The following is a 72,089-nucleotide window of genomic DNA, read 5'->3' on the forward strand; positions in this document are numbered from 1 at the left end:
GGAATATATTGCTGTCTCAAAAGCATTATAACCCTATCAGTATGTATGTATGTATGTATGTATGTATGTATGTATGTATGTATGTATGTATGTATGTATGTATGTATGTATGTATGTATGTATGTATGTATGTATGTATGTATGTATGTATGTATGTATGTATGTATGTATGTATGTATGTATGTATGTATGTATGTATGAATGTACGTACGTACGTACGTACGTACGTACGTATGTATGTATGTATGTATGTATGTATGTATGTATGTTGTATGTTGTATGTATCATGTATGTATGTATGTATGTATGTATGTATGTATGTATGTATGTATGTATGTATGTATGTATGTATGTATGTATGTATGTATGTATGTATGTATGTATGTATGTATGTATGTATGTATGTATGTATGTATGTATGTATGTATGTACGCATGTACGCATGTACGTACGTACGTACACTGTACGTATGTATGTATGAGATTTTCCAGTCCTAACGTTCTTCTGTGTTCATATACACTATGAAGGTCATTAACAGAGAACACCAAAGCATAAGTCGAAACTTAAATTGCGTTTTCAAGAGATTATCTCTGCTTTGTTACTCTGGAAGTCGTTTATTCTACCTTTTCATGCTGTCTTCCCTTTGCGTATTTTATTCGTCATCGTCATTTCAACATACCATGAATCAAGGCTAAATTTTACAGTTTCTAGATTTATTCAATGCAAACCCGATGAAAGATGAAATACAAACAATTGCCTTGAATAAAATCAGCGTTTATCGACCGATAAAATTATTCAAAAGGGGATTTGCTTAACATTCTCAAATATTGTCAAACAATAAAACTGGTGTTATACTGATGTCACATCAGCTCGGACACGTGTGAACGTGTAAAATCTTCTGCTTTATTTTCATTATTTTGTATGACCGACGTCCAATTTTTCAGAGAAAAAAGACCACACTATTACGAATTTTAAGCATTAAACCCGTTAATTGGATCGCGGCGCTGAAGTGATCTCCTATTAAACTCAACAAGAGGTCTTTAATACACCTAAATAATGAAATGACGATAGCTTCGATCGAGGGAACAACGCCACGGGCAATTTGCGTCCCACGCGACCGAACGGTTTCAAAATGGTAACCTTGGCAACTGATTTAAATCAACAATGATGTGCACTTAGTGCAGTGAGAAAGGCCCATGCTTGCTTTTATGCAGGAGGTGTGTATATATAGGTGGAAGAGCCGAGTCGTAGATCCAAGCTGAAGTTGAGAATTGAAATAAGGAAATCGCATTATCCAGCACTTTTATACTCCATTAGTACCTAAATGGCCGGTCATTTGTGTCGATTGTTTCGGTAACGTTGTTTTCTTTAACCTTCCAAGATGGCCTTCTTTCTAGCCAAGGCCACGAGATGAAAATGACAATAAACGTAACCCATCCTTTTCATGTTAGAAGAGCAAAGCAATAATGAACAATACTTGGGTCCTCGTTGCAATTCAACTCTTTCCTGAGGAGTAAGTGGGTGAACCTCTATAAATTTGTCTGTAAATACAAATTGTGAACGTCTGCTTGCCCATATAATCCGCACCATCACAAACACCGGGACAGGAGGCCAATTATCAACATATGAACATATGTGATGTAACGTCCTGAACTCATAAGCTGTACCATTCAGAAGCAGTAACCAGTACCACTTCACGAAGTAGTCTGTGGCAAGCTACTTTCGGAGAAGCAAAAGGCTTTGATCACTGTTTCGAGAATTGTTCATCCTTCCCTGGCAACCTTGTCTGGTAGAATAAACGAGAGCCAAACATAAAATTGAAACGTAAGTCGACACAGTTTCTCATTCCTAATGAGTAAAAGCATGATCATGATGGAGTTACGTATACAGATCACCATGACGACAAACAGTCTCAGTGTGCAGATACACCTCAGTGCTCGTATACTTGATCGTTTGTTAAATATTATTTTATAATCGATTCCATATTTGCTCGGCTGGCTTGCTCTGGAACTCGGATGCGTAAAAACGGCCTTCTTCGCTCAACTCTTATACTATAGAGTAACAATCTTTGCGTGAAGTCCAACATCACGAAAGTCAAGTGTATGAATGACATCTCACAGAAAGACAGTGGATACGCCGTCGAAGGCTATCGATGTCATCCACGACCTTTCATCCATTATTGTAAGTCAAGAATGCGTTAAAAGGTTTCACAGACCTCATGCAATAAATCAAGTCTACGAAACGTTCGTGTCTTTAAGTTGTAGCTGAATTCTTTCAAGCGACCGTTCAATGCTGACGATTTCATGGGAGAAAAATATATACGCAGGGTTGCGACACCAAACGCGTGCGGGTTAAAGAGGTTTTAGTGTAACCATGGTTTTCATCACGACAAGTGATGAGGGTTTACAGGAAATGTCGACACAACGAGTTGTGCACGCGGTTTTGCACGTTCGACACCCGTTACAATATTTGGACTACAAGATAAATATTAATATAGCAAAAAAGGTGTGTACTCGAGACCAGTGACACTAACATACTTGTTTAGATTATTTCGTTCTTTCGTTATGTTACTTTGGGTTTACTTTATGGCGCTATTTAAATTTCCAATGCGTCACTTGACAGGGGTCGCGACACACTGTCATTTACCCGGAGGGCATCTGCAGCGTCAATCGGTACACAATAAAGCGATTGGAATCATTAATTATTTATATTACCTCTCGGCCATGCTGTGACGCGCTAATGTTTTCAAAATGAGGTCACCAGGGTTTAAGCGTATTATCTTAAGCTGAATTAAATTTGACGATATTTCACCTAAACGATGAAATGCATTTTGTACATTCACATGTCAAAAGTAGCTGGCCCGTCTCGCGCTCTTCAATGATTGCCTTTCTTTAATAGTGTCGTCTTCAACTGACTAATTGTCCATCACGTCGTTTCTTATCAATGTTGTCTTTCCTAAAATATTCCACTTTCTGGCGCGTTACTCTGCTCGGCGCTTTTCATGTGCGGTATGATCACTCATGTCGTTTTCGTTTTTTTCATCAGCGACATTTCTACCACTATCATCATCATCATCATCATCATCGTCGTCGTCGTCGTCGTCGTCGTCTTAATGGTCGTAATCGTAGTCTTCGCCGTTGTCACCACCACCTCCACCACCACCACCACCACCACCACCACCACCCACCACCACCACCACCACCACCTCCACCACCACCACCACCACCACCACCACCACCACCTCCACCGCCACCACCACCACCACCACCCCCATCACCACCACCACCATCATCATCATCGTCGTCGTCATCATCATCATCATCATCATCATCATCATCATCATCATCATCATCATCATCATCATCATCATCATCATCAGCTGCATTGTTTATTTACATATATATCATATATATTTACATTTATACTTGATTATTCAGAATTTCCCTAAATCCACAAAGACCCAATGTTCTACAGTTCCATGTTGCTACAATTGTTTCGCCATATCTTGTCGTTAGTTTCCAATAGTATAATCTTGATTCATGCATTTTTTTTACTGTGTCCTATCCTACAAAGATCCATCACAAAACTGCCATAGCTAGAGCAAAAATAGTCTGAAAAGCAGTATTCTAAAATCAAAGCAGATTTCAATTTACACGACAAACATTATTTGTAATAATTAAGACATATTACAACGTTCTCAACACTGTTTGGCTAAAAACCCAAAGGAAAAAAAAGCATGATGTACGTCATGTATCGCCTTGTGAAATGATCCTTCTCTAAACATTTCAAAAACCGAACAGTGGATCATTAAAACATGCTATATCGGCAACAAAAACGAAGCTATCATTTGGAAAGGGCATTCTCGGTCCTTTTTTCCAGAGGGATCGTGGAACAGAATATCTTGCCTGAAACTTTTTTCTTTATCCCTACACTAACATGTAGTGGCGCCACAGTATGTCTAATGAAATTCACAGAAAGTCTATTGCTTCGACGGTACATTATTCAATAGAAAATATTGATATGAAAACTGTGGGCTTCAGAACTACTCACGTAGAACAGCTAGTTGGCAGATAAACAAACACAAGCCATCATTTAATGATGCAATGATGGACTCGACGTTTTGACACTCGACCGATTATAACTTTGTAACTTCTAGACCAGCGCGGATGAAAACTTTCGAATACATAAAAGTCGGCTTTTTAAATAAAGCAAACTTTTATGTAGGAGGCATCGTTAGATTTTGAGAGAGAAAGTGATAACAATATGAACACGATATCATAATGCATATTTGTTCGTCTTCGCGAACGCGATATTGTCATTTTTGTCAAAGTAGCGCACCCATACTGTTGTTCCTGGATTCTACAATCTTTTCTTACTTCATATCTTTGATAGATAAAATTTAAAAACCTCAGTTATCTTTTTTGCATCCAACTTTTGATCACCCATCTAGAGATCTTTATGAAAACGCCAAGTATATAAGCCGTTATGGGATGGAATTGTTTCGTTTTGTCAAGATCATATACATAAATGAACGGGATGTCACACGATCTGTATTCATTCCATTGATAAGTTTTCAGAAAGGCAAAAGTTTACATGTGAACCCTGGCATATTTATTTTCTTATTTCGTACTGGGTCATTTTGCAATTTAGAGAAAGGCAACAAAAGCTTGTTTATGTCATGGGCTTCATATGTGACTAACTGGCTGTCATTATGAAATGGATAATTTGTGTAAGTCGGCACTTTAACTAAAAATTCGAATACATGACGATCTTGCCGTTGTCTCGCTGCATTGATATAAAGCAATGCTCGAGCTTCGTGTAGCAACGGTGTTGGTGGACATTTGTGGTTTAAAGATGGAGAACTATTGTTTTCTGAACGTAAGTCGACAGTATTCTCAGTGTTTTACGTTAAAAAGTAGGTTCACACCAAGAACTGTCGCGACATGTTAAAAGCGTAGTTACCTCTGAATTAACTGATACGTCAAATTTGATCTAATAACTCACAGCATGATATGCAGAGGATTGGAATTAATCAAAAAACGTTTCAGATCAGATCACACCGTCATGCTTTCCGCGAGAGTGTATTATGTAACGCCTGAAAGGTTTTTTTACTAGTTTTGATCAATGTAAGTTATGCCAGCGTCGACTCCATGACAACGAGCGTGTCTGGAGGTTGTGATGATTCTAGCAAGCGTGCTATTTGCCGACAGTCGAGATGCAAATGCAACACCGTCATTTTCATCTGTCATCAGAATGTCACGACTTTCTCAAACCGGCTGATCCCCCCGCCCCCACAATCTGTAAAGATTCGGGTCATTAGTCTACGGGGACACACGTACTTGGCACACGGGGATGAGACTGGTAAAATGCTGGAGGATGAACACATTGTGACCGTGTATGTTGTTTTGACCATGGGTATAAGCTTCCGACCTTCTGCGCCAACTGTTTACCGGACACACAAATATTTCATTTTCTTTAACTTTCACATTCCCTCTTACATCATTCAGATTTATTGAAAGCGTCTTGCTATCAGGGAGGCCCAGTCACATGTATTACATTCGAGCAGTGCCCGTTTACGTATTTGTTACGTAATACTCGTACTCAGCTCCTACAGAAAGTTGACGTTCGGGACGCTATCAACAACACGATTGGAACTAATTTGGGATAATTGGATTTCCATATTTTTTAAATTTCTCAAAAGTGTTAGGTGCCGTATAGCTGAATGTTCCATTATCACAAATTACTCATAAAACCAAGTGTGTAATGTAAAAAGAAAAGCAGATGAGATTACATTTGTAGATTAAATCGGCATTATTTCACCATCCAATTATCCCAAATTAGTCTAACCGTGTTCAACGCTTATTCGTATGATCGGTGCAGTATATTTTTGCGGGTTCTCCGGACGCTTTCTTTAATTAAGGCGAAAAAAGCTCCTAAGTTTCGCAGTATGGCATGCAGCATGCAGTTTGCTCCTTGGAGGGGTACTCCAATAGAAAGGTGTACGTTTTTACACAGGTGCGTGGAGTTGCCGTGTGGTATACATAGAAAGAATGTATACTACACAACTCCACGCACCTGTGGTCGGGTATGTGCCGCCCGAATAGATCAATTTTATCATCATAATAGTTCCTAAACATGGGTCACTTAATCCAAAAACTCTCAGTAACAAAGGAAATATCCGGGTCCATACTTCAGGAAAACCTTCACATGCAGTGTATAGAGTAACGGTCAAAATTCTCTAAATCCCTAACAAAGAGTCCCCCCGACCCCGATAGGTTAACGTTGCTCCAGCAGTACTTGCCAGCTCAGGACCCTTTCATGAACACAGTACTGAGGTCTCACTCTAGTTTAAGCAGACGCTTCGACAAGGATTTATAATTTAATCTAAGGACCATACCCGAAGAACATCAACCAATACGAAGCAAGAGCATGAAGAGTGATGTAACTTTGGACAGCAGTCGTTACGTAATGAACTTAATTTACGGGGAAAACATTTTTTACGCAAAATCGTCTGAAATGCGTAACTCAACTGCAAAGGACATACCTCATAGTAAGGGTGACAATCGTAAGCCACTGAGTCGCCTTCAAAGACGTGCACGCTTACGTTTGACTGAACCATATACTTCATCTCTATTGACAATAACTATGCTTCTGTAATTGAAAGGTCGCTATACGGCAGCAATTTGACAGGAATTGGAGCCTTGCTAAAATATAGGCTCTGTGACTTTTTTCCCGATTGCCACTTATGTTAAAATATATTTTTCTATTAAGAATCCTGAGTTCACATTGTGTCCGACCTCTGTTGGGTTTTGAATCGCCCTAAGTACTTCCTAAATTCTTTGGCGATGTTTGTATGGAAATTGTGATCCGGTTTTTCCTCGCTCGGAGAATATCGGCCAACGTCGTAGCTAATTGACTGCAGACCCTTCTGCACGCCCTCGCAGACGAGATTGTCCTCTTCTTGGAGACAATGGCTGTCTTTCAAGCTCTCTTCGACGTAGTTTTCAAAGGCGGTCGCATCGTACTGGAGGGAATCAACGAATTCCTGGAGAAGATAGTAATCGTAGATGATTTCACACTTGGAGTGGGATAGAGGCACGACGATATTGGTATCCATCCAGTTGCCATATCGATTGATGACCAAATTCGGGTACACGTGGGCTAGCATGACGTCACCCGAAACCCTGCCATCCTTGTTTAAAGACGCCACCGTGCAAAGAGAGGATCTGCCGAGAATTTCAGTCTTCAGCGTGGACAGATCCAAAAGTTTGCTGTATTCTGGGTGCGTGGCCGTCACGTGATAACCATTATCCAGGATGTTGTCGCAAACGACTTTCCAGTTGCAGTTCAGGGTGTACTTTGTCCTCTTGACGAATTTCCAGTCGTCAGTGAATCTGTATTCCCGCAGTCGGTCCAACAAGCTCTCCAGCTCACCATGGAAGGTGTCTTCGCTACCGGCTTCCTCAAGCTCATCGGCGATGAAGACCAGCGGACCCCACTTGGTCAAGCCAAGCGGTTTCAGGCCGAAGTCTCTCGCCGAGAAGCCCTGTATCCCTCGCAGTTGTCGAGCTTTCGTCAATCGCCCACTGAGGTCGTAGGTCCACCCGTGGTAGGGACAACTGAACTTCGGCAAGTGGCCGTCATCTTCCCTGCACAGAAGCATTCCACGGTGGCGGCAGACGTTGTGGAACGCACTCAACCTGCCATTGTTGTCATGGAGAACTACGTAGTGAAGGCAACCGATTGAACCTGTCGTTTGTGAAAAAGTGAGGAAATAAACTAATTTGTTATTGGAATGTACATTCAGAACAATAAAGTAAGAATCTCCTTCGTTATGTATCTCTAAAAATAAAACGACTCCTCTTTCAGTCATTTGTATTTCACTCCATCGTGACAAGTTTCCTTTATCATGTCATTGGAGTCTCTATCTTTCCTCTCCAAAATCACGTGTCGAACCATACCGCTGCTTCTTGCGTAAAATTACAGTTGTAATTGTCTTGGCCATATCAGAGAGAACATCCTCTCTCTGCGACTATTGATCGATCAACCCCCTCCCAACTAGACTGGAATAATATTATTGGTTTGCTTTCTGGTGCAAATGCAAAGAGACAAAAATAGAATTCAAATCAAGACAGGGTACGTACCAGTGAAGTATCTGCCGGGTGTTGTAACTTGGTCGACTCTGCCCACTGGAAGCCAGTTTGCTCGGAACACACTATCAAGTTCCAGGTCATGATACGCAGGGTCGGTATACCTGTTGATGAAGAGAAAATGGACACAAATAATGTACGTTATAACGAGGCCACGTAAAGTTAGTGGTTAAATCAAGGTGGTACTATGTTCATTTCCAACAGCTTTGAGTGACGTCACTTTCCAGTGGAAATGGAAAGTGACAATGATAAGTGAATTGATCACTGGCGTATGGCGTATAACCTTGTGTTAATGTTAGTATAGAGATGAACACACGGTATGGGCTAGACTTAGCTCAGGTCGGTGAATTTTCAAAAATAAAATCATTTTTAATAGTTTCTCTTATATGTCTCCTATTTCATACAAACCTGTTTGGAATTTGGCAGGCCAGGTCGGAGGTTTTCTTACCGATTAAAATGCGTTACCTTTGAGTCTGCGCAGTAGTGAGTTAGTTTCTGCCGGATTCCGGGAGAAACTCCCCTGTATAGCGTTCACCCCACTCATTGCGTTCAGCCCACTCACATGTTTCCCATGAAAATAGAAGACAAATCATCGCCTTCATCCCACTCAAACATTCACAAATCACAGACCTGAACCAAGTCTAGGTACGGGCGTCAAACAATCTTTGCCATGCCGTTCACTGCAATAGAATAATTTGGTCAATTTTGTAGTTCAAATTCTCGGACTTTTTTTTCTCGCCTATGCATGAAATTCGAATATGCTTGATAATGTTGCAATTGTTCTTTACAATTTTTTTAAACATGCATCACTAGGTCGGAATCAGCGTGGTTCCTAGAACGTTTACGTAACGGTCAGCCGGTCGATGATATACAGTTGTTAGAAATTGCTGGTACAACAGCAGTGAATGCCAAATCCTGGATTGTATGACTTAATTTGTTCTGCCCGCTGGACATGCCCTGAATACTCGCGTGCCGGATACTATTTTAGGTTGATTTTTCACATGGAAGAAAAAAAACTTGAGAACCATTTCGTGTAAACCTTGGCACACAAACACCGAAACGCACATGTCGAGATACTAATCGTAAGAACCGACCCTAGAGGGCTCTCTACTTCGGTACACACTGCGAACACGGTCCCTCCGGCCCCTCTTGTGGAGGGATCGTGCTGCGAACCACAACGAGCGTTGATAAAAAAACCTCTGTTACATTATAATGGAAGGTAAAAGGCCTGGCAATTTAAATACTGTATGGACTGTTTTCTTCGTACGATATACCATACAGAAATAGTGTGGGTTTCCAATAGGTACACACTGACACGGTAGAAGCTTTCGCAATACTGTTTAATATAGAGAAGTTCAGTACAATGTATATCGTTGTGAAAGTACGTAATAATTAAGTATTCTGGGAGTCTGGGGCCTGTTAGCCCTTCATTCAAATAAATAAATAAATAAATAAATTAAATAAATCAAATCACAACGAATCAATGTACTTCCTGCTATCATCTTTGCTATAAAGACGCGAGACTATTTATCAAAAATTACAAACAGAAATTATGGGAAGCCTTTCACTCAGTTCTTCATCCGGGATAACTTACATGTATTATGACATCATTCTTTTTAGTGTCAACATACTACTTTTGATTTTGATACCAGGAAGACGTTGAGTTTTAACGTCTTTCTGACCGCTATTTCTGTATTCGCATGACTGAATGACTGTTATGCATTCTGAATTCCGAATCGTTCCGTGTGAAAAACATCGAGCTATTTTCTTTTTTAACCGATTCAGAATCGGAACACTTGCTGCTGTTTATCATTTGTCTCGTACAAGACGTTATGATGGTGATAATGATGTTGAGGATAATAATGACGACGACGATGATGATGATGATGAATATAAATTGGTGGACGGATGGACGGATAGGTCTTAGGCCAAATAAAAAAATATGTTTCCGGTAACCCGACCTACCCTATTTCAAACCTCCTACCCTTAACCTTTCTTCTCATTTACAAAACACCATTTTGATGGGTCGCACTGAAATAAAAGTATTTAAAAAAGTTCCCGACCGACCTACCCTATTGTTACCAGACTTGTTACAGGAAACACGCATTTTTTTATTCTTAAACCAGTCCGGGCAGTCGCGCTGAAAGTGAGACTGCGGAAACTGTATACATAAGTTACCGCCGAGGGCGTTGTAGTGGCCAACAACGGTCGGTCGGCTCCTATGCTATCACCTGCCTCAGCACATTCCATCGTTATTTATGATAATGTGTACTATTATACACCATAAAACATTTATGTAACAAGAGTGGATGCTTCCAAATAATGGCGATATATGGAAATGTTACCAGTCGTTGCTTTCGGGTTGTTTGACTAGTACACTGATTACCAAGAGGCCCACGTATAGGAGTCGAGCAGCTGCTCTCTCTATCAAAAGTGGGCCGTACTCCGTGAAAATCCAGCACCGTATATGTGAATGAGTCCCCCCCCCCCCTGCTAAGGTTCAATGATAGCCGTTGCAGTGCAAAAGACGAGAACATCACGGAAAGCCATATAATATTTGACATTTTTCTCGAGAAAATTAATAGTCAGTAACTAGGACATACATTACCATCCATCGACATTAATCGTCTGTGAGCACATTCATGGAATTCCGTTAATATTAGGATAACGGGCACCTCGAAACAAGAAAGTGTTGTTAAAAAACTAATCTGAGGAAACTTTAAATACATCCTTTCATAATCAAGAATAAACAGCAGCATAGTCACCGTGCATGAAAGTTCAAGATTAGAGCAACAAAACTTTACAAATATCTGAACTTCAAAATGGCTGCTAAAGCCTTGGTTAACTCGATGGGAAGAATAAAATTATCGATTTTCGCAAATATATACATATATATATATATATATATATATATATATATATATATATATATATATATATATATATATATGTATATATGTGTGTGTGTGTGTATATATATATGTATGTATATAGATAGATAGATAGATAGATAGATAGATAGATAGATAGATAGATAGATAGATAGATAGATAGATAGATAGATGGAGAGATAGATAGATAGATAGATAGATAGATAGATAGATAGATAGATAGATAGATAGATAGATAGATAGATAGATAGATAGATAGATAGATAGATAGATGAAGTGCTTTGCCGTCTCGTTTTTGCGAAAGTCGACAATTTTATTTAAATTTATATATTTATATTTTTTATAAAAGGTGCAAGATATATATAAAATATATTTATAAAATTCCGGTTGCAAAAACAGGACGAAGAGAACACACAAGGTGGCAGAAATAAAGAATAAATTTTGATTGTGAATGGAAATGCAAGTTGTAGATTGTTCGTTGACAAAGCGGATGAACCAACAATTATATGCGTCACTATACACATTGAAGCGTGCGTTTGTTGAGCCGCGATTTTACCACGGTATTAATAGCCGACAACAGATTCACTGGTCGTAGCAGTTCAGGAATTTTTGGAGACGGTTTATTTCTGTAAGTTCATGCTACCTTTGTTGAAGCTCATGAAATTTTATTGCAGGATGTACATGTAAGTGGCCGTCAGATGAGTCTTTGTTATTTAAAGAAGGTGAATTGTAAACTTTCAGACTACACTTAAAGAGTGTCGATTGAAAGTGAAGGGGCACATGTACAAACCTGGTACAATATGCCAATACGGACTGGATTCATTGGAACATTGCTGTACAATATATATAATAATATAGGGGATTATAGGGCCTATACAGGAATTGCAGGGGTAGCCGGTGTTTTGGGATGGGTACCCATTTTTCACACTAGTGTTTCTTAAGTGCCATAAGATTTTACTCACGGATTTGGGAGAGGGTCACCATTTTCGATGCATGAAAAGCCGAACACACGGATGCACATAGCATTCAGGCAGAACAACAAATGTGAGAGAGTCACTTCTCCAACAAAGACTAAGGTCAAATGTAATGCCTTTATAAAGCACAGTGCCTTTGCCATGCCGCCGTTGTCTATTTTCATTTTCCTGAACAACAAAAACACCCGTCGTTCAAACGCATCTTCACTCAATAACGGTGTGTTTCACATGGTGTCCCTTAATGACTCCAGCATAGCAACACAAACATATACCAGCTGCACTCGTCAAAGGCCGGTAAAGGGCGTAAATGCGCCCAGTTGTGATTATTCAATTGTCAACTGCTCAAGTATTTTCCCCAACAATATTGCTCACCCATATCCATGACAAACGTTGTGTTTAATTAGTTACTGCATTAATATGTTTGTGGTTGAGAATTTAACACGGTGGAATACCTTAAGTAGAACGTTCGGTGTGCCTTGAATTGACTTGAAAAGATGCATTTTAATGTACAATATAGACAATGAATGGACTTTTTCATGTAGAAGCCTAATTCATACAGTGTTTTAGCTTGGCCAAAAGTCACATTTGAAGTGATGATAACATCGACATCAAAGCTGGTTTGTGTGGGAGTCGTTGTTGTTACACCGGTACTGGCATCTTTGCAACATAATGAGATGGGTTACAAGATATATTATATGTTTGCTCCTTGCACATCTATAACAGAGCCGATACTGCCGATAGCAGACGTCGATTTCGCGTCCTGACGGTTGGGTTTAGGTGTTAAATAAAATCCAGGGCAGGGCATTCCCATCGGATCCACACACTATATATCACAGTTTTGAATCCTCCTTGTCGCTTCGTCAGACTCTTGACAGCGGAACTTTTAATTGAATGTAGATATTTCACCCATTGGACTCTAGTAAGACTTCTGACCCTACATATATGATTGTGACACAGCACTTTGTAGACAGTATAGAAAGCCTGCATGGGTACAGTGTGACCCCAATTTCTGACTCTACGACCCATTCCAGTAAGTCTCGCTGTAGCTGTAGGGTCATCAACGGGGGATTCGTGCACCCGAGGGCAGGTGACCGTATGCCTATAAGGGGAGCAGAGTCTCCTCCCTCGAGTCGAGGGTAAGCCAGTGGCAATATTCAACCATAACGTGTATGTTGGTAACGGTTCAATGTCGATCATTCTTGAAGAAAATTTGAGACAAATAGCTGTACTGTGTTTCAGTAATGGCTTCAAACATGATGAAAATCGCAAATGGTCATCTTGCAGCTATTTTCGATCATATTGCAAAAACAATACTGCGCACGCCCATTGATATCACTATTTAAGCTTATTACACGCTGTATATCATCCTCGCGTTGCCAAACCATCTTACACTTTATTAGTATTACTCCCGGTTCGGCTTCCCATATTTAGGTCAATGTGTTCATTTCTTGATCTTTATTTTTGTGTCTTTACAAACAATACGCGCGTAATTCGGAAATGTCGTCTGCGAGCTTTCTACAATGGCCGGCGATATAATGGAGCGGGTGGCAGCTATTCTAAAAAAGGAGGTGGGTTTTTAACTCTACGGCCGAAATGCAGATTTTATGTGTGTGACTGACTTCATAAAATCGCACGGGAAAACCAAGCACAATGCACGTCATCCACAGCTGCAGCATTTCCACTGGACGACAATCTCGCTCATAAACGACATATTAGTTCGCATAAGTAAAGAAGCTTCAAAACGAGAAATATTTTTTTCGTTACAATACTTATTCTGTAAAATTTCCCATTTCAAGACAATTAAAGTAAATTTTAGGGTAACAGAATGATCTTTTTAAACGTGATGAGGAATATTATAAAACTTCTATGGACTGGGGACAACTTTTTTCTATCAAAGTTAGCACAGTGGAAGCGCCCTCACATACTCCGGTGCTCCCATGTTACTAAATTCGGATATTAAAGAAGTTTCATATTGTCAATAAAGATTGATATTGCTGCTGTGATCGCTCGTAGAATGCATGAATGCACTTCAAGAAATTCTGTACATCAATATCTTTCTTTGTGCAATTTGCTACTGCAATCTGATGGGCTTTCATTTATGATAACGTTCATTTTCAATAATTTCATTATTATGTAAGCCGCTGACACCAAAATCTAGCTCTTGTATAGCCATTGTCAACAACACATCGACACGCTAGATTTAATTAATACTATTTTTACATCACAGAGTTTAGATCACCCCTAGTCTGAGCCGAGTCGGTCTTCAAAACAAACAAAACAAAAAACAAAAATGAACAGGCTATCTCGACCCTGGCTGGGTCAGTCCCAGGCCGGCTTAATTTATATTGGGTCTGAGGGCTTCGTTTAATGTCGACACAAATTTGCGTCCTGGCCCGATTGTGTGTGTGAATGATTTAGGTCGGCACTGAGCTAGTTGACGCCCATAAACAGTTTTCCTGGGTCGATTCAAAATTAATCTTATCTTATGATAACGTTGTACCAGGCGCAGAGGCAGTCCTGAACCCGAATGTGACCTACAGTAATTACTTATTGATTCAGTCAAACGACTGCATCAAAATGAAATCTAGCGCGTATTTCACAGAATACAACAGACATGCGCACATAGAAATGGGTGAAGGATAAATGGAACACCATGCTCCTACAGCAGTAAAATGACTGTGATGAGCATCATAAACACGAACGGTACAATTTAATGGCGGACAAACTTTGGTCAGTAAGGAACAGACCTACATTCATAAAGAATGGCATTGCGCCCTCGTTTGAATGGTCCTGTGACAAGAATGAGCTGTGTGAAGAAAACTCTATCCTTCAGGGTTCAAGTGCAGGGATACTTTTCATCATTTTTTTTTTTCAATTCAAAGGAATCGACGAAAAAAAAATCCAGCATTTTGTTAATCGGGCACTAATTCAGAAGGTACATTGGACCGTGAGTGGACCTATGTGTAAAATATTAAGTTGAGTTTTCAGGTACTTATTGCAGAACTTGCTGATGTGCAGTGTCCTATTTTTCTCAGTATGCACATTGCCATTAATGAAGAACTCGTTAAAAGAACATTAACCTTTTTCATATTATTCAAAAGCAATATTGCGCCGGCATGCACTCAAGTGATTGGCATTCTTTGGTCTGCGCGTAGGTAGTACAGAAATGGTTGGTAAAATAGGGACTCATTGTGCCACATGCTCCTATAATCAGTCAACTCCCATTGAGCAAATCTCAATAGTTATATGGGATCGAATTGCTATGTTTACTAGCCCCCCTGCTATTTCTGTCATCGTCGTAAAATCGTAAAGCGATTTTTTCACGGAAAAAGTGGCTTTGTCATGGGTGCAGCCAGCCGAGGGTATGAGCATAGTTCTGCAGTGTACGATTGACGTTGGTATACCCTCTCAGATTAAGATTGCGAATAGTTGTCCCATTATACATTGTCACACTCTGTAGATTGCTTCCGAGATGGGAACATAGTGAAACATTAGTTTTATTTACCAAATGCCTCAGAAAAATAACCCTCGACGGAACCAAATTTTGTGTAGAACCAAAGGTCAAGCCATCGGTTGTTCCAGATTTTGCATTTATAAGCATATGTATTGCCTATTCTGAATTTTCGACCATTCAAATCGTTGGCTACGACCGTTCGTAATTTTATTGAAGAATTTTAAGAGCATGTGGCTTACCTATGCGCTTGCGTTTAAAAGTATAAGTTACTGAAAAAAACCCAAAGTTCTTTACATTCGGAAAAACTCTAAATGGAAGCTAGGTCATGTCACGGGTCAGATGCACCAGTAATCAAACCAAACGTAAACACTTAGAGTTTGAAAGATGTTCGTACAGTCATATTTTGAGTTTTAGGATGACAAAAAAACAACTGGAGAAGAAGAAACTTTTCAAAAATTTGAGCGATATGAACAGGGAGCAAAATCCCTGAGCTAGTACCTGTTACACAGATTCACTTTCGCAACGAGAGGGGGTTAAGACATTGGAAAGGTGCAAGTGCACCACACCTTATGCCTGTCATGCAATGGCCTGTACTCCTCTGTAGCCATCTGACTATACTTTTCTGCATTCCAGACAAAATCAAAGAATAAAAGTTATAGTTACGTGAACGGAATATCTTCAAAGATTCGTCGATGATAATCTGACAGTGTTATGATAGATTCTAACTAAATCAATTAAGTGCTTTATCAACGACAAACAGTGTATATTTGCTCAGTAGGAAACCCTTCAATAGTAGCGATATAGCAGGCTGGTAAATAGCTGCCAAGGCCTCTTACGTAACGTTCGGCTTCTTTATTGAAAAGAAAAATAAATCCCGTTCTTCAAGTATAATTATTTCCATTTCAGTTGTAAAACATTCGGCCGACTTTGCTGTTGCGTTGCTTATTCATTTCTTCCTACATTAGCAACAATCTCTCCGACCGAAACCCTAGCTTTGCCATCGATTCCGAGAGCTGTTATGAAACTCGGTTTGGACGTACGTGTCTCTGCGTTGCTGGCGGGGACTTCCAGTCAGTTGAATGTATCAAAAACTTACTAGGAATGTGACAAAGCCAGGAAGCGTTTTTTCCGCAAGTATTATTATTTCTGCCATGAAGGATAACTGCAATTATTATACTGCACACTGACCAAATGCAGTCGATAAATTGCGTACGCTCTGAAATATGAAGTTAAATTGGATTTTCTTATATATAACCACATTTTGCGGGAACTGAAGTACAAACTTTTTTTTCCGTCGGTTAAAGCCAAAGGGTTTGTTGTTTCTTCAACTAGTGATGTCATTGTTACAGAGCTATCAGAGAGACTGTCCTTCAGTTTTCAATCAATGGACAATGAGGTAACATAACATGTCGAAATACTTGTTTAGAAGTTTGACGCAATATGCATTCTCGTTAAACATGCGCCGTTAGCCCGATGCTCAAAGCAAATGGACTTAATCGTTTCCTTCCTCCAGGGAAGCGTTTCAGACGGTCGAAATGTAGAATTAATAGTTTTAAGTTTTTGCCCAAGAAAATTGCATAACTGGGTCATACGATGCCACGAGCCTGTGTCTGTAATATTGTAAATTGTTTCAAATTTTCGATTATAGTTGCGATTTATTTTTGTTTTCATTCTCCCAACACATATGCATTTTCCAATCGATGCTGACGATTTCACTGATAAACTTTGAAGATGGCGATGATTTTCATCATTACCATCACAACCACCACCACCACCACCAACAACAACAACAACAACACAACAACAAAAAATCATCATCATCCTCATCATCATCATCATCATCATCATCATCATCATCGTCATCATCGTCATCATCATCATCATCATCATCATCATCATCATCGTGCAGATGTGCAGTAAAATAAATAAAAAAACAAACGGAAATCCAAACAAAAAGGAAATCTTTACCAGGTTGCTGGTGGAGTTGAGGCTCTTTCTACAGGTAGATCGATTTGAAATCGGTTAACGTCTTGAAGCAGCCACTCCAACTTGGACAAAGACGCCTTGCTGCTAAGCCAGCGACTCGAAACCTTTGAAAGCACCGTTGCCGTCACTGTAATCTTTATACCTCTGAGAGCAGCCATCGCAGCCGACATGGTTTGGTTACGCTCACACACGAAGTTCTTAGCTTATGCACTTTTTTCTTCCAGCGCGAACACAATAGTAGCATGAAGACTTGAGGTCACCTGTGAAACTTCACGGCGAGTTTACTGACGCACTGTCATTTCTTTCACAGTACGCTGGAAGACGAAGGAGACTTCATACGTGATTGTCAATCGATCACAACATCGGACCTGGCAACAAACGGGTTTCAGAAAACCTGTACTCAAACACAGTCTAGAGGGACTGTGGATAGAGGGACTGTACTCAAAATACGACCACACCACAGATGATGACGTGCTTTATATTGAGCTCCCACGTGACGTGCCGTGACGTGACGTTTACAAAGCCCCCTATGCAAGCGTATCCACAGGTTCACAGCATTCACGATGTTTACTATCATTTCTGCTGTGGGTCGGGCTCGATTGCACCTATTGAATGAAAACAAGGCATCGCCACTGTACGTTTACTGGTGTAAAAAGGGAATATAAAAACTTGAATGGCCTAGTTTGCAGATTTTACGAATCCGCATCTTACCCGGGGAGCTCGCATCCTTCGGTTGTCAAGTTACAGCTATAGCCACGGTACAGGCTGACGCATTAAGATGCCGATATAGATTTCGAAAGAATGTTATTTCCCTTCGTACGTGTGTTCGGCACTCTCGTTTTTAGTGAAAGTTTTAACTGGAATTCAAGTTGACGGCCACGCAACAGTTTATTGTGTCAATCGTAACGCCTCGCTTGTAAACTTTTATATAGAAGCGAGAATCACGTGGCCAAGGCGTGTTTGTTAAAGATCGTACGAGAAGGACACAGCGTCATCCGTGTGATGACCATTGTATAATGATCAGGGTTCTCAAAAATTTTTGAAGTAGGCGGAAAATTCAGAAAGTAGGCGGTTAGCTTCTGTGTGCAACCAGGTTCCCTGGGCGGGCGGGGGGGGGGGGAGACAGTTCTGAGCAATTTCATGCATTCTTATACAGTGTATAAAAGGCTATTCCAACACACACAGGGGGGAGGTGTAAGGGAGGGGTCCCCTCCCTGTGTGCAAGAAATTTTTAAAATTTGAAGACATTTTGGTGTAATTTCATGCATTATTGTACTGTATGAAAGACCATTTCAGCATGAGAGTGTTAAGGATTATTTTTAAATTTGAAGACATTTCTGAGCAATTTCATGCATACTTATACAGTGTATAAAAGGCTATTTCAACATACACAAAGGGGGAGGGTTTCAGGGACGGGGTCCCCCGTCCCTGTGGGCAAGAAATTTTTAAATTTTGAAGACATTTTGGAGTAATTTTATGCATTCTTGTACAGTATTAAAGACCATTTCAGAAAACAGAATAATCATTATCATTGCCAATTACAACATGTTTTCAAGGGATAAAGTTTTAAAAAGTCAGAAAAATTAATTTGATATCACTCGGGCCTGTCAACTGCATTCAGTTAACAAGGATAATAGCAAAATTTCACCAGACTGTTGTGTAGAATTTTGTTTAGCTCATGACTTGAACAAACATTTTGAAATACATCATAGAATGGGGCCTAGGGTTTTCACAACCCAGATAACGATCCGCTAGAATCCTGACCAGTCTGGCTTTACAAAGTGTTTTACTGATTTAAGTAAACTTGATTGAAGATACAGTAAAATCAAAGAGTTTATTCAATTCAATGAATTATAGGAACACAATTTTCAGTGATTTTAATTCACTGTACTAATTTCACAATAAAACGAATCCGCGAGCTGATTATTGATTTTTTTGCTGATGTTGAATATAATTGAAAAAGAGAGCTAAATTTCAGTGTTCATGTTTGATAAAACCTCAAACTAACGACACTGAACGCCAGCCTGTACTACACCGTGTGTGTACAAAGCACCGGTAGTCAATTGTAACACAGTACACACAACGCGATATCGGTCGACCTGAAATTTGACACTGTGATCGACGTAGCGTTTCAAAAGTACGAAAAGTGAGACCAAGTAATATTTTGTTTATTAAGATTTGATCTAAACCTCCCAAAACCAACAGACAAAGTCAGAAAATCAAAGTTTTCAAGCGTCGACTTTCTCTTCCGCGATGCACACAACCACGGCCCCTCCACAAAACGCGATGTCGATCGACTTGAGTTGACATCGTGATCGACCATGGATAGATTGACGTGGCGTTTCGAAAGTATGAAAAATGAGACTCAGTACTTGTGGTCGCTTTAGATTTGATCAAAAACCTACCAAACCCATCAGGCTAGGCCCTACTCTTACGCAGAAAACCAAAGCTCTCAAGCGTCGACTTTCTCTTCCGCGTTTGAGCGAAACAAAAGTCGGCTTCATTCGGAAATGGTCGGCTATTCGCGGGCATAATGTAATGTATGTTAGTCCAATTTTCGGCTATACCCGATGTGAACGTCGGAATAATTCGGGCTGTGATCGGGCGAGCGAGGTTCACCTCGAGAGCGATTCCCAGTCACGGTGTACAGTACAACACGTTCGCTGATGGCGGTACCACAGTGATAGCAACAAGTTCACCGCGTAAATTGCTAGACTACATATAGCCACATCGGCACTTCTGAAATATTATCTGCGGCTTGCAAGACTACCAAAAAAATCTAATTATTGTTATCAAAACCAGAATTTCCGGGCCAGAGAGCGAAACAGTGCTGAAAAGTAGGCACACAGTCCATGTAGCCGACAATGAGATGCAAAATGATATGCGGTCAAGGTCTCCTCAACTAACTTTCAGCTGGTTCTTCACTTTCTACTATTTTTATAGTATTTTTTACAAAGGCACAGACTTATTCTACCTGCAACTTAAAACTGATAGTGATTTTGTAGCTCATTCTTTACTATTTTTCATAGTTTTTGGTAGCCGGTAACAGACACTTCGTGTTCGTGTCGGCTACATGGACGATCTGCCGAAAAGTAGCCGGCCAAAATACGAAAGTAGCCGGTCAATTTGGCCGGCATCCGGCTAAAAATGAACACGCTGATAATGATGATAATTTTGCAATTATGTAAGTTCAGAAAAGTATATGAATTGGTTGAGAATGCACAATAGTGTGAATTCGAAGTTTGCCATCTTTTAATAAAGATCTTATGTGGTGCTTGCAAACAATGTTTGGGTATGTCAGTTACTGACAGCATTACAATCTGGTACCTCAACGCGTTACCCCACTACGAGCTCAACAGTATCACGGAGTACAAGCTTAAAAGTATAATACAAAAAGGCGAACACCTCTGAAGCGTTCTTAGGCTAGAATAATTCCTCGTGCATTGTCTTCCAACACGATTCAACTTGTAATGTTCCGTATGGGGTGTCAGTAAACTAGTGCACTACAGGATCAGTTTAGGTTTTTGCGTCGCTTCAGCCACAGCGCAGGACTCTCTTAATTTCCCTGTCCGTCGAACTTAGACAACTTTTAGAACGGTCGATCGACGAGCACTTTCTGAACTGAATATTTAAATTGGTGTTTGCCCTTTTTTTAAATGCTGAATATTGATCTCCGTACGCGTTGGCCTGAAGTTAGGACCGATAAACTGTCGACTTCGTTTTTTTTTTCAGTGTAAACTTGCCAGTGGAATAGCCTCTCCTTCTGGAGGGTATTTTAAGGTTGTATTTCAAAACCATATCAGAGTCGTTAGGTCAGCGATCTTGCGGGGGAAACTAGAGCATTTGAACATATCTGCTGCACGCTATATTTCACCACTATCGCTTTTGTTTATGTCTCGTAGATATGTTTTTCAGGTTTTTCAGGTTCTTGGGAATTTGTCCCCTCTATTCTGTGTTCATTGTTTGAGCAGACGATGAAGAAATCGTTAGCGTCATTTTGAGAGAATCCGGACTGCCGCTTGACACTTCCACGTACCCAATATACTGACCTTGATATAACAGTGGATGCTTTCACAATGGTACAGCCAAATAATTTGTCAGTGGTATATAATAGTAGCAAGTTGTCCCTCAACAAAACGAATGGCCAATCCAAGGGGACAATACTGAAGAGCCGCTCTTAGGGTTTGTTTTTCAGCAATTTGGTCTAAAATGAGATATATATAAATTCTCCCTGTTCATGGTCTGAAATGACGATGCCGTTTTGCAACTTTCATTATTCACATTGTGTTTTTACAAAAATTAAGATGATTTTTATAGTGCCTCCATGATAAGTTGAAAGCTCTGTACGGCTGTAAATACTGAAATGTGAGCTTGTAGATGGTGTACGCATGAAACTGCCATTTGTCTATATTTTTTCCATTTAAAAATCCAACTGTAACAGATGATATACCTGTCGTTTGGATTTTTTATTTCGCTTACGTAAAACATATGATAATAATTCGCGCAAGCGGAAAATTAATAATATACACTTCTAATCTGTCTCGTCCATATTTTTGTTTTTTCGCCGATAAAAGTGGTTTTATGTGACGTCGTACATTTCAAATATACATAAATACATGCTTTAACGATTGAATGAGCGTCGTTTAAATTAAGACAAACATTATGATAGAATCTATACACATATTCGATAAGTCGATAACTTTATCCAATTCCGCAAAAGTTCATGTGGACTCCGGTCAACAAACTTGTATGGAGAGCCGCTAAAAGCAGCTTGATCGTTTATCGCATTGTGTTCGAGTCTGATTTTATTGGGAATAGTCGTAGCTGCCGCAAGGACATTCTGAATTCGTACCAGGCCATACTCTATATGACTGATGACAACCTGATTAAATATTGAAACCACGGTCATCTTGGCGATTGATCACCCTACTTTTAAAATGCATGCATCGTTACTTCCAAATGTAACAGGTTTTCTTTGGACCAAGGATTACAGTTGAACGACTACCGTCAACTTGATCATGTGACTACATCCATTCGGAATTCTCATCGGACATTTCTGTACCATTTTTTCTTTTGCTTTATATGTTTTTTTTTTCTTTTATCATATTGCTTCAACAGACCCGATAGGCATACACCTACACGTATTAGTCGGTTGATGTCTGAAGGTTATACTAGCCAGACCATACCGTGAAACCATATACTAATAAGTAACGCTTGTAAACGCGATAAGTTTCAAGCTGTACATGAATTGCTTCGGAACGCAGTGTGTCAGTAGTGAATTATGATAATGAAATGCGAAGTTCGCTTTTCTGTGACGACAACGACAGGTAGAAAGATCCTCAATCATGTGTGTTACTATGGATTTAAGTGGAACGCAAATATCAATTGCGGATATGGAAATGCGTTGGACGCGTATACTTCAAAGAATCAATTGTACATTAAACACAATTACACCACAATGGAGGCCCAGTAGTCGGTCTGTTGTTTGTCTGCGGTTGCAAAAATTGTATGTTCAGACACGTCGATGAGAAAGCGCCAGATATAAAGCAGAAAATTGCAGGCTTTTGCATGTGGACAATTTGACCGATGAAATGCTTATTTACAGGATAATTGATATGATTACGCACGCAGCACGCCTCTAACAATTATCTCTTCTCCTTCATGCCTTGATGTATCCGTGATTAACTCTCTAAGTTCGGAGAATGGTTGAAAGCGACGTGTAATCCTTACACTGCGGCGATCATGTGGTCTGAACACTGACGCGGCTTGTACACTGTCTATGCTCTCGCGAAACAAAATTCTTGTCATTGCTTATCGGTGGCGTCATTTCCTGCGTTTTGTCATAGCGGTCATATAACACCGCAGGTACTATCATTAAGAGTAGACATCTCTTTTTAAAAAAAAAACCGGAATGTATCACGTGAACATACACCTTACGAGGGACGGAAAATTTGCGGAAGGGATAATTGTCTGATCAGATCAATCAAAATCAATTCAAAAATCGGTTAAAAGCGCTTATTAAATCGCTAATTGCACAGCCACACACAAACAAACATTCAGAAGTAAGCAGCAAGTGAATCGATCATATGTATAGGCATTGTTCCGATTGCTTGTACCCCAGCTGACGTATTGTTAAATATAATACTGGTATTAGAGTTGTCATTGTGAAGTTTGAATACCGTACTATGAATAAAAATAATTCTTCAAAGCTTATTGAAATGTACCACGGATTAACGTAGGCTTCTGTGGATTGTACACTCCTTCTGCTTGTTTCGAGGGTCCAATTAAAAATTCAATCACATGATAGGCTCTGTGATTTCTTCGCGGACACGTAGATTACACCTAACGCATGCCTGCAACAAGTTTAGTTAGAGTGGTTGTATGGGTGGGGTTTAAATTATGGTGTTTCAAATTGTCACGGTCTGCAGATCAATCAACTGCATGGCGATGGGGCCAATCGATCTCTGCATTTCATATTCGTTCCAATAAGTAAATTATTGATATTTACCCTGTTTCATGTTTAATCATGGAACGTATCCCGGCAGCAGGCCCCATGGGACAATTGAAAACGGCTTTGCTATACATATAAATATTCTTGTGGTCCAATAATAACAAAGATGCCGGATATCATATCCGCTTTACTCATCTGAGATCGGATAAATATAACTTTTCCTGTCGGGGAGAAGGGGAAATATCAACAAGAGAGAAATTCCAAGTCCCCCAATAACTACCGTACAGTAAAAATATGTTATTTACAACACCTTGGATAAGTGCTCCATGACATCTACGTGGGTTACTGCATTAGTTACTAGAGGTTTTAAAGATGCACATATACTCCATTGGAGGCATAGCTGAAAAGTGATAATTTCAAAACGGAGTAAGATTCTTTTGAAGGATAACATATCATAACTTCGGATTTGATGAAATTTTCAAGTGTTGATTTATATGATGAAATGACCGCGGTGTATACAGCCTAGGGGGCCGGTGTATAGAGAGCCCCACGTTCACATACATTATATCATTGACGTTAGCTTTTATATATTAGCCGGTACAGTACACTATAACTATAGTGTAATGTTAGACTCGGTTCAAGTCTGTGATTTTTGAATGTTTGAGTGGGGTGAACGCGATGATTTGTGTTCTGTTTTCATGTGAAACGCGTGAGTGGGGTGAACGCAATGAGTGTGGTGAACGCTATACATGGGAGTTTCTCCCGGAATCACATACTCGGTGAATCCGGCAGAAACTAACTCACTACTGCGCAGACTCAAAGGTAACGCGTTCAATAAATTGGAAAGAAAACCTGGCATATGCTTCCAAAGTCCAAACAGTTTTGTATGAAATAGGAGAGAGACAGAGAAACTATTACAAAAGATTTTTTGTAGAAATTCACCGATTTGAGCCAAGTCTAGTGTAATGTCTCTGACGAGTTTAAGTTGTTTTGGATAATAAAGAGTTGACACTATGGTGTAAACTTCGAGAGCGTGAACTAGTCACGTGAGACAAAACATTATTTTGTGCTTGGTGAGACAAAACATTATTTTGTGCTTGAAGCTCTGCGAAACGTTGACTTTATATTCGACAGTACACCAAATCATACAAAAGTCGATTTCCATGGCATGTGATGAAAAGTGCCCTCTATAGGCAGATCAGCTTGTATTTATCGAGCCTCTCACCTGCAACCGGCTCAAACCACTCTCAGTTAGGTACCGTTCAGTTTTTACGGCCGGGGGGGGGCCGGCAAAATCCAGGGGGGGGGGTCATCAAAATTTTGGAATCCGCAAAGGGGGGTCATCGCTTTTTCACTGGTAAGAAAGGGGGGGTCACCACATTTTCAAAAACATAATACCAACAATAAAGTTCACTTTATGCCATTGCCATGATCGACCCTCTTTACCGGCGGGCCGCCTTCGGCGGCCCACTACAATAAATATACATTATGTATTACCCATGACCCTCTTAACGGGCAGACGCCTTTTGCGGCCCACTCCAATTAGGTTTACTTCATGCAATGGCCATGATCGACCCTCTTTACCGGCGGGCCGCCTGCGGCGGCCCACTCCAATAAATTGACTTTATGTAATACCCCACGGCAATCTTAATGGCCGTGCGCCTTCAGCAGCCCTGTCCAGTAAAGTCTACTTTATGCAATAGCCATGATCGACCCTCTTTACCGGTGGTACCGATGGCCCACTAGAATAAAGTTGACTTTACGTAATGGCCCGTGACCCTCTTAACCGGAGGGCTGCCTTTGGCGAACCACTCCAATAAAGTTCACTTTATACAATGTCCATGGACATGAGTTGTCTATTGAAATGAAGTTAAAAATTGCCTTACAGTCGTCCTAATTAACAGACGTTTCAATGGATGTGGCTGAGAAGTTTGTGCACTGGCATCTCTGCTACACGAATAAAGTGCGCGGTGTACCGGAATTCAAATCCAAACCATGCGGGTAAATTTGACGTATGGGTTTTAGTTATTTTTAAGCGGGGGGGGGGGGGGGTCATCAATTTTTTTCGTCTGACAAAGGGGGGGGGGTCATCTTTTTTTCACGAAAATGCAGGGGGGGTCTATATTTTTTTGAACACCGGCGACAAGATTTTGCCGGCCCCCCCCCCAGCCGTAAAAACTGAACGCTCCCTTAGCCTTCTCAGCTTTACGTTTCGTCTTGCTTAGAGTCTGTCTGCTTATTCAATATCTGAACAAAGTAAATTAAAGGAAACCACATGTACACACACGATTGTCATCTAGTTGCGATGCACTTTTCAACCTATTTCTTCTCCACGGCTGTCTGTAAAAATCGAACTTCCCTCAGACTCTGACCGCTCTACCAGCCCAGCCACGGGGGCTGAGTGATTGAGCACTGCACAGGCGTTATGTTAATTTGACTGGGTAGTTTGTAAACGTGTAGTTTATGCTACGTTCCGACCGTGATGAGGCTACAGAACAGAACGTCGTTATGTAGTATAAACTACACTTTTACAAACCACCCAATCAACAATGTGCAGCGCTGACAGTGACAGTGTGACTTCCCTAGGCCCTTGTTTGCCCTGTGCGCGTGACCTGACCGATGTGACCTGTGTGTGTATGTGACCTGTGCTCCTTTGATTACAGCGCGTGCGCGTGTCGTTGGGTTCAACATGGCGGAGATCAGTCCAGCGAAGAATTTTTTAGCCGGTGGGTTTGGCGGTGTTTGCCTTGTTGTTACCGGCCACCCTCTTGATACTATCAAGGTAATGCTGAATTCACTTAATGTCAAGATATGATCAGAGAATAGACTCCAAATAACGATTGTTTGCATTCGTATACAGCATCGAACACGTATGTAGTCTATAATATAACCTGAAATTTACCATTGCCAGGACACCGGGACACCGGACAGCGTACATACATGTATATATAGACCATAGTAATTCAATGACAGCTCAACGAGCGCTACTACCTCTATGCTCCGACCTTTGTACAGTTAACGTTTAACACGTAACGATTCATTAACTTTTATGCTACTCGAAAATGGTAGATATCAAACTCGATCAGCGTGACAACTTGATTACCTGGAAAAGTCAAATCTTGATCGTGTTCATGTTCAATGCGGTCAACCATCGACCTAAAATTTGGTCAAATTCCCCACGTATAACCATAGCCAGGCAACAGGCATGTGACAAGCCTCGACTAGTTGCGGCCCACAGTCAGCTCCCCAACACAACATAACCAAGAGAACGGTAGGGCTGCAGACCGCAGCGAGATGCACACTGTACCATAGAGATACCAAACGATGGTACAAAGTTCATTTCTTTTCTTTTTTTGAAAACCCGTGACTCTGATTTGCCTATAGCTGTACTGGATAGGTAGGTGGCTTTCATGCTGCGCCCAATTCTGTTGCTTGAGATTAGAAGGTTAAAATAAAAGAAACTACCCGCCTTCGTTAAATTTAAAGAAAAAGTATTGTGATTGAATGATTACATTTTACAGCCCAACTATTACAATGAAAATTTGTTTACCATTTGACAAATATTGTTTACATGAAAGCTTGCTAAAGGGAGGGCCCCCGCATGGCACATTACAACAACAACAGGAAACTCAGGCTTAAGAAGTCTTCTAAGGCCAAAAAAATAGATAGTGCTGTTCCGATAACATGGTTTTCAAAAATAGGGTAGGTAGGTCAGCAGGAATTTTTTTTTTCCAAAATATTTTTATTTTTAAATATGCACTTTTCAGTAGTTCAGGGCGATCAAACACTGGCCACAACATTCCCAGGAAAATGTATCATACATATAAAAGGAATAAAAACATAAAAGACGTCCTCGTTCAAGCAAAAATTCGAATGCCAGGTGACGAACACATGATTTTACAGGTTTTTTCTTTCGTTTTTTTTTACTTCAGTGTTTACGTAGCTCTAAAAAGTTTAGGGTCGGCAGGCAAAAAATAGGGTAGATCGGGTTATCGGAACAGCTCAATATTTTTTCTTTGGCCTAATAACCAACAGCTTGACAAGAAGTGAAAAAACAAGAATTGGAAGAAATGAAGCAAAATCAAAGACCAACACTCAAAAATATAGATCAAATAATGAAAAACCGAATAACCGAGAAAATCAGTGTTGGGAAGCTACACCACTAGAAAATAATAGATATATAATGATAGACAGTCAAGAAGTATCATGCCTGAGGTTGCTGTATTCAGATTCAGATTCGGAGTCATTATTTTTACCGCATATTATAAATTATAATGTAATCATCATGGATGCAATTGAATGGTTCTTCTACATGACATATGTGCCCATTCTCAATGGCTGAGACTGCACTGCCCACCAAGGTGTGGAAGAGTTATCAAAGTTTACAGACATAGAAAACAATGTGGATTCAATTGTAGACAAGAAGAAAATCTGTACGTGATATTGTAGACAAGAAGAAAATCTGTACGTTAAGAAAAAAACAAGTCTTCTTACACATCCACGAAACAGTCTCTTTCTCCATTCTGTACAGTATAGTACAATTCAGTGCACTTTCCCTTCTTTTATACAGGTTCGACTACAGACACAACCTGCCCCAGCGCCTGGAGCAAGTCCTATGTTCAAAGGCACATGGGATTGTTTTATAAAGACTGTGAGAAATGAAGTAAGTTTGTTTTTTGTTCCTTCTTGCATATATCTGATGTGGGACAGGCTGATCTTATGTACTATGAAGTTATCCCACATTATCGAGGATTCAAGGATGTGGGCTGCGTCGCACAAGTCAAAGACAATTGTGATGCAGCCTGCATCCCCACAATGAAGCAGTGATAATGTGAGATAACCTATCAAGAATTAGAATGAAGTTTGAATTTGCTCATTATAATATGCTTAGCTGGAATCCGGCAATCTGATTGGCTGGAGCCAGGGTTTATATTCTCAACAAGAAAGACCTGCACGCTGCGGAACATTTTTGAGCTCGCGCAAATTTCGAACGCCAACTTGAGAGCTCAATGCGCCATAATGTCGAACAAGTCTATGGCTGAGATTGATTTTGATTGTTAAATTTAGTCTAGTGCAGCTTGTCGAACCAACAAATGAAGAGTTTCTGTAAGCAGCGGAGGCTATGTAACAACAACATAATTTCAAAAAGTTTTTGAGCGTTTCTTTTGAAGTAAAATTCTTCAAGTTCGATGTCTAATCCCGATATCAATGCGTTGCGTAACTGTATTTTATGAATTCAACTGTGCACACGCACGCGCGCGTTCTGAAACGTTCTTTGTAGAGTTTGTGTGAGGCTGGGCGCTCCTGAACTCTCGTTCCAACTTGGGCCCTAAATAACGACATTGTCCACTTGTTTTTATCTTTAGCATATTATAATGAGGTTATAAACGGCTCGCTTGCCGTTTATAACCTCTAAAAATTTGATGGAACTATGTTTTGATTGTCTACCACTAAACTGGGCGCATTAATAACAGTTGTTTACAACAGCTGATCAAGGTCACCTAGCGTCTGTGTCACTGTACCATGTCATGTCCATGGGTCCACAAAGGGTCAATGCCATTATATTTACTGAAGTTTATTAGTTACCAGGGCTCCCTTTTGGAATTTAGAAAATTGTTAGCCATTCAATTAGCCAAATACCGAAAACTTTCAGCCAGTTTGAGCAATCATTATTCAATTCACCAAAATATGGAAAATTCATCTTAGTCGAATTACATATAGAAACATGAGGGTATGCAGTGTGTTGTTGAGAAACAGTTTAATGTATTATACTCACGAAAATACACGTTGTCAAGGTTGCGTCTGATTTATGAAGGGGCTTTTCCATTGAAAAGGGTTACATGGGCAACTCTGATAAAAATAAACTGCATAATGGAATCAATAGATAGTGTCTGGTACATAAGAGAGCAGTGATACACTGTACAGTGCTAGTATTGAAAGTATCTCTGTTCACCAGCTTGATTGCCAAATTAACTGTGTTGTAGCCATTTAAAATTTTTTGTCGCAGTTGGCAAACCGTCGATTGGGTAGAGGCAGCCCTGGTTCCATGGAATCCGTTTACCCTACCAGTGGATAACTGATGCCAGAATATGGCCAATATGACCATGCAAGGGGGTAGGGGAAATATAATGCATGACATTGGATCGTGATTGATATTTTATGGTTCAGGTGTGATTTCACTTTCACAATTATACTCACAAAAGTTGAGATCTCTCTACAGTTATGCATTTATTAACTCTTCTCTGGTTTGTATTTCTCTTTGGCTATGAAATAAAGTGACGTTTAACTAATCAATTCTTTGTATGTTACAACATACTCAATACAAGGAAACTGATCGTCAGCGATCTTCAGAAGTGCTGATCAGATCTGCAGGTCTGTGTCTCCCTGCATGTGCAGCCTTAATGGTGACAGGCTATTTACAGTATCCTATGAGTATGGAGCTCAAAATACCCTTTCTATACAACAAAATAACACATTAGCATGTGTCCTGAAACCATTATCCCTGTTTTCCTTAAATTTCAAAACCCCTAACTTTTCGGGATCAGACATGACCAATTAGCAGGGAAGTTTTTGTTCTATTGTGATACTGGGCCAGGGTCTTGAAATTAGTTTTAGCACACCCAAAAAGTTGATGAATTGTAGGCCGTATCAGAGCCAGTAATACTGATATGGTTATGGGTATATGATAAAGTACAGGATCTAATACATGTACGGTGAGCCTTGCCTTACTTTTAGCAAAAGAAGAAAAAAAAACATTAGACATTACTGAAGCTGGGTATGGCATTATCATAAATTATTTTTGTGAGACTTGCTTTGTTATAGACATGCTTCAAACATCACATGAAACTATCATGTAAAACAGTAGTCAACTGAATTAAATGTCTGGCACCAACATGCACAGACATAAATATTAAGAAAATTTCAGGCAGTTCATATACTGTTCGTAAAGGTTTTTCAACCATTCATCTGATAGAAATATGAATTTGATGATTAATATACTAGAAATACTAGAATTTTTACATTTTCAGTTTATACCAACCACGCCTCTCTATGCAGCTCCCTTTGATAAAGTTTCAGACCGTAATGAGAGTTATAGAAGATGTGTAATGCTCTGATAATTGAAGATTTTGCGAAGCTTATCCATAGTTTGAATCAAATGAAGTCAATTTCACCAAAATATTATGCGAAAATATGTAACCTTCTCCATTTTATACAGCCACTCGATGCCTTGCTTTCAGCTCATGCTAATGTATACCGTAATACACACCATTTGCCAAATGTCAATACAGCAATTGTTGCTCATTTTTGCTGTCTTTTGACAAGACCTTTGTAAGAAAATTACAATATAGAAACAATCCCAGATGTGGGGTTTGTTAAAAGGTACAGTGTTCAATGCAGCAGGAATTATTAGTTTATTTGGGGCAATTAAAGAGGTCATGTCTTGGCATGGCATAGAAATTCCCACTTTCCTTCTGGTATACTGTCATGCGCCCATGTTGGTTTTGTATCAGAAACAGATTCATTATATTCATTACAGAATTTTTTTCCCCTGTAATTTTAATCATGATGATAGAAAATTAGCATGGTAGCTACATTTGAAAGCGATGAAAGCAGAATAGTACAGGTACCATCACTTGTTTATTCATGCAAATTTCACTATCAGAGTGTGCAACAATGTCCTGCATAAATTTTTGTTAGTCCGCCGGCATGTCAATTTGGTTCAGAGGACGCACTGCAGCCCATCCAAGCACAGAAATGACTTTTGTTGGCAAAAGTCATGTATATTGAAAGCTTCAAGATCACTCTGTGTAAATTTTGTTGTGTCAACTGTGTTGAATACCTTGACGTGCCTTCCAACCTGCTTCAGAGCAGAACTGAAGAGCGATATGACATACATACAGTATCAACATCACAGAACTTGTAGCCGCACTTTGCAGCATGCGGCAAACTTTGCAGTAACTGTGCGTACATTCATACTGTATGTAGTTTCAGACTTAAGTCAGTGAAAAACTTGTGCCAAAAAAGCTTACAATTGCAAACCCCTGTCTACATACAGTATGACAAAGTTATATTTACAACTGTGTCATTTGTTTTTTTGCATTGTGGTGAATTTTGATAATGTACATTACATGTACTTCACGACTTTGAAATGATAAACACATAGCCACCCTGACTCTGTTTCATGTCTGCATATATTATAGGCTACTGAAAACAGTATACAGTGTATCTTGCTGGTATTTCTTTCTTTAAGTTCAACGTCCATCCCACAAAATACACATCTATCTGTACACATTTCCTGTTGGTTTCCCAGTTTCCATCCATGTCTCAACTATTTTGTCTGTGCATTGTGTATTGTGCATACTGTACAGTAAATGAGCTTCACAAACAGTGTTTTTGAGATTGGGTACATGCCTATACATGCACATGCACATGCAAATTAATTTCATACCATGTAACCCAAACATACACATCTATCAAAGCACATAAATTCAACTATCTATAAATGCAATTACTATAGGAACATTTTTATGTCAATTATTCATCTTCAATGCATCTTCCTATAATTTGTGTAATGGCTTGACGTATCTTTTATTCTCCTAGGGTGTATTGGGACTCTATAAGGGTATGGCAGCTCCGGTCGTTGGAGTGGCTCCGATATTTGCAATTTGTTTCTTTGGGTTTGGGGTTGGCAAGAAACTCCAGCAGAAAAACCCAAATGAGCCACTGACGTAAGTATCATATTTACTGGTGTGATCTCATACACATGTCAGCTGTAAGGACAAGGGGGAATTTTATTGCAAATGAAAACATTAAAACATGATGGGAGGTGAAGGCAGAACATCATTGGGACACCATATTGTAGTTGAAGGATTAACGGTTTTTTAACCCTTTCACCCCCAGTTCCCTGTGTACTGGTCCAACTTTACCATAGAAAACAATGGATTTGGGAAAACCATAGTGGTGAAAGGGTTAAGTCATACTGGTACACGCATTATTAAATGTTGAATGTCTTCTGGTGGTGCTTGAATTTTGCAAGCTACTGTACTGCCATGTATAGGTAGTTATACATTCTGTATGTACACTTCGCTGTGGGGGCAGCAAAGTACATGTATTTGCAAGTTTGTAGTTTTGAAGTTGATATGATCACAATTATGCCTGGGTAATTCTTTCAGTGTTACATAAACTACACACTTTGCATCAGTGGTGTCAGATATGACACAAGCTGAAAATACCAGTCCGGAGTTCTCCCAAGGAATTTTTGATAGCATAGTGGCTAATTTACAAAACAATATAGATCATTGTTAGGTCCAGGAATTTCTATTTTTTTGACAAGTGTAGTGGCCATTATGGTTTAATTGCTTTGGGAAAAATACCGCTCAGTAAATATGTATATACTAATATTATAAAAAGATGGACTAACAATAGTTATTGTTATATCATGCATGTCTGTGTACTATTACATATGTACCACAGTTTATTTGCATCGAAGCGCGTGCGTACATGTACTACCGGTATTTGCACTGAAGTGCAATACATGTACCAAAACATTATGCCGCTTCTTTATGTTAATGAGTATTTACCAATTTTGACCCAGAACTATTTTTGTTTGTAACAAGAAAAATTGTCGTCTACGAGATTTCATTTCACTTTAGTTCCATGCTAGTTATCGTAAAATGGATGACATTACCGATAAAAAACTATGACAAAGAAAATTGCATGTACTAATCGTAGTGTGAGGATGATTTTTATTATCCGGAAGAGCAGTTTGTCGTCAGCAAAGCGAAAACATTGACAACGGGCAGATGTCGGCGCAGCCCCAGATACATGTGGTTTGATACACGGCGGCCGTCATGCATCAAAACACACGTACCTGTGTGCGCAGCGGAGCCAGTTAAACATAAACATTTTCAGAGACTTTTTGCCAGTAGTTTTCGCACCAGACATTCCCTGTTTACAATCCTTAAGAATATTTAGAAGGTCATTTTTGCGTGCAGTTTACTCTGTGCTTGTGTGTCCTACACACTATTGATAACAGTGAGCGCTGTGTGCCACGGTGAACACTGAAATTTGATCGTTTGACAAGTTACTTTTGCCGTATCTTACTCTTAAAATTCCCGTAAAAATCTTTGAACCTTTATTTGTATCTATCATTTAGAAGAAGTTCAATCTCAAAATGTGAAAAAATTAAAGCCGTTCCAGTTCAAAGTTCTCTTCGTTCAACTATCTGTGGCATGTGGCATGTTGCTACGTATGTGTGAGTGATCACAAGCAGAGTTCGAGCCCTCCGACTTTCCTCTGACATCATCCGTGATAAACAAGTAAACAATAGTTTAGCCAATCAAAATAGAGGGTGTGGCGGCGTTGACCAATGGAAAGTGAAAGCTGATTTGATGCCTCATTACAGTGATGTCAATTTTATGTAACTCCGCAGGGTCGAGCTGAAGCTAATGAAATTGCGTTAAAGGATTTGACAGACAAGTAGTACGGACGACTAATCGTCAATTCTCTTGCTGAATGATGCAAATTAAAGATATATACAGGGAAATGTTAGTCAGGGGCGTTATAGAGTGATGAATTTATGTGGGACGGTATGAACTCATTTCATATGTGGTTAGAAAGAATGTCGTGATATGGAAGCAAAATGCTGAAGAAGTTGGCAGGCTTTTCTTTAAAGTACCTGTAGCATATGAGTTGTTCACAAAAGTAACCATCAATTATTGCCCGTAATGGTTAGGTCCAAATGACAATTGTCGTCAAACTTGAAGATTACATCCATGCAAAATAAACATACATTGCATTGTGCTTTGAATATATGATGTATAGTTATAGTCATTCAGTGCTCATGTTAGTATTAATTCCTTAGATGTACAAACTCAAAGGACAAAATATCACTATCATCAATATTGTCATTAATGTTCGCTTTTTCTCCTGAAATTGATCAGATACCCACAGTTGTTCAAGGCTGGGATGTTAGCTGGCGTTTTCACCACTGTCATCATGGCACCCGGTGAACGAATCAAGTGCCTTCTACAGGTAATGTATATGTCTGTGTATGAACAATCAACTAAAATCCACATGTATGACTTGCATTGGAACATTTCAACCTTAGTTTTGCTATCCTGCAACTATTATCCATTTCTTTCAACCCTTTAAAGCGCAATGTTACTTCTTGGGTGGAGGGACTGTGCTGCAACTCTACTGCTATTGTTTTTGCTCAGCAAAGGTTGATTCCTGTTAGGTAGAATGTGCAACTCACGACAGATATTCAGACTTGCAAACTACTGCAATGCTCATCTGGTCTATCACTTTTGGGATTTGGGGGTTGTGTTGTGAGGGGAGGGCCCATTTTGATGCTCAAACAATAAATATGTAAGCTGTTGTTTGCTCCCCAGGGAGTTGAGTGGTATCAAATTAGGTCCAGTGACCAGGGGTAATAATAATTGGAAAGCGCCTTGAGCACATGTACTTGTGGATATGTGCGCTATATAAGAATTCATTATTATTAAATATAGTTTTCTCTAGCATATTTAAAAATCTCCTTTAGGAAAGTTTGAGCAAATGTTTAAGTCTTGAATCTCGAGGTGTGAACTACTGCACAGAGATGGGGTGAGGATGGAGTAGGGGTCTGATTTGTGGAAAGCTTATTTTCTGCTATGGTCTTTGGTTTCTCTTCTGCTATAGGTTTGGCTGTACAGCCATGACACGCATTATTCCAGCCACATTTCCAATCTTCAAATATTTTACAATGAATAGTCTCAGTGTCGTGAGATGCTCTCTCTAACTGCAAGTGATGAAAACTAAAAGAGAATGTCTATGCTCTCTTGGGGCAATAATGTATTCGATGAAAAACCCCGGAGTTTTTTTATGCTTTTTGTCAATGTTTATAGATTCAACAAGCTCAGGGAACAGCAAAATACAAGGGACCAGCCGACTGCGCCAAACAGATCTACAGAGAGTCTGGTTTATTCCGAGGTATTTACAAAGGTACCGCAGCAACTCTGCTAAGAGGTAAGATTACAGCCTTTGTAGTAACTCTCAGAATGCACATATCAAACTAATCAAAGCTCTGTGATGTCAGGACATGCATCAATTGTTGTAATCTCAAGGATTTAACATACAGCTTGAAAGTTTAACCAGTCCCCATTTTGACCTCCTAAAATGCCAATCACTAAACTGCCCCGCCCAGTGTTTTTGACTCGATCGATTATTTGTGCTCTCGGGGTAAATCCCTGACTTTTTAAAGTATTTATCCCAGACTCTCATTAGTCCCCACGGACACCGTCCGGGGGGACTTATAGGTTTGGTCATGTCCGTGCGTGCGTGCGTGTGTCTGTGCGTCCGTCCGTCCGTGCGTCCGTCCGTTCACGCAGATATCTCAGAGATGCCTGGAGCAATTTCATTCAAACTTGGTACAAGGATTACTTCATATGTCATACAGATGCACGTCGATTTGTTTCGTGATACGATCCAATATGGCTGCCAGGCGGCCATTTTGTTACGATTTTTTCATGTACAGAGCAACAACTCAGGCATGTTTCAACTGATTTTATTCAAAGTTGATACAAGGACATTGACCAATGTCATAGATATGCACTTCAATTTTTTGGTGATACAATCCAATATGGCCGCCGTGCGGCCATTTTGTTACGATTTTTTCATGTACAGAGCCATAACTCAGGCGTATCTCAATCGATTTTATTCAAAGTTGGTACAAGGACATTGACCTATGTCATACATATGCACGTTAATTTGTTTTGCGATACGATCCAATATGGCCGCCAGGCGGCCATTTTATTATGATTTTTTCATGTACAGAGCCATTACTCAGGCATGTTTCAACAGAATTTATTCAAAGTTGGTACAAGGACATTGACCAATGTCATAGCTATGCACATCAATTTGTTTTGTGATACGATCCAATATGGCCGCTGTGCGGCCATTTTGTTACGATTTTTTCATGTACAGAGCCATAACTCAGGCATATCTCAACCGATTTTATTCAAACTTGGTACAAGGACATTGACCTATGTCATACACATGCACATTGATTTGTTTTGTAATACGATCCAATATGGCCGCCGTGTGGCCATTTTATTGCGTTTTTTTCATGTCCAGAACCATAACTCAGACATGTATCAAGCGATTTATTCAAAGTTGGTAAAAGGAGATTGACCAATGTCATACATATGCACGTTAATTTGTTTTGTGATACGATTGGTCATACATATGCACGTTAATTTGTTTTGTGATACGATTCAATATAGCTGCTGTGCGGCCATTTTGTTATGATTTTTTCATGTCCTGACCTCAGACATGTATCAAGCGAATTTATTCAAAAGTATTTTTATCACAGTATTTTTATCACAGACCTAATGAAGAGGACTCTATCCTCTCTGAGGACCTGTAATCAAAGTACCCATTAACAAGTGGGGACTGTGTCATCAACGATGACTTATTTTTGTGTTGTTTTCTCATCCCAGAGATTGTTAGAGGTGTTAGGTATGAAGTTACATTGTAGGAGCTTCATCAAAAGTTTCACAGCAAGTAACAGATAGTACATGTATGATATTATCATTGTCTCTGTCCCTTACAGATGTTCCAGCCAGTGGTGTATATTTCATGGTGTACGAGTGGCTGAAGACGTCCCTTACACCAGAAGGCAAGAAGTGAGTTTCTCTTGAAATTTATTTGTTCCTCTTCAGACCCTCAAGTATCATATTGTTTGCTGTCATCATGATCACAATCGTGGACCATCAGAGCTGAGCATTAAAGTTTAAATTTTCAGAGACAGTGTTTTTTTGTCTTTCACTCATAGATTTCTCTCGGTTTTCACTGTAATGTACAAGTGTTTTTGCACATTTTTAGAGCCAATTTATGAATATCTGAAATTCTTTTGACTCTAAGCCATACCAATACACTGGAAAAGGTTTTCTTGTGTTAGCGGAAAACATATTTTCAATCTATTGGACACTGATTTGTCAACCATTATGTTACAATGATGGGATTGTACTATCTGATCACATACCAAGATATAGGGCTTGCCAAAATGGTAGTAATACATGTATACCAGGTTCATTTTCAAGTGCTGGTAATTGCTCAACTGAAGTCTTTGTTATCATGAAAATGAAGGACTTAAACTTTTACTCAAACTTTCCTCAAGCAAACTTTCAACTGTTGTCTTTCAAAATCAAGAATAGAAATCGGGGTCACTGTGCAAATTTTGGTACCAGAGAAACACATTTAATATTTGAAACTCAAAATGGCCGCCAAACATGTGTTATCTGTATTGGGGCAAACTAAAATTCCTGATTTTCACAAAACTAAGCCAGCAAAAACTATATTTACACCAAAAACATCAAAATGATCCCCAACAAGTGGTAGACCAAAAGAAAAGTGTAAAAGTTTTAGACTCAATCTGAATATCTGTCCCCAAGGCACACTCTACCATAATTACTGATTAAGATAACGGTAGATAATCCAAAAATATGGTACAGATAGTCAAGTACAGTCCATCTTGGCCATTATGTACTTTTTCTGCCGAGTAAGCGGTAACATGAGAAAGCAATTATTAGTCTTTGAAGAGTTTCAGAGAAACAAATCCAGGACTTTGCAGTCAGCAACTTCATACATGTACATGTACATGTAATCTTGCTTTCTGCATTATCACACAGGTTTGATGAATTGAGTGTTGGCACAATATTGTTCGCTGGCGGTATGGCTGGTGTATTTAATTGGATGGTTGCTATTGGTCCAGACACACTGAAATCTAGACTACAGACAGGTAAATACACAGTTATGCAGAGATTTGAGATTCATTAAATAGATTCACATTTAAAAAAATCGAAATTGTAAATATAGCATTGCATTGCAAAACTAAAATATTCATTTAATTTTAATTAGTCTGTTCCTTCAAAGCAAAATATTTGACTGTTTTTGGAGCCTTTCATTTATAAACTCAACATATCATTTTAAAATTCAATATTGCAAGGTATCTGTTATTGTAAGCATGTCATCTGATTTTGTATATCCTACTTTAGGCAGTCAGTAGAAAATAGATTTCATCAGAACATTGCACTAAGATTAAACCTGCAAATACCTCTATTGATCACATGCACCAGAAAAACTCAGTTTGATAATAATTATGGCAGTCAGGTTAAAGCTCCATAAGCTGCATCTTTTGGCTATTTTTTCAGAACATTTGTTTTGTGGTTTCCCTACACTTTCTGCATTGAATCCCTAAACTGTAATTTAATGCCAAGTATTTAGCATATCAACACAACCTATATGAGTATAATCTCCATTGTTATTGTTGAAAATTGTATTCAAGTCTGGACTAGAATTCATTTGTAAACAATAAACAATGATATACAAGCTGAGTTGACAAAAAGAATACTTGAAATTTCAGCATGATAAATGGATTAGGGTCAGACGTGGTAGTTGATGTACAGAAACAGAATACTGAAAAACTTGCCACAAGTTACAGCTTATGTCCCTTTAATGCAAAACGTGTACCAATGAATATTCATGGTCTTACACGAAGATTTTACTCTGTTTGAATATAACGATGTATCACATTTTTTCATGAAAGTGATTTCAACAAAAATGTCAGCTGTGACCTTCTTGTATAGATGCAGTGATTACCAGAATCTTGTCAATATTGTTCTCTTTTCAAAATTGCATAGAAAGATCATTTCAAGAAAACACAAATGAAACCAAAATACATAAAATATGGATTACTGACTATTTTGCATCACCAGGGGTGAAAAAGTCCAGTAGTGTGAGGTCAAGGGCCACCAAGTGTTTGTCTAGGACCTCATGTATTGTTTTGCTGTAACTAGTCCTTTGGACTAAAAGCAGGACCAGCAGACAAAGTTGCAGGACCATTGGATTTATTCAACCGTGGTCAAACTTTGATAAAAGCGATGCCACGGTTTTCATTACAGATACATGTACTGATGCTAAAAAGGTTGATGTATTTCCTGACATAAAGTTTTTAAAATTTGATCTGTTTTTGAGAAAATACTAATTTTTTGTTCCTGTCACATTTCTACCAGCTCCGGAGGGAAAATATCCCAAGGGTATCCGTAGCGTGTTTGTCGATCTTGTGAAGAATGAGGGTTTCCTCGGCATTTACAAGGGTATCACTCCTGTTATGCTGAGGGCGTTTCCAGCTAACGCTGTAAGTACTCTCAAATAGTTTTCTTCCCACTCAGCAAGGAAAAAAAAATCCACTGCTGTAACAGATTCTTTGCATCTGTTGTTACAAATCTATGATGTGTGTCTGTCTCGGCAAAGATGGTATAGATCGTCATCTTCAATAGTGGTGATACAGGGCATTAATTTTATTCCTTGTATCAGTGGTTGCTGGACATGTCTGGAAATCATTCTTTACCCATAGTCATATGCCAGGCTGTGAAATCTTTGCTTGCATATACATGTACAATGTACATATATATCTGTACTGTACTCACGTCACCGAAATATAACCGTTGTGCTAATGTATCAGCTCCTTCACTGCATGTTGTGGATTTTTGAAAATACTTTGCATCCATGCAAAAACCTTAGTCCATGAGCCAGACCCCCAAAATTGGTCGATTGGTACCATTTGGGTGGGCAAATTCCCCCATACATTTTCTGAAAGCCTGAAATCTGAACTTTCTGAAAATCTTTGGTGGACATGTCTCAGAAGTAGCTTTCTGTCTCAAAAGTTGTTGTCATAGCAACGATACTAAAAATCTTAAAAGTTAAGAATACTACACAAAACTGACTATTTAGTGAACAGCAAAAGATATTTACATGATTTCATGACACATACTGGTACCTCACATTATGGCCTTTCAGTTGACCCCATGACCTTGAACATTCTGGGTCAAGGTCAATAGGTCATGCCCATAACATCTCAGAATTTCTGTAAAATCAAGCATTTTTCACAAATACTTTTCTGCTACGTTTGCATAACATATAATAGAAACTCAAAAACTTGCTCAACAATAGCCACAGATGTGTGGTCTTTGAAATTAGTATGTTTTGTATCAGGGATGATGTCTTTAGTGAGTAATTACCAAGGCAACCATATGTGTGTTTTCAGTTATACATGTAGCCTATGAGCCAGACCCCAGATTTTGTCAATTTGCTTCCATTTGACTCGAGTGGGGAACAAAGCCGCCTTTTAAACCTGAAAATCTGAATTTTGAGAAAATCTTCATTGGACAGTTTGCTGAATACGCTTTCAGTGTAAATATTGTTGTCATGGAATCAGCATTCAAAAGCATTAAAATTAAGCATACTATGTAAAATAGATTATCAAATACACGACAAAAGATATTTGATTGATTTAAGGATGCATATCAATAGTTCGCATTGCTTCTTAATTGACCCCATGACCTTTAGATTTGTAGGTCAAGGTCAATAGGCATTGCCTTCAGCAACTTAGAAATTGTTTAAGGTGGGATTTTTTTTGCAAATAGCTTTGCAACATTTTTACCAAACCAAAAAGTACAAACATGAAAACCTAGTCAGCTATAAGAGCTAATGCGATCTCTTTAAAATACTAGTGTTTTTTTATCATATACCTTGTTGACAGGGCGGCAATCACCATAGCAACCATCAATGCATTTTCAGATACAGTAATAGAGCGACATTGGACATACCTTTGCATGTATATTAATGGTTATAAATTCATAACTTTTGTGTGCTAAGTACACAGCAATGTTAACTAAAGTCATATCGACAGTAAAAGAGGTTAAAAGGCAAATATATGTAAATGTGTTTGATTGTTTAAAAACAAAATTTGGCAAGGTTTTATGTATTTATTTTCATGTTTGAAGTAGCATGTTCACTTATCAAAAATGAGTTTCTGTGTCGGACCAACGTAGTTATTGGGAGATGATTATAAGCTTGTCAACGAGTAGACAAGTAGTCTGATCTCAAGAGATACCGATATACTATAACTTTTTCCGGATTTCATGTTGAGCTACCCTGTATCTCCAGATAAATGCTTTTGGTTGTTATTTTCCATTGGGGCGGAGCTTAGGTCACATGGGAAAAGCTTTAACAAGAGGCCTAGCAGCCGATAGACTTCTGCTGTTATGTATTGCTTAAAAATAAAAAAGGTCAGGTTTTGTTTGTAAATAAACTTTGTAATACTGATACATCTGCTTATGTTGATTTTAGGAACACTGAACAAGGACATCCTTGCAAATGCATGTATTACTATTATAATAATTATATAATTATATAATAATGGGCTCTTGTTTTTTCATCTCTACCATAAATATGCAAGTATTAGCAAAATTTGAAGAAACTGAAGTAATACCTAGGAACCTTTAAAGATAATTGTGAGAAAATTATGTTTCAAACAAAAACGAAAAAAGCCCAAAAATTTCAAGTACGAAATTTTTCTTCTCAACTTGAATAACCCTCACTCAGGTTGTCCCTAGGAACCCACATAACACATTTCAAAGTTGATAAAAAGGAAGAAATGCCCCAAAATACAAATATGTAAATTTCACCATGATTTGAACAAATCTAACTGAACTCAGCCAAATGAGTTGCATACCAGTATTGAAAGCAATTAGACCAGCAGTTTCAGAGAATAAAACAATTGTTGATAGATGACGGATGACGACGGACAATCCACCTATCTGATATGCTCCACGTCACTGACAGCGGAGGTAAAAACTGCGTAACCACCTTAATTCCTGAAAAATGATCGCTGTGTCGTGAATATCTTGGTCCAGTTAGTTGCGCTGATTTAATGACTGTCGGTTTCAATGTTACACATGTTGCTACAGCAAGTAGAATTGCAACTTCAGTTCGCCTTTTTTGAATCTATCTATTCGCCTTTTGTTTAAAGTTTTGAATTTTGTCTAGGCATGTCATGCGCATATAATATCCGAGTAATTAAGTAACAAAGAAATCATCAACATATAAAATAATTCAGCTTCATGCGATATTTCTTATAAAACTGGAAAAGTGAGTTGTGTAAGTAATAAAATCAAACATCTTGAAATTAAACTTCACTAGTACTCCAAGGGAGTGATTCATTTGTTGTACATCCTATTGGTTTTGTGGTCATATACTCACTTATTTTTTCAGACATGGAAATTCACTTAACCTTTGGTGATTGAAATACAATAAGTCACCTCCTAAATAATCTTTAATTTAATTTATATTTCAATAAAGTAAAAAAGATTAAGTGGCATCTTTTTTCACGCAATATCATTGTCTCGATTGAGTTTATGAAAAATTTTGTTAAATGTAACATAATGGATGTTTCAGAGGATGTTAATCAAAACAAGCGGGCGAAAAATGTGCAAATATTACGTCCACGTATCATTTAAGGTGCTATGGCTCACATCTTAATAAGCTCGGGGAACTCAACTTTTGGAAAGGTTTGTTCGAAGCAACCAAAATTCGCAAATTTGAAACTGTTTACATATTGTATAATCTAGACCGCGGAGAAAAGTGTTCCCACAAGAAAACACTTAGTAGACTTGAATGTGAAAATTCAGTTCAATCTACTATCTGACATCTGGCTACATTTTAGGTAACAGAAAAAATGTGTAGCCTGTCCATTTACCACTCAGGCTTCCGTGAGGAGATGAAGCCATGCAAGTGGTTCTGAAAGTTTATTTAATTTACTAAACAACAGACATCAAAACAGGTCCAATAATCATTATCATTCAAGGTAACTAAGAATTTACCAGGTCCAAGGGATACATCAAAAAATGACAAAAGCAATGGGGTAATCTTGAACCACGAAATACTTTTGGTACCACTTGTCCGGAATGGGTATGCGTACCCTGCCAGCTAGCTGCCCCATCAAATTGACCCAAAGCGACAAATCTAATACAACGTTACCGGAAATTTGATAAATATCTGATAAACATTACGTCGATGCGCAGTTAGTTTGTTCAAGCGTTTGGTTGACAGTTGATGTCTTGATATCGATGATATAATGCGTTGATATGCAGTCAGCAACAGGCTGCCCTGGTTACATTGTCCGCTGGTTCCGTAAAATTAGATATTAAATGTCTAAACCTTCGCCAATTTCAAAATTAAGACTTTCTACAGCTGAGTAGCATACACACGCAGATCTAGATCGCTTAAATTGATAATTTTCTCTTGACACATTTTCAGAAGCATTCCCTTGTCTTACTTGTTCGGCGTTGATTTTCATGATCAGCGTCCATTTTTAGTAATCCGCGTTAAGTACCCGAGGAGCCCTATACATGTAATTATAGGAAATACGTCAATCCGAAAACCACTGGCGCAACTGGGGAAGCAACGGGTTGTCTGATGAATCTGATTAAAATCAGATGTAGGGTACGCCGACGCCTATACGGTATTCTGCTGCTGTTACCTCACAGCACCAGAATACCGTTTAGACGTCTGATGACCTCTTTAAGGTGATGTGGCATGAAAAAATGTGATTTTGGGCAATTTTCACCTTTTTTACATAAATCAGTACGTCATATACTACCATCTTGTGAGGATTGCCTTTACATGCATGCTTTGCGTGTAAACTATCAGACTGCTGTCTGGAAAGGAAGCCTTGCTTGTCATCCATATATACTAAATTTTCATGAAGGGCATGGTTGGGTTATTGAAGACCGTTGTTTGTCAATCAAATCGATAAGGGGCATACCAGGGTTGTTGGAGTTTGAGGCATGTAAATGTTCAAAATAGTGCAAATTTATGCCATGTCAATGTCTGGTAAACGGAATAAGGTATACTCCGGTATATATAATCTCCTGACATATGGAAATATTGTTGAGTTTGAAGAACAGCTAGGTTACTGATGATGATGATGATGATGATAATGATGATGGAGAAGAAAATAATAATGAGGATCAATGTAAAAGATTGTTACCTAGATATCACTACTTTCTTATGAAATGCTTTACAGTGTGTTAGTGGTGGTTGACTAATGTACGTAAGAATTACTGGTACTGTATTTTGATAAAACCCATGCCAGGGAAAACGTAGAGGATCATAGAAAGTCAACATAACATTGGTCGTTGGTCATTTGTAATTAGTAAGTTAACGATGAACGTTAATATGTTTGTTTTATTTAGTGCTATTTACTTTTGATCAAGCGGTTCAAAATAGTATATTTATTATTAGCTCTATCAGACACATTTTATTTTGTTATCTATCGTTGCTATATTTACGGCTGATGTCTAGCAGCATTAAAAACTTATTTCTGACTGGTCTATTTCTTTGTTAGATCAGGTGCGGGCCACGCATATAAAGGTATAAGTACTGGGGCTCAGTACGTTGTTCAAATTGTCATGTTAAAGTTCAGATGTCATGTCGCTAATGATTTTGCATTTACGTAAACGTTCGAAAAAACATTAAAATGACACATGTTTGTTTACAGTAGTATGAAAATTCTGAAGATATACATTATTGGCCAATACGTATAGCTATACATGTAGCTAATAGCTGTAGGCTGTTAGCTAAACATAAGCTTGTTGATATTGCTTATCATTGATAATTATGATGTTTAATACAAACTGGTACCATAAAATACTCTTTCCGTGTAAAAACATATACGTAACACCATAGAAATCACCATTTTATTCTATGTTTAACCTTGTTCTTTCATTGACCTTGACCTTGGTTTGAAAAGAGCATCAGACGATGTGGTCAAATTTAATACCAGTAGAAGCCACATGTATCGTTTATCAAAGACAAGAGTGCATCTTTGCTGACAAGAGTGCACCTTGCTTGAAAATGTCAAAAAGTGCACAACAAAGAGACACTATTTCTGTGCATAGCCACCTGAAATGTAAACTTTCCATGTTTTGAACTTTGACCTCATTTGGTCATGTACGCCTGACCTTGACTTTAAGGTCACATCTTTAGTGAAAGTTAGAATGTGTAACATATCCTATTTATGTTATCAATTTAGGTATGAACATTTTCATAAAGCAGGATATTCACTTTGTATACAATTGTACTTTCTAAATAATTCGGATGTTTGTTTCTATGGCAACGGTTTTCACCCATTACTAAGCTACCAAAACTTTTCAGAAAATTCAATCAGAGTTTCAACTTTCAAAAATATATAAAGTGTGAGATTGCCCTCTGCTTGCCCCAAATAGTACCAATTGACCACAATTGGGGCCTGGCTCATAGAGTACATGTATAACTGAAAACACATTGATGGTTGCCTTGGTAATTACTCACTACCAACAACATCCCTGATACATAACATACTAATTTTCAAAGAGCACATATCTGTGGCTATGTCTGAACAAGTTTTTACATTTCTATCATATTTTATGTTAATGTAGCAGAAAAGTATTTATGAAAAATGCTCTATTTTATCGAAATTCTGAGATGTTATGGGCATGACCTATTGACCTTGACCCAGAATGTTCAAGGTCATGGGGTCAATTGAAAGGCCATGATGTGAGGTACCAGTGTCTGTCTTGAAATCACGTAAATATCTTTTACCGTTCCCTAGAAAATCAGTTTTATCTAAAATTCTTAGCTTTTAAGATTGTAAGTATTGTTGCCATGACAACGACTTTTGAGACAGAAAGCTACTTCTGCGACCTGTCCACCAAAATTTTCAGAAAGTTCAGATTTTGGGCTTTCAGAAAATGTATGGTGGAATTTGCCCACCCAAATGGTACCAATAACCTATCTAGCTCATGGACTACCTGTACCGTACTTTAGCTCAAGTATGGAAAGGTTAGGAAAGTCTCAGGTATCATTATAGTTGGTAATTTACTTTTCAAGCCATAGAAACTGCTAAAATAATGCGACATTGAAGTTCCAATGATGATACCGTATCATGTTTTTCCAGTGCCTCCCCTATGAAACTCACTTTGCCCATACCCCAATTACCGAAATAGAACAGTCCTACTCCGAGGTCACATCGGGCATTTACTTGCTGTGTGTTTGAATTACACGACATGTTTTCAGTACAGAAAACATGTTGTGTAATCAAACACACAACAAGCAAATTACTTACATAACCATAAGAAGACCCTCAACCTCGGCGATTGCAGCATGAAGGTTCCCTTTTAGGATCTTTTCATGCCTATGGTATCATTTAAAAGGCTGATACGAGAGACACATGTGAGTGGAGCCTCTCGTGCAGCCTTTCTCAATAAGTGTTCAGAGCTAATCTGTAGATGCGGACATGAAAATAAAGATTGCCTGTCGAATTCCCTGTACCACCCACTTTCTCTGGATCCACCAGCCCAAACAAAGGACTTCAATGAAGTTCTAACACAAAAGACAGTCAGAAAGTCAGTTGAGTTCTACTTGTGTGAAATACACACACACAAACACACACACACACACATGATCAAAGACATACATTGTAGTGTATGATAAAATTATGACACCTTTAGTCATTATTTTCATCTTGTCTCACTCTTTCAGGCGTGTTTCTTAGGATTTGAAGTAGCAATGAAGTTCCTCAATTGGGCGGCACCGAACTTGTAAAGTAGGAATGCTACAAGATCTGTCTTCGACCGTGCTGGGATACTATGCACTGTGGCAGGGATATTCTTTTTTTCTATGGTTTGGTTTTTGTCTGCCATTCAGAGAAACTCTTTCTTCACTTTTTAAAAAGTCATGACATGACCCCTGGTGCTGGTCCAACAGAGTTAAGTTTAAATGCTTTCGTCAATGCAAATCGTCAGTCGTGATTCTATCGTATTCTTTTTTTTTTCTGTGCTCTCCATACTGAGGGTACTCAATGAAGCAAAGCAATTAAATCAAGTGACATCATTTCGGTGATATTCTGGCTTTTTTTGTCCAGTTCTCCTTTTATGAAACAAAGAAGTAAGCAAAAAGGTGGTATAGGCAGACTGTTTCTTGAAAGTTCGATATATGTAATCCAGAGGTCAATGACCTCAAAGCCATCAAGTATCGGGGGGAAAATCAGCATGTATGGTGAAGGGGACATAAAATCTGTGAGTAACTTGTAGAATTAATGCAACTCCCATCAATTTGGATTTTTTTTACCCGTGTGTACCAGTGTGAACAGCTCAAAAAGAAAAGAGGCTTGCCTTGCATCTGTTCATGCGTACGCAAAAGTTAGTGTCTTGCCAAGCTTGCAACAACCCAACCATCAATGTAAACAGTCTGCTCAAGTTTTATCGTTCATTGTCCTCAGATATGATATTGACGCAGTCCCTCCACACACAGAAGAACTGTGATATTGATAAACCCACACAGACTTTAAGGCAAGCCTGAAGTATTATCTTCAAGTTACACCATCATTGCAAATTTTTGCATCCATCCATGAAATTCAATGATGCCTGTCCTTCATAAACTACAATAAACGAAGGCATATTGATGAATTTAATGCATTGCATTGAATGGTTGAGCCTGAAGTGAACTTGGGTGAGATACACCTGCATATACTGAGCATTTTTGGCAAACAGTTGAGTCGTCCTTGAGATGTCCAACACCAAACATCCACCGCCCCCACTGCCTCATGTTGATCCCTGGCATTGGTGCTCTTTGTATGTTAAATTGATGTCATCAGTGTGGAGGGCACTTGACACAGATCCTTTTCTTCTTGTTCTTTCTTTCAATTTTTTAATGAATTTATGCCATTGGTCATTTGTAATTAATCTTGCAATGTCAGGGAATGTATTTTATTGTAATATCAGTTTTCTCCAGTCTTTAAAAAATACTGTGTTCATATACCAATAAAACTATCCATAATTCGTAAATGAAACTATTGACTCTTCTGTTATTGCATGCGGAGGTGTTTGGAATGCCATTTTGTGTCTGTTTCCATTTTATCTCTCGTTTGTAGGGGCATATATATACCATGCTGAGTGTCATTCATTCTCATGCGTAGCCGTTGGGGCGCTCTTCATCTAGGAATTTTTTATTTGCAAATGGTTGGTCCAGCAAATCCCAATCTTTCGTCACATTTCTTTTCAATTTGTCATTCAAAATGCGCAGGCTTACTTAAAAAAAATGAAATTCCTTTAAGTTAACTGGCTTTAAGAGGTATAAAATTAAGTAATGTAAATGGTACGAATTCTAAATTTGACACTTCGAAGCCATGATATATTTTTTTATGGTGATCGAATCATGTCCGCCATGGCTTTTCCCTTATTCGTACCTTTAGAATTTGACAAGTCCATCAGTGATCGAATATTACATCGAGGGAAGGGATAGTCAAACTGGAAAAAAATCTTCAAAGTAAAAATTGCTGTAAATGTCCTGCAGCCTTTCGCTTCTTTTTCTGTTTTTTTTTTCTTTGTAAAAAATATTAACATGACAAGCAACTGAAGAGTGAAATTACAAATGATACAATCTATGTCAACGCTAAAAAACTGACGAAAAACTCTAAAATATTTTAAACGTAAAAAAACATTCCCTGAGTTGTACTGATCATCTTTCTGTCAACTAATGGTCCGTTCGGAATCCCGCCTTGGAAGGCAAAAAATCCACAGGTGCTTGCAGACCGAGGCTCAGTAAACTAGAATGCAGGCATACTGCTTCCATTGCTTCTCGGCATTGGATGGCAGATTCCTTCACCTCACGAACATTTTATCAACAGTCCAAACACTAGGCATGTCAAGGACGCAAGTGTGAACAGAATTATGAAAAACAGCTGGTCAAGCATGACGGAAACTTTCTGCCAATCGCTGCAAGGCGGAAGAGAGTTCTCGGTCACGAATCGGCGCGGATTTTCACCGAGCATCAGGCGACTCTCGATGCGTTGAAGTCGACACAGGGCCTGCGAAATGTCCATCTGTATATCGCTTAGTCCCTGGCTCAGCCTGTCACTTTCCTCGTATCGCTTTCTCGACAGCAGCTGGGCTGCACCGTCCGACGAGGACAGCAGCGAGTTGCCCATGACGATGCTCTGACGCTCCGTTTCCGGGGGCCATGCCGGGCCACTGCTGGCCTGCCGCAGGTATTCCCTGTAACTGTCCTCCTCTCGCCTGCCCGGCACGTACCACACGAAGTTTTGCAAGCCCCAGCGGCCGAAGAACAGACGACGGACACACACTGGGATTGGACGCTGGCTGTTTGTACGATGGTAGATATTCAACACCAGGATGGTAAGGACGCAGGACGCAGATATTAGGCATATAAACACAAAGTGGAATGACCCTGGTAAAAGGAAGATAAACGCGAAAATATTAGACCATGCAAATGTAAATCATATAAAGTATTTCAATGCAGCTCAGGCCTGCATAATTGCCAAGCACAGTCTAACGTTTTATGTCAACTATGAAGAATTCGACATGTTTTGTATTTTTTGTTTTGTTTGTTTGTTTGTTTGTTTGTTTGTTTGTTTAGGTCAAAATGAGAAGGCTATTATTACATTGTATGCACTTTGATGTCGTGATACTGGAAAAAGCGCACCAAAAACGTATTTTCGTCCGTGTCTTTTTGGTTTTACTAGATCACATGTATATTTGCGTACAGATTCATTCTGTGACGCGGACATTTAGCATAGCAGATTTGCTCTGCACAGACACAGTCGCACGGACAGCGAATCTTCCAAGTTCCATTACATCGTGGAAAGTTTAACGTAGTTTACCCTATGCTTCCTGATCATAACAGATGCCATCTATGCCAAATAAATGGTCGACAGTGATACTTTAGGCCAAAAAGTGACAGTTTATCAAATCTGAACGACTTTTTTCTTTCAAATCCGCGGCCAACTTGCACAAGATGCGATCACACCAAATGTGAGATGTTGAACCGTCATTTTACGGTCTGAAGATGCACTGTCGACAACTTGACTGGCTTGTGATCAGGAAGCAAGACGATGGTAAAATTACCGCGAGGCAGGGGAAATTTAGGGAGCGTCATTATTATTATGGCGGGGGTGGGCCGGCAAAATCCAGGGGTGGGGGGTCACCTCAAATTTGAAAACTGCAAAGGGGGGGGGGGTCATGTGTTTTTCAAACAGCTCAGGGGGGGGGGGTCACTTAATTTTCATGAGTATCCGTCCCGTCAAAAAGCAGTTTCAGTGTTCATAAATATTCTGGGAGATAAAAACGATTCGTTGCATGATTTCCTTTTCTGCAGTTATTCACCTGTAAATCTGAACAAAAGTATAATTATCTGTCACATGAACATCTTGACTTGACAACTGTGAGGCTTGTCTTATTGTAAATCAAGCTCACTGAACTGAGGGCAATGAACAATTCCTATTACTTACATATTAGAGATATAGCAAGTTTTGTCAGGGAAATTATTTAACAGTTACCTGTACTGAGACTACTAGTACCATGAAAAGTTAAATAATACTTTTAGGTGAAATTCCAATATCATAATTGTTGTCAACATCTGAACTTTTAAATACCCTATTTGAATCAAGTACATTTGTATCAATTATCAAACACCTATAAAAGCACAAATTAATTTAGTTTAGCATTGTAAAAAATATTCTTAGTTTTTTCATAGACTCCAATGTATAGTGAATCAACATTTCGGTGAAATTCCAAAATCCAATTTCTTGCACACATATCAACCTTTAACCATCCTAGGCTAATTAAGTACTTTAAAATGAATTATCAAATGTCTCTAAATACACAGATTTTGATAGTTTTGTATTGGAAAAAAATTATTCATATTTTCCTCATAGACTCCCATGTACAGTGAATCTACATTTTGGTATAATTCCAAAATCCAATTTCTGGCAAACACATCCATTTGTTACCACCCTAATCTAATCTAGTACATTGATATCAATAATCGAGAGTACATAAATACATTGGTTTACCTATTTTTGTATTGGAAAAAAATTATTCATACTTTCCTCATAGACTCCCATGTATAGTGGATGAACATTTTCAGTGAAATTCCATAATCAGATTTCTTGTACACATAATATGCACATTTAACCATCATATTCTAATCAAGTACAATTATGTTAATTATTGAACGTCTGTATATGCACAAGTATACCAAGTTTTTCATGGGAAAAAAAAATTATTCACAATTTTATCATTGACTCCCATGTATAGTGGATGAACATTTTTGGTGAAATTCTAAGGTCAAACTTTTTGTCCACATGCCAGTTGTAACAACCCTATTTCATTTAAGTACATTTATGTAAATTATCAAATATCTATAAATGCATAGATATAGTTTTGCATTGAAAAAGTACTACATAGATTTCTCATACATGTATGAGAAAATATCAACAGCTGATTTTTAATTAAATCCAAATATCAAAATTTTGTACACACACGCTTGCGCAAAAATATTGCGTTCCACCAGTAATTTCTGTCCAACCCCTTTGAGGGGTAATTTCAAAATTATAGCAAGTCAGAAGGGGAAATCTGAGCATCAACACCTTTTGAGTTTGTAAGGAAGGTCATTTGAAAAAATCTAAGCTCTTTTTTGGGGGATTCTATCACTCCATACCCCTGAGGTGTTTGTGTGTGCAACTTTACTCAAGCAATGTGGGGGGGGGGGGGTCATGAAATTTTTGTCATCTTGAAAGGGGGGTCATCAATTTTTTGGTACAATGGGTAGGGGGGGTTCACTTATTTTGACTGATGCGCAGGAAGAATTTGCCGGCCCACCCCCGGCCATAATAACTGAACGCTCCCTTAGTGCCCGTGCGACCGTGTCTGTCTACAGCACATGTACATAATAATGTCTGCGTATTTGACACTAGTCTTGTAGCCATGCGGGTCGTTGCAACAACGTTCACAGCCATCACCAAAAAAAGCCAGTACATAGCTGCACAAGCTTAGGAGCGTGTTCAGCTTACCTAAGAGTGGGAATTGACCATCAGACGTCGCTGGAAGTTTGTGAGATATTTCAACGTAGAAGAGAATAAGAGTCAACAAGTTTGTGATGCAAAGTGATATTTTCTCTCCGGACTCGGCTGGAAGAAGGAAAACAAGGAGACTGATGCCGCCAATCATGATGAAGGGAACGATCACGAATAGCAGGCAAAACTGTGGACGGCGATGCAGTGCCAGAGACAACACCGCCCCTTTCATTTCGTATTTTTCATTTGTCAGGATGGCATCCCATGGACCTATATCAGCGGCCACCAGTTGCCATTCACCGTGTTCTCGATAGTTGTCAAGCCTCACTGTCGCGTTGACCAACTCGAGTTGCCTTCCTTCGTAAGACCACGATGCAAAGGGGAGTTCACATCGCTGCTTGTCAAAGGGCACATACGTGGTGTCGAATTTACAACTGTTCCGTAGCAGGGTTGGAGCCAACCATACAACAGTGCCGTCATATGAGATCACAACATTGTTGTCGTCTGTCAAACGACCGAACGCTTCACCCATACTGTTTTCAAAGAAAATAAACGGAATTAATGACAGATTAGTTTAATCTCGAAACCATTCAATAACTGTAACAGAGTCATGAGAAAATGGAAAAAAATAAACCGTTTCAAGTGTAAATACATACATACATACATACATACATACATACATACATACATACATACATACATACATACATACATACATACATGCGTATGACTATAGTGCGTTGTGTGTATTCGTACTCATATGTAAAACATGATTGGAACTATTTGGGATAATTGGATGGTGAAGTAATGTCTGTTCAATCTAAAAATGTAACCTTATCTGCTTTTCTTTTCAAGTTATACACTTGTTTTATGAGTAATTTGTAATATTGCAACATTCAGCTATATGGCACCTAGCATTTTTGAGAAATTTGAAAAATATGAAGATCCAATTATCCCAAATTAGTTCCAATCGTGTTGTATGTGGATGCTCGCATGATTAAAAAACTAACCAAAAATTTCTTACTTGTTAAACACGGCTGTATCGGGTCGCCAAACCTTGTCAGCTGGTAGCCTCAATTCTGTAATCCCATCATAGTCATGGATATCCCAACTCAGATACTGATCACGCCACGTCTGCGCGAAGAACAGTTCAAGAAATTATTTGTAATGGGTTTGCGAGTTACGAACAGATGTATTTAAAACTGTAGAGATTCAATATGAAAATACACTGACTGTTCTTTGATGTAGCCTCCTTGACTAGATTATGTGAGGAATTCAAAGGTTACAAATGCACGAACCCTTTTCATGAATCGATAAGTCCATGAAGATCTGTTAAGATCTGTTAAGTAAGATATTAAAGCCCAAACAGGGGACTATGTACACGAGGGTAGGTGACCATATGCCCGAAGTCAGGGGGGGCAAATGGTCTCCTTCCTCGAGGGTACATAGTCTCGTGTTTGGTCTATGATGTTTTTATTGCATGCCTCTCTTGCATATTTTTCACTCTAAATGTTTAGGTTTATGTCCAAATAGCAGTCATAAGCTATTTCCATGATAGACAAAAATATGAGGATTTTCATCATCGATATATTTAAGTCACTGTCATTCAGTTTATTGATAACTTTTGTGCATAAAATTTCTAAAAACCGGATGTCCTATGTAAAATACGTAATTTTTAAATCCCACTAGAAGTTGTCAACTTGAAAGTAGTTCAGGTTCACTTTCAGACGAACGATATAGTTTTCACTCACACTGTCCCAACCGATCAAGGAGGAATATAGTCCAGTCCCTCCAGCACAAAGATAGAAGGATCCAGATGACAAAAGGAGTGGTGAGACATTTTGACAGCGGGGCGAAAGTGATCACTGCACATCAGTATACTACCCGGCTGCCAAATATCATTGTCACTGTCAAAGGAGGCTGGGAATCGCCTTACCTGTTGAATGAACGCCGCCACCGTGAACTGTTGCTGCTTTTCGTCCTGTAAATTAAGGATTCCGAAGAAATAAATTTACACAAGAAGCTTAACGGATATTAGTTCACAGGGGAAAATGAAACGAAGAGTTTAGAAACAAAACAGAAGGAGAAAATGTAACGTTGCGAACGAGATAAAGACGCACATGTACTCGAACCTGCCGTGCCGATTTTCAACAAATGCCGTCAGTATATCAACGAGGTGAACATGGCAGATAGAAGAGAGAAAAATACTGTTTATCAGATTTAACTTGACAGACGAGCGGCAGTGAGCAAATAGTTCAACTGTCCGTAAACCAGAAAGGTGCTTTGGGTGATTAAAACGCGCATAGACGGCAATGTAGTTCATGAAAATCGCAAGGCAGAAGTATTTGGGATATATATTTAAGATGCTGCCGGAAAAGTGAGACCAACGGGAACGTTTGAATTTACAATTTAATGGAACTGTTCTACGTATCTTCATTTTCTACACTTACCATGTCTGCGATCTGGTGCAAACACACACCGAACTCCACAGTCAAAACTTCAGATGCGTCCAGGACTGGCAAAGCAAACTTATCGTAGCCATCTAACAAGTCGGTCGACAGGCGGCTGTATGGGTTGGCATGGTTTGAGCCCCCTACGTTAAATAGATAATATATATTTAGAATGAGGAATGTTGAATGCTGATGTCTCCTCCTGTTGAGCTATCGATCTTCCTGGAAAATCGGAATAATTTTGATTATTTTTTTGTAGTCTGAAGTACAAGCCTGATGTGTAGGGGATGCAACCGATTTCGCGGGTAAAATCTTTGAACGCAAAACGTACATCCCTTGTATTAGTAGTAGGCGTTGGACTCGCCCCATATCAGTGGCTCCATTAATGTTCGAATTAAAATAGGTCGGAAGGAATAAATGCAGTTAAAATATGTCGCGCTATTTGGATAAACGCTTATTACTTCTCGCGGTAGCCCATGAGGCGAGCCATGGACATATATATGTGCCTACACCCTAGCAAGAAAAGACAGATGGTAGTTTACATTCGGAACGTAATCAGAAGGTTCACACAGAGGTTTGAACCGATCATCTGACATTAATTGAAACAGATACACGCAACCAGTGGGCTGATCTGTTTAAGCATCATTTGAGTTTTGAGTACGTTGTATTACAGACCAGCTTGGGTTTCCCAGCGTTAGTCTTTTACCTACGGCCATGGTATGGAGTAACCGTGCCATGGTGAAGCTGTACTGTGACTATGGAATCATAAAGAGGAGAAAGACGCACTAACCTGCTGGCACTGTACATAAAGCTAAAACAAACAAGCTGATAGCGTTCCTCGGTGTCATCTCTAAGTAGATCGAGCTAACAAGTAAGCAGAGGATACTTTCGCTGCTCCTATACTTGGCTAAAGTAAACTTCTCACTCCGCTTCTCACGCTTATATTTATACTTCCCAAGCAAGACATCGACAACAGTCAATTTCCTATGAATGTCTACCTTTTCCACGAATCCAGGCGGTCAACAATCGGATCTGGATAACCTTGGTAATGCGATACCTGTTCATGTTTCTCACATGTTTATCATTTGAATAATCAAATGGCGGGACTGACGAATCATGTAACGTGAATGAATAAACAAATATATTCGAAGTGTTTGAATGCCCATACCATCTCTCGATAACACGTCTACCTGTATGTGCCACTATGTTTATGGATATGTATGTATGTATGTATGTATGTATGTATGTATGTATGTATGTATGTATGTATGTATGTATATATTTTATATATATATATATATATATATATATATATATATATATATATATATATATATATATGAATGATTGTGTGTGACACAAATTATAGTATTATAAATTCATAAATTCATGTTACTCATAAATTGTTGTGCTACCTGATGACTATTTTTCTTTCCATATATAACACATGTTACTGCATACCCTTATCTTTTACACTGTGTCCTAAATTCTGAAATACATATAAAGTAGATGCATTGCGCGAAGACATGGGGCAAACATTTCTACGAAACTGATCCCTTGGGAAATACAGAATTTCAGTCTATTTATGTAACAGCGAAAGGAAATGGTATGAAGACATAGGCGGTCGCTCCGACGATGGACAAATAGTTCCCGAATGTAACACACAAGACTGTTTACCAGGGTATGGTCTATCGCTGCTTGAATTGACATTTGCCAGATATTATTTCGTGATTTCAAAAAAACGTTGCAGTACGTGTACTATTTTTGTTGACTTTGACTAGTAAATTAAACAAAATCTAAGTTATCAGAGTATGTTGCGTTGGAACTACACGAAAATCTTTGACGATTGATTAAGGCCAAATGCAGCTTGAAAGCGTCAAATGTTTATCACGAAAAATGTCTGAGGCATTAATTGAAACCAGTTTGCTCAAGTAGAACAACTTCTCTGTAACCCGCAGTTGTTTCAAGAGGCGATTCCGATGAACTGACCTCTTCAAATTGATAATTTGTTTCGCAAGGTCACCTTCAATGCAGGGTATGACTTGAAATTCAAGTAAAACCTACACAGCAAAAACAGCTGTGTTAATGTGTTGTCATTGTTGAGCTAATTTTCCGTTGTTGTATCCAGGATGTAATCCTTGTTTTCTTCCGAAGTGTAGAATTTGATTTGACCTAAAAGTCAACCAATCTGTGATATCTCGAAATTCAAGAATACGGTTTCTATGGTAATTTGTTAAGTTCATTCGATTACCCTTGATTATCTGCGACATACAATAATATGCCAAGGACTTCCAATATTAAATGGCCAAGCGCTTCCTCTTGAGAAAGTCCCGTGATTGTACGCGTGTTTGGCGTTACATGCAGTGGCACCAGGATGGTAGGGTTAGAGTGACAGTAACACAGTATTGTTGGTCATAAAGAATGAGTGAAAGCCTTTATGATTTATTGCATACTACTGACATAAGTGTCTGAACACTGGCCATAAAGACATTGGTGTTAATTTGCATTATCCAAATACACAACTTACTACTTAGAAATATGGAGAAATACTTACACTACTTTCCTTGAACCTATTTACCGCCTACAAAAGAAAGTTGTCCGTTTGATTACTTTTTCTGATTTTCATGCCCACTCAAGTCCCCTCTTTCGTCAACTAAACATCATCCATATTTTTAAACTAAGTAATTAGTGTTCTTGCCTTTCTGTTGTTGATTTCAAAAATAACGTCTTTTTGTAGCCATGGCTTGGTTATGGATTCAAGTTCCTTTAGAAGTTGTCAGTTGGATCATTTTGTTATTTTTCATCATAGGTGTTGATGTTAAAATTCAACATATGTACTTTCCGATCTATACCATGGAGTCAATCACTACCGCTACAGACGTATCTTCAACTAATCAACTCTACGACACTGAAACCAAGAAACTACATAATCATCTCACGCAATGTATCTACAAAAGAACTCACATTTCAAAAAATGTAAATAAATCCAAGTTGATCAGCCGCAAAAGCGTAATTCAATCTAATACTGTAACAGAACATTCCCAGGACAGTTCATCAGAAGACAGAATCGTATTCGTCATAAGATACATTCCGGCACTTCCACACATCTCATCCATCATCAGAGAACATTGGCATCTACTTCAACATAGTCCTATCACCAAGGATATCTTTCAACACCATCCCATCGTTACATATCGTCAACCGCCAAATTTAAAGAAAATACTCGTCCACGCCAAAATTAACAGCACCAACAAATCAACTAGTGCAAGAAGCGATATACAAAGTTGTATGCAAATGAGAACAAGTGTAGCGAAGTGTAGCGAAGCTAAATAAACACTACAATTGAAAGCTTAATGTGTTAGAAGTGTTGGTTTATATTGTATAAAGCATTCTGTAAAATTTGAACATTCACTTCCTTTGACGTATTGTCGAAATAAAGCTCTTGCAGTGTATACCTACAAATCATTCAGTCCCGGAAAATCCACACCGTGCAATACATGCAACCAAAGCAAAATCATGCTGTCACAGGAAAGTGGAGTCCTCAAGAATAAACACACCGACAAGTCTTTCCATATCACAGGCCAATTGACATGCTCAAACCGAAACCTGATATGCTATTATTTGTCAAAAGTGTGATTAGCTATATATTGGAGAAACACAACGTAACCGTAACCGTAAGAACACATTAGTGGAAGAACATTTCAATTTACATGATCACACTATTAGTGATTTCAAATTTAGTGCCATCTGTAAAGTCTTTCCACAGAAAACTCTGATGAAACAATTACAACACAAAAATAATAATAAATTGCCGTAATACTCTGTCACCCCATGGAATGAATGAAAAGAACTGGTAAAGCACCGGGCCCTAATTTTTTTCTCTCCCTACGGAGCCCACTCACTGAAATACTCACCTGCGGAGTCCCACTGTCATTTCGCGCTATCCGTACGGTCATCGAAAAACCACTTCTGGCGCGACAACTTTTGTAGCATTTATGCTGTTCCTCATATAATCTTACTTGCATTTAAACCCAGTTTTATAGCATTGTCCTTTATTTATATCATATCAGTCTAACAGAGCATCCGTCTCACTTTCTAAGTTTCTCTATCAGTTCTTTACCTCAATGTACACAGTGTTTTTATCACCTCGTTTTCATATTTTAGACTCTGAAGAAGACCTCCTGTGTGTGGTCGAAAGTTTGGTGAATAAATATTTTAAACGTAGACAAAGGTAATTGCTATTTCCTTCAAACTCTCTAATTATCTCAATACCATGTCTCCGTCAAAGTATTCCATCAACACTGTAGTGGGACTAATTCTAGCCATATCTATACGAACTCTCTCTCTCTCTCTCTCTCTCTCTCTCTCTCTCTCTCTCTCTCTCTCTCTCTCTCTCTCTGCATAAATATGCGTATATGCTTATATATATATATATATATTTTTGTGTGTATGTGTGTGTGTTTGTGTGTGTGACATAAATTGTTGTATTCGATATTCATAAATTCATGTCACTCATGAATTGTTGTGCTAGCTGATGCTTATTTTTCTTTCCATATATAACACATTGACTTCATACCCTCATCTTTCACACTGTGTCCTAGATTCTGAAATACATATAAAGTGTATGATGCATTGCGCGAAGAGATGAGGGCAAACATTTCTACGAAACTAATCCCTTTGGAAATTCAAAATTTCAGTCTATTTATGTAACAGCGAAAGGAAATGGTATGAAGCAATAGCTCGGACGGTAGGCAAATCTTTTCCGACTGTAACACACAAGATTGCTCATACCAGGGGACAGTCTATCGCTGCTTGATTGGCATTTTCCAGAGATAAGCATTTCCTGATTTCAAAAAACAGGTTCAGTATGTGCGAAAGTATTTCTGAAAAGAGAAGTTATCGGACTATGGTGTTTTGAACCACACGGATATCTTTGACGATTGATTAAGGCCAAGTGCAGCTAGAAAGCTTCAAATGTTTATTACAAAAAATGTCCGAGGCAGTTACTGAAACCAGTTTGCTCAAGTAGAACAACTTCTCTAGTAACCCGTCGCAGTTGTTTCGAGAGGCCATTCCGATGAATTGACCTCTTCCAGCTGATAATTTGATTCGCAAAGCCAACTTCAATGCAGGGTTTGACTTCGGGTTCAAGTAAAACCTACACAGCAAAAAAGCTGTGTTAATGTGTTATCATCACTGTTGAGCTAATTTTCCGTATTCGTATCGAGCATATATGTTCCTTGCGTTCTTTTGAATTGTCGCATTGGATTTGACCGATAAGTCATCCAATAATCTGAATACGAAAGAAACCTGTGATATCTCGAAATTCAACCATACGGTTTCGATGGTATTTGTTACGTGCATTCAATTATTCACGATTATCTGCCACAGGATAAGCCACAACTTCCAATGTTCGATGGCCAAGCGCTTCCTCTTGTGAAACCCCATGATTGTACGCGTGTTTGGGTTTACATGCAGTGGCACCAGGATGGTAGGGTTAAAGTTACAGTATCGCAGTATTGTTGGTCATGAACAATAGTGATAGCTTTTGTGATTTATTGCATGTTAGTAACATAACTGTGTACACAGTATCCATAAAGACATGGATATTTTAATTCGCATTGTTTAAATATTAAATTCCCAGCATGTCTTCCACATATATCAGACCTATAAAAAGATAATATATCCCAAGTAACAGGGTAGGAGGGGCGATTTAATGTAGTTTTATATCAATTATAAATATTGAAATAAACAGACATATGCCTTCACAATTTCCACTATCATTCATAAAACAGGACAATAGCATACAGTTTTTGCGAGGAAACAGACTGACAGCGAGGCTTCACCGTTCTCTTGGTCGTGACGAACTCTGTCAACATAAAGCAAGTAACAGCAGTCACATTGTTGCTGGCATTTTGCTAAAAATAAGTTCACTTTCCAATGAATTATGCTAATGTAATGTACTGGTAAAACCCAGTTTTCGTAAATTGATCCTTTCGTGAAATTAGCAGCAATGTATTCATAATTCAAGGAAATTTTATTTTTGGAGTGACCACATGATTCAGAATGTTTCAGGGATTAATTAAAGACAGGGGGTCACCCCGTCTGCGGCTGGCGACATTCCTGTTGGCGATGGATATCGTGCAAACATGAAGTAAATTCTGCATCTGATACATGTTTATCAATACTACTAGTTTTGTAATTTCCAATCACTGTAAGACTTATCCAAATAAACTTCGGTTTTTTGGGATGTTTGGTTCATTTGTGATAGAAGTACCGTGATTTAGTTTACATGCAGGTGCTTCGGCCGCGGTCATCAGTTTCGGTACAGCCGCCATTTTAAAATTGTAGCGAAATGTACATTTACAAGGCATTTCGAGATATCTTGTGCATAGCAAGTGATCCGTTGTATGGCTCCGATGCGCACAGTCGCAGAGTGAAGGACGGCACCTTCGAGCTCGTGAACTGTCCAATATTCGAATTTGTGTCACATCACTATCCCTGGCTGGAAGAATTCGTTTGTGAATTGAAAAGGAAAGCCAGGAGAGGGCGTGTAAAGCAGAACTTGATGATTATGACGATTCTTGTCATCGAGGAGCGAGATGTTGAGCTCGACCTAATCCATGGCTAGAACGCTCTGAGGCGAAGCGACGGGTTAGGTATTGAACACGTTTGGAAGTAAAATGTACATGCAGTGTACGAAGGGAAATGTATATTACACGACCAAAGTACATACTTTTTCATAAAAAGAGTTTTTGCCTTTTCGTTCAGAAGCCGAGCTGCAATGGTTTTCAATCTAAGCCGCCGGGAATACACAGGGGCACACAGCAGGAGGAATGTCAAGATATAATTCATACCATATATCATGACATAAAGAAAGGCTGGACAATACAAAGTGATGATGAATTGTACCCGCTTCTGTTTTTTAAAATAAGAAACCACTTTTTCAACCTAAAAACTATGTTAAATGTCCAAATTTGATTCGACTAAGTAGACACAAATCTGAGAAAGAAACATGAAGTGTGTTGTGGACCAAGAAAACACACATCGCTTACTGATACAATGCTAGAAACTGTGGGGCTACTTGAATGACATCATCCCGGTACTTTTTATATTGCACATCATCAGAGTCGCTGTCTTACTTATCTCCATGCCTTAGAAATTACTCTCTGGCTCGCTCTCTCTCTCTCTCTCTCTCTCTCTCTCTCTCTCTCTCTCTCCTCTCTCTCTCTCTCTCTCATTATGACACCACTGACTTACAGCAACTGATCAGTGAATAATTGTCCGAGACTTCCTAATCATTCACTGGTGGTAAACACTGACTGTAATGACTCATACGGTACACGGCACGCGCCATTTCAAGACATAAATCAAGAAGGTCATATCTAGAAAATAAAAAAATATTTCAGCTGACAATTCTGTCGGCTGCTGCATCGCATGTATCCACTCTGTGTTTTTGGATACATGGACAGCGTAATTTGTTTCCATACCATTAAAAATGATACACTGTAAAAGGTTCGCGTCAGTTTAGATCCTGCATTTATTAATTTCACACTGATATGAAAAATTTATACAATCATAAAACATACCTTCGTAGTAGTATACCGTCAGGAGCTACACAGTACTGTAAGTTTAAATTAAATATTACTTCAAGGATACAGATCGCAGTATGTTTCATTTACATAGGGTTAGTTTACAATTTGTATTACCAGCAATATTTATGCTTGTGTTATCATACTATTTTTGAATTTTTGACAATAACCATTATGTAATCAGCGATCACCAGGTGGAAACCGATTACACAAATTTTAAGCGGGTAGAAGATAATTTAGAATGTTATTACTATTATATTGATGTGATGTTAACCGAAAGCAATTAAGGTTCCAAGACAAGAAATGTGACCTTTTTAATCTAACAATTCTCTAACGGTTAATAAACTCAGAACCCCCGTAAAGTATACATTTTCTAAAAGCCTACATATATGGGAACATTTTGGTAACCACAGTGTCACCATTGTTTACATAACTATCACGTGACAAGATAATTTGCATAACCTTTCAAAAGTCGGTTTTCCCTATGTTTTGTCTCAATACTTCAAAATATCTGACTCAAACTTGCTGGACTGCAAGCTGTCACAATGCTCTTTCAAAGTGTGTCTCAGATTTTTTATATCTTGCTTAGTTTTTTTGCAGCACAATTTTAAAGAAATCAACTATGGTAAAATTCACTGCTCTGGAAGTTTTTCTAGCATAAAAAAAACTGTTTAAGAAGGTTTAAAAAAATTCTGAGACACGCTTTTGAAGATCTGTAGGATAGCTTGCACTCACATGAATTTCAGCCACATATCTCAAAGCATTGAAACAAAACATAGGGAAAACCGATTTTTGAAAGGTTATGCAAATTACCTGTCACGTGATAGTTATGTAAACAATGGTGACACTATGGTAACCAAAATGTTCCCCTATATCTAGGCTTTCCGAAAATATACAATTTACGGGGGTTCTGAGCTTATTAAACACTAGAGAATTGTTAGTTTAAAATGGTCAATTTCTTGTCTTGGAACCTTAACTCTTTCACTACAACGACGGAGTTCGGGTAAATATGGCAGGGCTATATACGACGTCATACAGGGAAGTTTAGAAAATGACAGGGTATGTGTGTTTAATCATAAAACCTGACTAAAATACATAAACTTGCTGTAGTACTTACATTTCCAACTTAATGCCTATTACAATGATGTAAAAACTCAATTATTTTTAATTTTGGATGTTTTCTGGTCTTTTCCTTCTATCTTTCAATTGAGGCGGTTTGTCCTCTCTCTAGAAAACGTCAATTTTCAACACATACAGCGGGCTTGTATCTCATAATGATTAGTGTTAAAAAAAAACTAAGTTTTAATCTGGAATAGAATTAATTTATCACTTACAAAATCAATTAAAAAATTAGTTTTGTCTTCGCAAGCTAGTGATTTATATTTCAACATATCTAAGAGAGAAGACAAAACGAAAGCCTATAATCGTTTGAAAAACAAAAACCTTATAAATGCAAAATACTATCGAAAGTTACAGATATTGCCCCACTGAAAAGTTCTATTGCCCACTGAAAAGTTGCAAACTTGTAACATTACAATTATGAAAATATGATCGCAGTCCCGTCAAGATGGACCGTTTTCCGATGTCATTCATATACTGTAAAAAGCAGCCTCTTCTCATTTATATGTGTAACAACTATATTTTTAAATGATACTTTGCCTTATTCCTACGCAATATATACAAATTATAGAAATGGAACAGTGATCTTAGTGAAGTATCCATCTATACGACTCAACGAAACCTACAAAATTTGAAATACTTTGAAATCTGGCTTTAAAATTTCTCAATACGCATCGAAACATTTCGCACAGATTGAAACGAAATGTGCCTTTCGGAGTTGGGGTCTGTCTCGATTTAAAATTTCTGTCAACCATATGCACTTTATAGTGCAAATTGTGACCCATTTTAAACTCTCCCCTGCCAACATCTGTCAGGTCTTGTACGCTCGCTAGTGGGAGCATATATATATATACCTATGTGATGTACATAGAACTGTGAGCTGTATGTATCCTAAGTGTGATATTCTGCTAGACAAAAGCTTAAAAAGTTAGCTTGGTCAACCTAACTCATGCAAAAAAGATAGCTTTAACAACGACTTCTTACCTCAACCTGTGATCACGGTTATTGATCAATAATTTTACAAGTTATATTATTAATTCAATCTAAATACAAAAGCCCTTATAGGTGTTAAAATTTAGTCACTGAATTGCTTTTGGCCTCTAAGCATTTTGCATCAAAATGGGTATGTAATTATTCAATTACGTGTTCTTCAACCCCCTCCACCTTCTACAGAAATTCACTGTATGCTTGATTGCAACTCATTACTGTGAACAATCCGATGGTGACCGACACACAAACTGTGGTTAGGATAATGAAAAACAACTGATCCATTATGATAGCTATTCTCTGCCAACTGTTGCACGTGTAATCCTCGTCATCACTGTCTTCCTTGCTCTTCAAGCGTCTCTCGACGCGTTCGATGCCGAGCAGGGTCTGCCTCAAGCTGCTCTGCAAGTCAGACAAAGCCTGCGTGGAGTTGTCGCTAACCCCGTATTTGCGCTGCATTGTTGGAGTGCCGTTTAAGGAAGACGGTAGGGATGGGTAACTCAGAAGTATGCTGTGTTTGGCCAGGTTAGAGCCACATGACTCCCCTCTAAGATATTTTTTGCAATCCTTCTCTGGAAAGTACCACACGAAGCGATGTAACCGAAGCGACCGAAAAACAGACGACGGACCAGCTTGGGCACAGGGCGTTTGCGATGATATGTGTTTAATACCAAGACAGACAACAGACAAGAAGTCAGCACAAGACATATTGCAATGAAAAAGAAAGTACCTGTAATAAAAGTAAGAAAAGCATACATGAGAAAATTAGACGTCTATTGAATGAGTTCTGTATTGGCAACATACATACATTTCCAGGTATTTTGTACTATCGTGACAAGGCATATTTCGTGTGACTCCTCTTGGCTTTGAGCATTCAACGTTGAGAACAAGACTTGTTAGCCATTAAAATTATGTATTTTTCGTGTCTACTTCGCCTTATGTGACATGTTGTTACAATTGCTTATAAAGACCCAAAGGAAAATATCAAGCAATTACGAAAGATGTAGCGTAAAATGGTGCCTACAATGATTGTAAGTTAATCATTTTGGGGAAAGTGAAATTTGAAAAATGATATTAACTTTTACAAATATGTGCATGCTCTCCTGTTTCGAAAAAAAACATAGTATACGGTTGATAAAATTTATACATATAGTATCGTTGTTACCATCCCTTCGGCCATAAATTTGTCATAATTAATAAGTGAGTCTGCGAAAAGCTTCACTCACCGATTAAGGGAAACCCTCCATCGGCAGTTGAAGGAAGTGTACTTGATGCCCCAGTGTAAAACGTTATTAAAGTCAGCAAGTTGGTGATTCCAAGCGACATCTTTTCTCCAGAATCCACAGGTATTAAGAAGACGAACAGGCTCAAGCAGGAGATCAGTATGAACGGTACGACAATGAAGAGAAAGTCAAAATAGGGGCGGCGTTTCAATGCGATAGTCATTGTAGCACCACTCATCTCGAACGGTTTGTGGGAAATCATGCTCTCGAAAGCGTCGATCTCTGCGCTCAGCAACACCCATTCTCCATGTTCTTGGTAGTGGTCGAGGTGTACAGACGTGTTGACGAATTCCAGCTGTTTGCTCCCATACGACCACGATGAGAAGTGTATTTACACACCTGAATATCGAACGGCACGTACCTGATCCTGAACTTGCAGCTGTTCTTGAGGAATACTGGAACTGTCCACAACACGTGACCGGTATGTGCCACGACGACATTGGTGTCGGACTTAATAAGTCCATCACTGTTATATGCACTGTAATGAGAAAATGCGTGGCCATGTATTATCAAACAATGATGATGATGATGATGATGATGATGATGATGATGATGATGACGTGACATTTGATCGCTTTCCAAAGATTGCATTGCTCACAATATCACCGTAAATTCCTTTTAATGCTGAAGAATAGCCATTATGATTCTTAAAACAAGACCATTTCTCTGAGTAATAATTTACGGAACAGAAGACTATGACCGAAAAATATAGCAACAGTGAATACGGAATTGGCAAATCGTGGAAAATCAGTGCTGGCCATGTTTTTTCAGTGGGATTCTATGGTTAACTTTCTGTGAAAAAATATGGATCGTACCATTGTAACGGATGAGACGTTTGATATCATTGTCATATTAATAAATTCATTAATTAACCTAAGAACTAATTCGTTATTTTCAATAAGAGTAAATATGTCAAAGTTCGACATCTATCGCTTAGTGTTAGTAATTTTGTAACGAGAATGAAAACAGATGTTTGCCAATATTAGCTGAGATTCGTTTTGTTTATTTACTGTGAATTAATAGCAACCATACCTATTTGTTATCCAAAATTATGAGTCTAAAGTCATATTACACATTCAAAGGATAGGATAAACGCAGTATATCACAAAGTACCGAAACACAAAACGCAGTAAAAGCCGTGGAAAAAAGATATATGGACCCCTCGTTTAGGTAACAGGACAGTTGCCCCGGGACATTTAGTCCCCGGAACATTTCCAACGTACCATTTACCCCTCCCCCCCCCCCTTGGCTATTAACCACGGGACACTTACCACTCGGACACTTACCACACGAGACATTTACCATCCGGACAATTACCCCCTCTTGAAATTTATTTTAAAGGACGTCTGATCCATTCATTATTTTCAAACAGTTTTAACTTTGTTTTGACATAGCATAGACACTGTCTATGATTCAAACAGCCTTATGGAGTGTATTCTATGTTGGTGATGACGGAATTAGTAAATATTTTGTGAAACATCCAACTCACATTCTACCCCTAAAACATAAAAATTGAAGATGTGTGTAACTTTCGATGCAACCCGGTTTTGACTAAAAAAGACAAAAAAGGAAAAAGAGACAAATACTATTAGTTACCTCGTGTTAGGGTCAAGGTTAGGTTTAGGGTAAGCCAACTAAATGATTCGTATACAGACATTATTTTAGTCCGTTAACACCATATAGTTGTTATTTCAATGTCATTTACTATACAATGTATGGTTTGACATACAATGTAAAGTTCAAAATTAACTTCATTTTTCAACTGACAGCCACTGGTGTAGTGGTTAGGATGGGGTCTTAAACTGTCCCGGTTCGATTCCCTGATAGGCATAAGGTAAAATTTGGAATGCATAGTATATTGTAACATTTGCGAGGCATAGTAAATCATGTGTCGTCCAGCAGGCGACAGTACTTTAAAAGATGCACACGCAGTGTTTGCGATTGTTCGGCAACCTTTTTTTCATCATTTCTCATTTGACGTCATTTTCGACGAAGCAGTATTGTCGTTATAAATAGTGTTAGGGGTGAATATCCGGGTGGTAAATGGCCGGTGGCAATTAGCCGAGGGGTTAATGTCTGGTGGTGGTTGTCCAGAGGGTATTTGTCTGAGTTTTAACTGTACTACAAACCTGGTTAAACAACCAAGAAGTATATCAGGTGTTTCGAAGGGGTGGGCACATCCTGCTCCATATTTGGCATTTGTCATGTAGCAGTCTGTTAGACAGTCCAAATAGGAAATATTTACAGACTGATGTTTTTAATGTCATCAGTGATCATCTGTCTCCGAGACATATCACACTTGTACAAAAGTCCATGATACCTGCCAAAAACGCCTGATATATTTGCAAGAGAGGAAGCTATGAAATCAATATGAGTGATTGGACTTTACATATGTCAGCTACACGAACGTTTGGATTTAGAGCATGACGTCCGATCTTTACATGGAAATCATTTTTGTATAATTGGCCTCTAGATATGTAGAACTTTTCACACATACCTATTGAGAACGGCCGTATCCGGTCGCCAAATTTTGCCAGCTGGAAATCGTATTTCTGTTATACCATCATAATCGTCAGGGTTCCAACTGAGAAATTCGTCTTGCCATCTCTGAAAAATAATAACATCATCTGAGAGGAGGGCTTACCTCTTAAAAAAAGTTTAAACAAGCTATGAAAAACAGATCATCCAACTTATGGACATAATTTATTCCTTTAAATGCAGCATATAGATATGCGCCGAGGCAAACATCATTCATATTTTCATATTTCATAGAGGAAATGGGAGGGGGTTGAAACCAAACGTAAAAGATTCGGTTACTCAGCATATTTATCACCTACGTCACCTTTGTCCCACCGTCATAACTCTAGTGAATTGAATGAGAATTAAAATATTTACCTGATATAGATACGCCGTCAGAGTGATCATTTGCTGTTTCTCGTTCTGGAAGATAAGAAAACGAGATCTCCATCAAAACCCTACAAGACTAAAAGTGTTCATTGTAGATCAGAGTTACGTCTGTATAGTAAGTTTGCTATTTCTTTTGTCGAATTCTCGCGAAAGCGAACATGAACTCCACTTTCCCATCCATCCTTCCATGTCAAATGCTTATAGTGTCATAACACAACTGTAGGAAAGTTAAGTACACACGCAAACAAATTGACAAACCCACCATGTCGTCAATTCGGTGTAAACACACGACAAATTCAGAGCTAATGCATCTGTAGCATTCTTGACAGGCAACAAGTCGGTTTCGTAGTCTTTCAACAAGTCACGCGACAAACGGCTAAATGGACTCAGATCTGAAGCGCATATCCCTGCAAATTGAGCATACAATACTTTATCAGACGTTTGATCGCCACGTTTACCTTTAAGAGTGGACAGTGTTACCATCCAATCTGGCCGTGCATCCTAAATGTCCAAAGGTCAACAAATACAATTCTTTTAGATTCTCACTCTCGTGATCAACAGTAGTTTTTTCAATCGGGTTTGAACCCACAACCTACGGTATCAGTCAGCTAGCCGAGAAGCAACAGACAGAACCGCTCGGCCAAATCCGCTAGGTTGTTACATTTTTTTCTGACTGAGACCCCTCTACACATTGTAAAGTTCAGAGGCACTTACGTTCGCACGTTCGCTATCACATATCGCACAAAACTTTATGGAAGCAATGAATATACATCGCTTAAACTGGGCAATAGACAGCCTCGGGGACAATTCTGTCCACCACAAGTGACGCGGAGAGTTGAATGAGGATTAAATGAATTAAAGTTTGAATTATGCGAGAGCACTACACAAGAGGGAATGCGATGTCGACAAGCACTCACTATAGTTCTATTGTTTAAGTTGCTTTCTGATCGATATCACTGCATAAAAACCCTATAATACTTACTGTATTAACATGGATTATTGCCTGTATTTTAGCTGAAGAGTGCATATACAGATGAATACAGTCAAGAATCCATTTTTTGTATTCAGCAAGCCTGTATTCATGTGGATTCATGTGAATTCACGTGTATTATACTGTAATACAGGCAACTCATTAGTGTGAATTTATCTGAATTATTGGGTTTTCACGCAGTGTATGGTGGTATGATATACAAAATAAATTTCGAGAAGATCAACTCTAAATCCTATGCATTACTTCGAAATTACAACGTTGCTCTTCCTCTTTGTCTCTCTCTGTCTCTCTCTCACTGTCTCTCTCTCATACAGACGTATAGATAGATAGATAGATAGATAGATAGATAGATAGATAGATAGATAGATAGATAGATAGATAGATAGATAGATAGATAGATAGATAGATAGATAGATAGATAGATAGATAAATTCGCGCTCACCGGGAAGTACAATGCACAGTGTGGTTTCGTAGAACAGGATGTATGCATACATGCGTATAGAGAGGGGGAAACAGAGACAGAGACAGGCAGACAGGTAGACAGACAGACAGACAGACAGAGACTCGAGTTCGATATATCTGCAAGAGGAACGACGTAAACTTAATAATTTGTAAGGTCACCAGGGACACCTTCAGACGAAAAAATACAGTAGCGTTACTTAATTTTCATGCTTTTCGAGCATTCTAGCCTTAATAGTTCGCAAATATCTACAGAGCCCGAACAAAGCGATGCTAAACGCTTGCGTAACATCAGTGTAACAGATGGTTTTACAGAAGTTAGGATTGGTCATGTCCCAACGGAACACGATACCGTTCAAAAACACATAATCAGTATTTTTAGGCAAGCTCCGGTGAGTCTGCTTCCAGTATGCCGTAAAATGATGACAAATTGATGGAAAACTCACCACAATGGATGATTGTGAAGAGAAGTACTACATCCAACGAACAACTCAGTCGCGACAACATGGTTAACAGTTAGACTATCGTCTCTCTGCCGTGCGTTCCTTCTGAAGCACAACTATTTGTACTTTTGCGTAAAATCATTGAGTGGATATTACCAAGAATTGAGTTACGTATCATACGCAAAAATACACAACCAAATAGCTATGACCATAATAAGTCATGTATCAGCGCACATGCGTTACATATCGCATACCCTGATATTTTGTAAATCTACATTGATGATTCTTAGTCCTTTGTCACATAACCTACGATTATTACCTTTAAATAGCCTCCTCGCATTAGGCACCTGTTGATTCCCCACTACAGCTTTAGTTGCTGGTACCCTATCAGGGATGATGGCAATAGGTCCTGTAACCCCTGACTTTATACTATATAGAATTACAGAAAACGTGTACATAATGGAAAGTGTCTGTCCCTCCCATTCACGTCTCAACGGACACACGAATGTTCAGTAAGAGAGAATAGAAAGATTGCCGACGCATATAGAGAATCAAAACTCATCTGATGAATTAATCGACAAATATTCTTTAATTTCCGTCATCGAATTTACATGAACAAAAAGTTCTTTATCAATTCTCGGTAGTTTATATCTAGTAATGTTTCCGTATTATCTTGCTTATAGTATGCTGCGTAAAGAAACAAAAACTAAAGTTCCCCTGAAATGTTATAAGGGATAAAATAGTTTGCATTCTAGCATTTTATCAGATTGTTTAAAGGCACTGTTCGCGATCATTGCCTTTGTTCTAGTCTGTAAGAGGATTACAGAGGTGTGATGGCCTTTTGTTTCCCATTGAAATTGTAATGTAGTGGGTAAATTTTTCTGTTGAGACAATCACACAGGCCTTTAATTATATACCATTGCAGTGACTCACAGTCTCAGTCTCAGGTATGTGCCATGATTGCAAAACATGAATCCGTGAGGACATATCGGAAAATGATGTGTTTTGGTAATCGAGAAAGAGAGAAGTTTTAGGAAATTCTGTTAGCAGCCATTGCATGCCTATGCACAAGACCATTTGTCGCCTGCATCAACTTTAAACTCTGAATATTCTTCTAGGAGACACAAACAACGTAATTTGTTGCTGTTGTAAAGAATACATGACTATACATGTTGTAGAATTAAGAACACATGAAATGATACCTACCGGTTTGT

The 72,089-nt window shown here is 38.7% G+C and overlaps 4 protein-coding genes across 4 annotated transcripts; 1 reads left to right on the top strand and 3 right to left on the bottom strand.

Moving 5' to 3' along the window:
* Positions 1 to 6,347: 6,347 nt before the first annotated feature.
* LOC139135452 (uncharacterized) lies at positions 6,348 to 17,886 on the bottom strand. The gene is made up of 3 exons (XM_070702839.1): positions 17,438 to 17,886; positions 8,145 to 8,254; positions 6,348 to 7,749 (listed from the first exon to the last, which is right to left on the bottom strand). Exons 1-3 carry the CDS (start codon positions 17,623 to 17,625, stop codon positions 6,782 to 6,784), a joined length of 1,266 nt encoding a protein of 421 aa, XP_070558940.1. The 5' UTR covers positions 17,626 to 17,886; the 3' UTR covers positions 6,348 to 6,781.
* Positions 17,887 to 26,482: 8,596 nt separating this feature from the next.
* On the top strand, positions 26,483 to 48,621 carry LOC139135454 (mitochondrial carnitine/acylcarnitine carrier protein-like). Its single transcript, XM_070702841.1, has 9 exons — positions 26,483 to 26,688; positions 28,477 to 28,569; positions 32,508 to 32,635; positions 34,850 to 34,940; positions 35,795 to 35,915; positions 37,501 to 37,573; positions 38,579 to 38,688; positions 39,962 to 40,086; positions 47,313 to 48,621. Exons 1-9 carry the CDS (start codon positions 26,596 to 26,598, stop codon positions 47,373 to 47,375), a joined length of 897 nt encoding a protein of 298 aa, XP_070558942.1. The 5' UTR covers positions 26,483 to 26,595; the 3' UTR covers positions 47,376 to 48,621.
* A 536-nt stretch (positions 48,622 to 49,157) lies between these two features.
* On the bottom strand, positions 49,158 to 56,103 carry LOC139135453 (neuronal acetylcholine receptor subunit alpha-10-like). Its single transcript, XM_070702840.1, has 6 exons — positions 55,885 to 56,103; positions 55,095 to 55,237; positions 54,581 to 54,625; positions 53,669 to 53,778; positions 52,642 to 53,177; positions 49,158 to 50,018 (listed from the first exon to the last, which is right to left on the bottom strand). Exons 1-6 carry the CDS (start codon positions 55,940 to 55,942, stop codon positions 49,438 to 49,440), a joined length of 1,473 nt encoding a protein of 490 aa, XP_070558941.1. The 5' UTR covers positions 55,943 to 56,103; the 3' UTR covers positions 49,158 to 49,437.
* A 9,867-nt stretch (positions 56,104 to 65,970) lies between these two features.
* Positions 65,971 to 69,268, bottom strand: LOC139134325 (acetylcholine receptor subunit alpha-1-A-like). Its single transcript, XM_070701206.1, has 4 exons — positions 69,245 to 69,268; positions 68,971 to 69,015; positions 68,573 to 68,682; positions 65,971 to 66,553 (listed from the first exon to the last, which is right to left on the bottom strand). Exons 1-4 carry the CDS (start codon positions 69,245 to 69,247, stop codon positions 66,304 to 66,306), a joined length of 408 nt encoding a protein of 135 aa, XP_070557307.1. The 5' UTR covers positions 69,248 to 69,268; the 3' UTR covers positions 65,971 to 66,303.
* Between the last annotated feature and the right edge of the window lie 2,821 nt (positions 69,269 to 72,089).

This window comes from Ptychodera flava, chromosome 6 (genome assembly GCF_041260155.1).
Source record: "Ptychodera flava strain L36383 chromosome 6, AS_Pfla_20210202, whole genome shotgun sequence".
Classification (NCBI taxonomy): Eukaryota; Metazoa; Hemichordata; class Enteropneusta; family Ptychoderidae; genus Ptychodera; species Ptychodera flava.

Coding starts and splice junctions, on each gene's coding strand:
- LOC139135454 (XM_070702841.1), top strand. CDS start 26,596: ATGGCGGAGATCAGTCCAGCGAAGAATTTTTTAGCCGGTGGGTTTGGC. Junction 34,941..35,794: donor GAATCAAGTGCCTTCTACAG/GTAATGTATATG, acceptor CAATGTTTATAG/ATTCAACAAGCTCAGGGAAC. Junction 35,916..37,500: donor CGCAGCAACTCTGCTAAGAG/GTAAGATTACAG, acceptor TGTCCCTTACAG/ATGTTCCAGCCAGTGGTGTA.
- LOC139134325 (XM_070701206.1), bottom strand. Junction 68,683..68,970: donor TGACGGCGTATCTATATCAG/GTAAATATTTTA, acceptor ATTATTTTTCAG/AGATGGCAAGACGAATTTCT. Junction 66,554..68,572: donor GATACGGCCGTTCTCAATAG/GTATGTGTGAAA, acceptor TTCTCATTACAG/TGCATATAACAGTGATGGAC.
- LOC139135453 (XM_070702840.1), bottom strand. CDS start 55,942: ATGACACCGAGGAACGCTATCAGCTTGTTTGTTTTAGCTTTATGTACA. Junction 54,626..55,094: donor TGCACCAGATCGCAGACATG/GTAAGTGTAGAA, acceptor CTTAATTTACAG/GACGAAAAGCAGCAACAGTT. Junction 50,019..52,641: donor TGGTCAATTCCCACTCTTAG/GTAAGCTGAACA, acceptor TCCTTTTACCAG/GGTCATTCCACTTTGTGTTT.
- LOC139135452 (XM_070702839.1), bottom strand. CDS start 17,625: ATGTCGGCTGCGATGGCTGCTCTCAGAGGTATAAAGATTACAGTGACG. Junction 8,255..17,437: donor TCAACTCCACCAGCAACCTG/GTAAAGATTTCC, acceptor CTTCATCAACAG/GTATACCGACCCTGCGTATC. Junction 7,750..8,144: donor ACCCGGCAGATACTTCACTG/GTACGTACCCTG, acceptor CACAAACGACAG/GTTCAATCGGTTGCCTTCAC.